The sequence below is a fragment of the Triticum urartu genome, chromosome 2A (assembly GCF_056163025.1).
Source record: "Triticum urartu cultivar PI428250 chromosome 2A, HENAU_Tu73, whole genome shotgun sequence".
In the NCBI taxonomy this organism is placed as follows: Eukaryota; Viridiplantae; Streptophyta; class Magnoliopsida; order Poales; family Poaceae; genus Triticum; species Triticum urartu.
The window spans coordinates 520729840-520801928 of record NC_141874.1 but is presented as its reverse complement, the minus strand read 5'-3'; the positions used below and the strand labels follow the sequence as shown (position 1 = coordinate 520801928).

The window sequence follows — 72089 nt, the reverse complement described above, 5'->3', positions numbered from 1 at the left end:
ATACATGTCACTCATGATTCATTGCACATCTCGGTACACCGCCGGAGGCATTCATATAGAGTCATATTTTGTTCTAAGTATCGAGTTGTAATTCTTGAGTTGTAAGTAAATAAAAGTGTGATGATCTTCATTATTAGAGCATTGTCCCAGTGAGGAAAGGATGATGGAGACTATGATTCCACCACAAGTCGGGATGAGACTCCGGACGAAAAAATAAAAAAATAAAGAGAAAAAAAGAGGAGGCCAAAAAAGGCCCAAATAAAAAAAGGAAAAAATGAAAAAAAAATGAGAGAAAAAGAGAGAAGGGGCAATGCTACTATCCTTTTACCACACTTGTGCTTCAAAGTAGCACCATGATCTTCATGATAGAGAGTCTCCTATGTTGTCACTTTCATATACTAGTGGGAATCTTTCATTATAGAACTTGGCTTGTATATTCCAATGATGGGCTTCCTCAAAATGCCCTAGGTCTTCGTGAGCAAGCGAGTTGGATGCACACCCACTAGTTTCTTTTGTTGAGCTTTCATACACTTATATCTCTAGTGCATCCGTTGCATGGCAATCCCTACTCACTCACATTGATATCCATTGATGGGCATCTCCATAGACCGTTGATACGCCTAGTTGACGTGAGACTATCTTCTCCTTTTTGTCTTCTCCACAACCACCATTCTATTCCACCTATAGTGCTATGCCCATGGCTCATGCTCATGTATTGCGTGAAGATTGAAAAAAATTTAGAACACCAAAAGTATGAAACAATTGCTTGGCTTGTCATCGGGGTTGTGCATGATTTAAATATTTTGTGTGATGAAGATAGAGCATAGCCAGACTATATGATTTTGTAGGGATAGCTTTCTTCGGCCATGTTACTTTGAGAAGACATAATTGCTTTGTTAGTATGCTTGAAGTATTATTATTTTTATGTCAATATTAAACTTTTGTCTTGAATCTTATGGATCTGAATATTCTTGCCACAATAAATAGAATTACTTGATGAATATGTTAGGTAGCATTCCACATCAAAAATTCTGTTTTTATCATTTACCTACTCGAGGATGAGCGGGAATTAAGCTTGGGGATGCTTGATACGTCTCCAACGTATCTATAATTTTTGATTGTTCCATGTCATTATATTATCAACCTTGGATGTTTTATATGCTATTTTATATGATTTTTGGGACTAACCTATTAACCTAGAGCACAGTGTCAGTTTCTGTTTTCCTTGTTTTAGAGTATCACAGAAAAGGAAAATCAAACGGAGTCCAATTGACCTGAAACTTCACGGAACTTATTTTTGGACCAGAAGAAGCCCATGGAGCATCGAAGATGGACCAAAAGATTCCCGGGCTGCCCACGAGGGTGGGGGGTGCCCACCCCCCTGGGCACGCCTCCCTGCCTCGTGGACAGCCCAGAGACCCCCCCCTAACTTGTTCTCGATGCCAAAACCTATTATATATACTGAAAGTTCCAGAAAGAAACCTAGATCAGGAGTTCCGCCGCCAGAAGCCTCTGTAGCCACCGAAAACCAATCTAGACCCGTTTCGGCACCCTGCCAGAGGGGGGAATCCCTCTCCGGTGGCCATCTTCATCATCCCGGTGCTCTCCATGACGAGGAGGGAGTAGTTCTCCTTCGGGGCTGAGGCACTACTAGGGAAAACCTTATACACAGAGGTATAGCAGTAGCGTTGGTCAAAACTCGGCGCTAGCGCTACTTAGTAGTAGCGCTTGTTACAAAACCACGCTACAACCATTGTTTCAGCAGTAGCGCGTCTCCACAGAAAAGCAATACTACTAAAATTCCCTCACTAATGCCGGTAGGCTAGGAATAGTAGTAGTGGTTCACCCAGAAGCACGCTACTGCTAAAAACTTTGTAGCAGCGCGTTTATGCTGTAGAGCGCTACTGCTATGAAAAAGAAAATAAATAGACAAATAAGTAGAAAATTAAATGAAAATGAAAGAAATAGAAAAGGAAGAAATGAAAAAAAAGAAAATGTAAAGAAAAGAAAAGAAAAAGAAAAATAAAACAGAAAGGAATAGCTGTAGCGCGTTTCTCTGGAACACTCTATATCTATCTTAGCTATAGCGCGTTTCGGCAAAACACGCTACTGCTAGTTTGACTCAAATCCCGGCAGCCCGGGCTCAAAATTTCGCTAAGTCCTTTCCCCCCTCTCTACTCCCGCCCCCTGTCCCCCAACTGCTCCATCGCCGCCGTCGCCCTGCCACCTTCGACCACACCGCCACCGCCCGAGGCTGCCTTCGACCACACCGCCGCCGCCCGCCGCCTTCGACCACACCGCCGTCACCCGAGGCCGCCCTCGACCTCACAGCCGCCTCCCGAGGCCATCGTCGACCTTACCGTCGCCTCCCTCGAGCTCACCGCCGCCCGAGCCAGAGCCTGCCCTCGCCGCCGATCGTAAGGCTCTGCCTCTCCTGTCCCCTACCCTCCTCTCTCTCTCTGCTAGGGCAATTCATATATATGTTGATACTGTGTTCATATGAACCCTGGATTTTTTTAGGGCAGTAGGCATTTTATAGCATTTAGGGAAAAATGATTAGCAATTTTTTTAGGAAATTAGCTAGGGCAATTTTTATGAAAATGCCTAAACAGCAATTCCATTTAGCTTTAAACTAATAGAGGGTATATAAATAATAGTAGCATTTAGATTTAAATTAACAGAGGCTATAAACAAAAAAACACTTAGCTATAAAAAATATTTGGACTATGAACCTGAATTTGTTCAAAATTTCATTCAAATGAATTTTGAATTATTTGGACTATGGACCTGGATATTTTTGAAGAAATTGGGTGTAGGTACTAAGGTCTTGTTGTGGAAATTTTGGTGAGGTCAGAAGGGTTAGAGAAAATGGAGTTCCTAGACTTTTAGCTTTAGACAAAAAACAAAAGTATTTAGTTATAAATAAAAAAATAGTAGCTATGGCATTTAGCTATAAACAAAAAACAGAATTGTTTTTCTTTTCAAAAACTTGGTCAAACTAATTGTTGCTATGTAAACAAAAAACAAGAGTGTTTTTATATGATATATGTCATTGATGTTCATTTGCATATTCCATTATTGTTCATTATATCTTTTCATTGAAGTGGCCATGTTATATGCAAATTCCTCAATAGTGTTTGCTCATGTTATATCTTTTCGTTGAAGTTGTTCGATTGTGCCCAAGTGGCTTTGTTGTTTCCAGGGAATGATGCTGAGTGGCCTATGTTTCGCCGGAATGTTGATTCATTTCTGTTCCGGCAAATTTCAGCTTCTCGATTTGTCCACTTTTTAGCAAAGGTCATGCCGAAATTTTCCGTGAATTTCGGCATGACTTGTGCTACAAACTAGGACATATCGAGTGCCCGAGATTAGCCGCACCAGGAAGGAGTCAACATTCCTGCAAAACAATAGGCCTTTTTTTATGTCATTATTCATTTTATTAGGTCTAGAATTAATTAACTAGATTTAATCATAGGAAACATGGCTAGCAACGATGAAGGACAGGGTTCTGGTGATTGCAACGACGTCTACCGGGCGGCAGACGAATTTTTTAGCCTTGCCAACGATCAACCGATGTTGTTGCGGGGCCCACCGGTGGCATTGGGGGCTGAGACCGACACGCAGACCGGTGCTGAGACTGAGACCGGCGCTAAGACTCAGACCGGCATCGAGACCGGCGCTGAGACTGAGACCGGCACTACCTCGGGGAGCAGAGCCGGTGTAGAACCGAAAGCAAAGAGGCAACGGACATAGGAGATATCGAGGATCATCGACTTCGAGCTAAGTTCTATAACATCCAGCGCGAACTTGCCCAAATCATCATGAAGGAGGTCGTCAGAAAAACAAGGATATTCTACGGAGAAGGACAAATGTCGTGGGAAGACGTCCGAACATGGATAGCCTCTCAGCGTCTCGACATGAACCCTTTCACTAAGCTCGAGGACTATCTCCCTGACTTGGATGGATGGAACGACATGTTGGAGTGATTGTCGATATATGACAATGTGTCCATTTAGTCCATACTTTCTGTATGACAAAACTTTGAGTTATGCACGGTGAAACTTTATTTGTGATGTAATTAAACCATCCTCTTCCTCGACTAGAGAAAATCACTCTAGTTAGGGCATTTTGGGGTATGATGAACTTTGTTATTTATGCTTATGATATGTTGTTTCTATTTTTGCCAAGTCTGTCTCTTTCTGTTGCTCAACTATATATGTTGCATATCATCGACTCATGTGACGATGCAGGTGCATAGATCATAGATGGTGCAGAAGTGCTACGCCAGGAGTATATATACGACAAGTGGCCGAAGTGTCAAGCCTAGGTGTACCGGTTTCTGGTTTCCGAGTGACAGGCAATAGTTAGTTTAGGTTCACGCTAATGCGAGAGAGGGATACGAACTCATGTACTCAAAGTGATAGCTCTTCTCGTGTATATCATTGTTTAGATGGATGACGATGTATTTGCAAGTAATCGGGACTTGTATCGCTATTTTCGAGATGATGACGAGAGACCACTTTGTGTTGGATGATGATTATGATGATGACATGATTTGATGAGACTAATTGTATGTATATGCTATGATTACATTTGTATGTGTATGATATGCTAAAGATTATTGTATAAAGCCTATTCAAATACAAAACAAATACAAAACAAATATGCAGGGAAAAAACTAATAAAGCTAGTAGTAGTGAGGGGGAAATTTAGCAGTAGCGCTTCCCAGTAAACAGCGCTGCAGATAATATCAGCAGCGCCCTTTTCTAAAGAGCGCGATAGCTATTCATGTATAGCAGTAGCGTGGGACAACAGGCGCTACTGCTATACGTTAGCTGTAGCGCCTTATTAGTAGCGCCGGTCCCGCGCTACTGAGAGGCCCAAAACCCATGCTGTTGCTAGGCTTTTCCCTAGTAGTGAGGGTATGTACCAGTAGGTATGTGTTTGATGTCTCTCTCTCTCGTGTTCTTGAGGTGGCACGATCTTGATGTATCGCGAGCTTTGCTATTATAGTTGGATCTTATGATGTTTCTCCCCCTCTACTCTCTTGTGATGAATTGAGTTTTCCCTTTGAAGTTATCTTATCAAAGTGAGTCTTTAAGGATTTGAGAACACTTGATGTATGTCTTGCATGTGCTTATCTGTGGTGACAATGGGATATCACGTGATCCACATGATGTATGTTCTGGTGATCAACTTGCGAGTTCCGTGACCTCATGAACTTGTTGAAAGGATCGAGAAGAGGTGTCTAGAGGGGGGTGATTAGACACTAAGTGCCAAACGTTGCAGTTTTTAATATCCTTAAGTTTAAGTGGAGTTTAAGCACAAGTTTAACAAACACAATACATATCAAGCAAGCATGCAATGAGTATATGAGCAGCGGAAAGTAAAGCATGCAACTTGCAAGAATGTAAAGAGAAGGGTTTGGAGTATTCAAACGCAATTGGAGACACGGATGTTTTTGTCGTGGTTCCGATAGGTGGTGCTATCGTACATCCACGTTGATGGAGACTTCAACCCATGGAGGGTAACGGTTGTGCGAGTCCACGAAGGGCTCCACCCACGAAGAAGCAACCTTGTCTATTCCATCACGGCTGTTGCCCACGAAGGACTTGCCTCACTAGCGGTAGATCTTCACGAAGTAGGAGATCTCCTTGCCCTTACAAACTCCTTGGTTCAACTCCACAATCTTGTTGGAGGCTCCCAAGTGACACCTAGCCAATCTAGGAGACACCACTCTCCAAGAGGTAACAAATGGTGTGTTGATTATGAACCCCTTGCTCTTGTGCTTAAAATGATAGTCTCCCCAACACTCAACTCTCTCTCACAGGATTTGGATTTGGTGGAAAGAGGATTTGAGTGGAAAGCAACTTGGGAAAAGCTAGAGATCAAGATTCATATGGTTGGAATGGAATATCTTGACCTCAACACAACTGTAGGTGGTTCTCTCTTAGAAAATGTGTATTGGAAGTGTAGGTATGTTCTGATGGCTCTCTCCACGAATGAAGAGTGGGTGGAGGGGTATATATAGCCTCCACACAAAATCTAACCGTTACACACAATTTGCCAAACTCGGTGGGACCGAATGGTTAAACTCGGTCGGACCGATTCAGCAAACTTAGTGACCGTTAGGATTTTCGGTGGGACTGAGATGCAACTCGGTAGGACCGATATGGTTAGGGTTAGGGCATAACGTAATCTCGGTGTGACCGATTACACAAACTCGGTGGGACCGATTTTGGTAATAAGCTAACCAGAGAGTTGGTCAGGCAAACTCGGTGAGACCGATTACACAAACTCGGTGGAACCGATTTTGGTAATAAGCTAACCAGAGGGTTTGCATTGTAATCTTGGTAGTACCGATTGCTCAAACTCGGTGAGACCGATTTTGGTAATGGACATACACAGAGAGATTACAATCCCATCTCGGTGCGACCGAGATCCCTATCGGTGAAACCGATTTGCTAGGGTTTGTGGCAGTGGCTATGACATGTGAAACTAGGTGGCGCCGGATAGATAGAATCGGTGGGGCCAAGTTTGACTTTTGGTTTAGGTCATATGTGGATGTGGGAAGGTAGTTGAGGGTTTTGGAGCATATCACTAAGCACTTTGAGCAAGCAAGCCATTAAGCAACACCTCATCCCCTCTTGATAGTATTGGCTTTTCCTATAGACTCAATGTGATCTTGGATCACTAAAATAGAAAATGTAGAGTCTTGATCTTGAAGCTTGAGCCAATCCTTTGTCCTTAGCATCTTGAAGGGGTTCCACATCCTCTAGTCCATGCCACTCCATTGTTGAACTTATCTGAAACATACTAGGTAAAAGTGTTAGTCCAACAAGAGATATGTTGACATTAATTACCAAAACCACCCAGGGAGCACTTGTGCTTTCAATCTCCCCCTTTTTGGTAATTGATGACAACATACATCAAAGCTTTAGATAAAGATATAGAGAATAGCAAGTAAAGCTTTGGAAAGACATGTAACATGCATAGGCTCCCCCTACATGTATGCAATCATGTGAATATTGAATATAGGAGCATGTGAATGCGTAAACATGACGGAGTAAGCAATGTGTTACATGTATCTTGGCTATATGCATCAGAGCAAATGATGTGAATGTGAGAAATGTACCTTCATGCTCATGAGTCCTTCTTGCAAATAGTATGTACATCAGCAAGAAATTCTCATTCACATGACTGATGCATATACTTACCTTGTGGTCTTGAGTTGGCTTAGGATGGGATGAACCTGCGCAAACAAGGTTAAATAACCCAGATACACCTACTGACCAGAGCAAGCAAGAGAAACCACAAGAGAACCAAGACTGGGATGACATGTAGAGTGAGTACTAAGTACCACATTGGATATAGACATGTCCCCAAAGGTAAAGATATGCAATAAAATCAGAGATTTCATTCCCTTAGATGTCTTGCTCCCCCTGAATCTGCATGGGATATTGGGAGAAGATAGGGAACAGAAAATCAGAGCAACAAAAAAGGAAACAACAGAGCTTGAGCTAAAGCAAGCAACCAAACATGTCTTTCCCCTCTTAAAGACATGTGACATCTCTCCTCTTGAACACCAAGCATCTGGGGTCTTTGATGATATTACTTTCTCCTAGTTGAGAAACTCTCTCCCCCTGAGTATTCTCTCTTTCTCCCCCTATAGGAAGGATTAAGCTTTGATGTGATCTCTCTCTCCCCCTTTGACATCAATTTCCAAGAAGGGCTCTTCTGGACATGTGATACAAATGGGTTGGTCCTCGAGTCACAGAGCAAAGCAGCATGTCTAATATGATGCTGGTAGAGGACAAGAATCATTGTGTGGAGCTGGAGCAAACAGAAATCAGGAATAAGTGACAAGTTGGTTTTCCTGTGGTGCAATCGGTGACTCCGAGTTGTGTGCTTCGGTTGCACCGAAAGATTTCGGTTGGGCCGAAGAGAACAAACCGGTGTGACCGAGTTCATTAGAGTGAAACCACTTGTCACCTCAGCTCACTAGACAAGTAAGATCTCACAAGGATATGCAAGGAATTTACTGAAAGATTTGCAATGAATTGGATGCAGAAAATGCAAAATAAAAAGGAAAGAAAAGAAACTAAAAGTTCTAGATGAAGTTTTTTTTAAAGGGGAAACAAATATGCAAGAGACAAAAGCACGGAGAGACACACGAGAACTTCATCTACAGATGGTCAGCGACAAAGTCACCTATGTTAGAGTATATTGACTTAGGAGTCAAGTGAGAGCACTTGATCATAGGTCATACTCATCGTTTAAGCTCAAAATGGGGTTACCATTTTTCGTTTAAGCCTTTTGATGTATTCACATCTTGTCGAGTTGCTTTGACTCATGACTTGGAGTAAAGCTTCTCTAAGATGAAATAACATACCTTGGGTGGTGGTGTTGATCTTGCTCATGTAGTTGAACTTGTGTGGGTTGCTCAAGGTTGATGTAGTTCATCAAGGGTTGGGAGCACCACTTGGAGTTTGATTTCATCTACCTACATGGGTTAGCTTTGCAAGGAAGAGCACTTGTGTATCCAAAATGACAATCATGAGACTCAACATAGAATTTGCCAAAGGATATGTTTGAATGGTTTCATGCTTCCTTGTCTTCAACCACCATTGTGTAGAGACTTGGTGATGTAGAGATTGCTCAAGATGTGAGTGAGTTGCAATCTCATAGATTTAGATTCAACCAAGTACCTACACGGGTTAGATAACATCCAAGGTACAGATATATCCAAGACATATGAATAGAAATATCGAGGATTAGTCATAGGCTCATGCCCCGCATGTATCAAATGGAGTTCCTACTCCAAGTTTGAAGCATCAATGATGTTCAATTCACCTCTCAACCTGCAAAACACTTTCTCATCAAGTGGTTTAGTGAATATATCCGCCAATTGCTTATCGGTGCGAACATGCTTAAGGTTAATGTCCCCTTTTGCAACATGATCTCGAATGAAATGATGACGAACTTCAATATGCTTAGTTCGAGAATGTTGCACGGGATTGTGAGCAATCTTAATAGCACTTTCATTGTCACATAGCAATGGAGCATGTTTCACATATATCCCATAATCTTTAAGAGTTTGGGTCATCCAAAGTAAGTGAGCACAACATGAACCAGCGGCAATGTATTCCGCTTCGGCGGTGGATAAGGATACCGAGTTTTGTTTCTTGGAAGACCAAGACACAAGAGATCTACCAAGGAATTGACAAGTACCCGAAGTGGATTTTCTATCAACCTTGTCTCCGGCATAGTCCGAATCAGAGTAGCCAACAAGATCAAAAGAGGACCTCTTAGGATACCAAATGCCAAAATTTGGTGTATGGATTAGGTATCTCACTATCCTTTTCACAGCCTTAAGATGACACTCTTTAGGAGCAGCTTGATATCGTGCACACATGCACACACTTAGCATAATATCGGGACGAGAGGCACATAGATATAACAACGAACCAATCATAGAGCGATAAACCTTTTGATCAACCGGTTCACCATCTTTGGTCAAATCAAGATGTCCACTAGTAGGCATGGGTGTAGTCATACCTTTGCATTCTTGCATATTGAACTTCTTGAATAAGTCATTGGTGTACTTCGTTTGAGATACAAAGGTACCTTCCTTAGTTTTCTTCATTTGCAAACCGAGAAAGAATTTGAGTTCACTCATCATAGACATCTCAAACTTCTCCGACATTAGCTTTCCAAACTTCTCACTAAAATGAGGGTTAGTTGAACCAAATATGATATCATCAACATAAATTTGGCACACAAATAGTTCTCCATTAACCCTTTTAGTAAAAAGAGTAGAATCAATTTTACCAATTTCAAAGTCTTTTTCAATAAGGAACTTGGTCAAGCATTTATACCATGCTCTAGGAGCTTGTTTAAGACCATAAAGGGCTTTGTGAAGTTTGTAAACATGATTAGGTTTCTTAGGATTGACGAAGCCAGGAGGTTGCTTAACATAAACTTCCTCCTCAATTTTGCCATTTAGAAAAGCACTTTTAATGTCCATTTCGTACAAGGTGATATCGTGGTGATTAGCATAAGCAAGTAAGATGCGAATGGACTCAAGTCTAGCAACGGGAGCATATGTCTCACCATAGTCCATACCTTCAACTTGTGTGTAGCCTTGGGCGACGAGACGTGCTTTTTTGCGAACCACTTGTCCATCTTCATCTTGCTTGTTGCGAAACACCCATTTGGTACCAATGATGTTGTGGTTGTTGTCGGGCTTCTCGACCAATGTCCACACTTGATTTCTCTCAAAGTTGTGTAGCTCTTCATGCATAGTGTTTATCCAGTACGGATCCTCCAATGCTTCTTCAACCTTCATAGGTTCAATGCTAGAGATGAATGAGTAATGTTCACAAAAGTTAGCTAAACGAGTTTTAGAGCGAGTGATTCTCCCGGTTTGGATATCATTGTAGATTTGCTCGACGGGATGATCCTTAGCAATTCTTGCTCGAAGTCGTGAAAGCTTTTGCTTGGGTCGGGGTGGAACATCCTCTTCATCTTGTGCTTCTTCTTGGCCTTCCTTATTGTTGACGTTGTCGTTCTCTTGTCATGGTGGAGAAGGAGGTTGTTGATGTTCATCTTGGTGCGCTTCCTCGTTTTCTTCATCTTGGCGTGTCCCACTTGTGGATGCTTCCGTATCAACTCTTGGTTCACCTTGTCGTGAGGTAGAAGCTTCCACTTGGACGGACGAGGTACTCTCCTTCACTTCCGTTGGACGAATCTTGCCAATGGACAAGTCTTGAATTGCTTCCGAAGGGTCTTTGTCTCCTACATCAATTGGCAATTGCTCTACTTGCGAGCCGTTAGATTCATCAAACTTCACATCTACCGTCTCTTCAACCTTTCGGGTGAAATTGTTGTAGACATGGTAAGTGTGAGAGTTTGAGCCATAACCAAGTAGGAAACCTTCATGAGATTTAGGAGCAAATTTAGAACGACGATGCTTATCAAGAATGTAGCACTTTGAGCCGAATACTGGAAAGTATCCAACTTGGGGTTTGTTACCGGTGAGGAGCCCGTATGCCGTCTTGCCGAGTAGCTTGTGAAGATGCAAGCGATTTGTTGCATGACAAGCTGTCTCAACCGCTTCCGCCCAAAAGTTCTTTGGCATTTTGTACTCATCAACCATCGTTCTTGCCATCTCGATAAGAGTCCGGTTCTTCCTTTCAACAACTCCATTTTGTTGAGGTGTGTACGTAGCCGAGAACTCGTGTGAAATCCCTTCTTCGTCAAGAAAGGTGTCCACATTTGCGAGCTTGAACTCCGTTCCGTTGTCGCTCCGAACCTTCTTGATCTTCACGTTAAACTGATTTTGGGCCTTCCTAGCGAAGTTTTTGAAGATCTTTTGGACCTGCGATTTGTCATCAAGAAAGAACACTCACGTAAATCTTGAAAAATCATCAACTATGACTAGACCAAATGAGTTACCACCGAGACTCTTATAGGCATTTGGACCAAAGAGATCCATGTGAAGTAGCTCGAGTGGTCTTCTTGTGGTCATGATGTTCTTCGCGTGGTGACTTCCTCCAACTTGTTTCCCTTCTTGACAAGCACTACAAAGTCTATCCTTGTCAAATATGACATCTTTTATTCCAAGGATATGATCACCTTTAATAAGCTTATCAAGATTTCGCATACCAACATGACCTAGTCTTCTATGCCACAACCAGCCTTTAGAAGATTTGGTAATTAAGCAAGTTCTAGGTTGAGCCTTTTTAGTGAAATCAACAATGTAAAGATCTCCTCTACGTATACCGGTAAAGACCATTTTATGATTGTCTCTACGAAACACTTGGCAATCTACTTCAGTGAATAAGACATTGAAACCGAAATCCGCAAGTCTAGAAACTGAAAGTAAATTGTATCCAAGGGATTCAACGAGCATGACATTTTGTATGGAGCTATCATGTGAGATGGCCACCTTACCAAGGCCAACCACCTTACCCTTTGAATTATCACCAAAAGTGACATATTTTTGAGGGCCGTCGTTTTTAGCAAGCTCACGGAACATATCTTTATCTCCGGTCATATGATCAGTACATCCACTATCAAGGACCCATTCCTTTCCTCCAGCCATGTAGCCGCGAAGATTTGCCATAAGACCAAAATGCCTCATTGCATCATCAAGATCATAGTCACTATCATCATCTTCATCATAGTATCCATGTTCAACATCATCTTGTGATTGATCAATTCCTAGAGAGGGTAATTCATTAGATAAATGATCATCACAATGGTTACCTTTATGAATTTTAATAGCTTCAGATATGATATCGCTAATGATTCCAACATTTCCTTTAGCACGCATGAGATTGGTAAGCTCAAATAGACAATCACCAAAGCTAGGATCACTAGAGTTCATCTTACTCAAGGCAATAGACTTATGGCGAATTTCGTCTAAATTTTTCAAGGAATAATCTGGAAATCGTTCCTCAAGAAATCTCCATATGGTGTAGGAACACTTGAGAGTAGGCAAACATCTAATCAAGTTTCTAGGAAAGCCTCTAATGATGAGCTCAACAGTTCTAAGATTGTGAATCATGTCAATATCTTCATCTAGGGTAGGGTGCAAAGGATGAACATGAGGTGCACAAGGGCTAGTAATGTACTTGTTCAAATGATATTCATTGAAAATCTCAAGCATTTCATTTTTCCACTCATGAAAATACTCTCCATCAAGAATAGGAACTCTATGTCTAAGACTCCCCAAAGTAGACACATCCATCTTCCTCCAATGGTGTTTAAACCAAGGCAATGGAGACCAAAGCTCTGATACCAATTGAAACGATCGAGAAAAGGTGTCTAGAGGGGGGGTGATTAGACACTAAGTGTCAAAAGTTGCAGTTTTTAATATTCTTAAGTTTAAGTGGAGTTTAAGAACAAGTTTAACAAACACAATACATATCAAGCAAGCATGCAATGAGTATATGAGCAGCGGAAAGTAAAGCATGCAACTTGCAAGAATGTAAAGAGAAGGGTTTGGAGTATTCAAACGCAATTGGAGATACGGATGTTTTTGTCGTGGTTCCGATAGGTGGTGCTATCGTACATCCACGTTGATGGAGACTTCAACCCACGGAGGGTAACGGTTGCGCGAGTCCACAGAGGGCTCCACCCACGAAGGGTCCATGAAGAAGCAACCTTGTCTATTCCATCACGGCCGTCACCCACGAAGGACTTGCCTCACTAGCGGTAGTCTTCACGAAGTAGGCGATCTCCTTGCCCTTACAAACTCCTTGGTTCAATTCCACAATCTTGTTGGAGGCTCCCAAGTAACACCTAGCCAATCTAGGAGACACCACTCTCCAAGAGGTAACAAATAGTGTGTTGATGATGAACCCTTGCTCTTGTGCTTCAAATGATAGTCTCCCCAACACTCAACTCTCTCTCACAGGATTTGGATTTGGTGGAAAGAGGATTTGAGTGGAAAGCAACTTGGGAAAGGCTAGAGATCAAGATTCATATGGTTGGAATGGAATATCTTGACCTCAACACAAGTGTAGGTGGTTCTCTCTCAGAAAATGTGTATTGGAAGTGTAGGTATGTTCTGATGGCTATCTCCATGAATGAAGAGTGGGTGGAGGGGTATATATAGCCTCCACACAAAATCTAACCGTTACACACAATTTGCCAAACTCGGTGGGACCGAATGGTTAAACTCGGTCGGATCGATTCAGCAAACTTAGTGACAGTTAGGATTTTCGGTGGGACTGAGATGCAACTCGGTAGGACCGATATGGTTAGGGTTAGGGCATAACGTAATCTCGGTGTGACCGATTACACAAACTCGGTAGAACCGATTTTGGTAATAAGCTAACCAGAGAGTTGGTCAGGCAAACTCGGTGAGACCGATTACACAAACTCGGTGGGACCGATTTTGGTAATAAGCTAACTAGAGGGTTTGCATTGTAATCTCGGTAGTACCGATTGCTCAAACTCGGTGAGAGCGATTTTGGTAATGGACATACACAGAGAGATTACAATCCCATCTCGGTGAGACCGAGATCCCTATCGGTGGACCCGATTTGCTAGGGTTTGTGGCAGTGGCTATGACATCTGAAACTCGGTGGCGCTGGATAGATAGAATCGGTGGGGCCGAGTTTGACTTTTGGTTTAGGTCATATGTGGATGTGGGAAGGTAGTTGAGGGTTTTGGAGCATATCACTAAGCACTTTAAGCAAGCAAGCCATTAAGCAACACCTCATCCCCTCTTGATAGTATTGGCTTTTCCTATAGACTCAATGTGATCTTGGATCACTAAAATAGAAAATGTAGAGTCTTGATCTTGAAGCTTGAGCCAATCCTTTGTCCTTAGCATCTTGAAGGGGTTTCACATCCTCTAGTCCATGCCACTCCATTGTTGAACTTATCTGAAACATACTAGGTAAAAGTGTTAGTCCAACAAGAGATATGTTGACATTAATTACCAAAACCACCCAGGGAGCACTTGTGCTTTCACTTATGCATAGGGGTTGGCACACGTTTTCGTCTTGACTCTCCGGTAGAAACTTTGGGGTACTCTTTGAAGTTTTTTGTGTCGGTTGAATAGATGAATCTGAGATTGTGTGATGCATATCGTATAATCATACCCACAGATACTTGAGGTGACATTGGAGTATCTAGGTGACATTAGGGTTTTGGTTGATTTGTGTCTTAAGGTGTTATTCTAGTATGAACTCTATGATAGATTGAACGGAAAGAATAGCTTCGTGTTATTTTACTACGGACTCTTGAATATATCGGTCAGAAAGGATAATTTGAGTTGGTTTCGTACCCTACAATAATCTCTTTGTTTGTTCTCCGCTATTAGTGACTTTGGAGTGACTCTTTGTTGCATGTTGAGGGATAGTTATATGATCCAATTATGTTATTATTGTTGAGAGAACTTGCACTAGTGAAAGTATGAACCCTAGGCCTTATTTCCTAGCATTGCAATACCATTTGTGCTCACTTTTACCACTTGCTACCTTGCTGTTTTTATATTTTCAGATTACAAAAACCATTATCTACTATCCATATTGAACTTGTATCACCATCTCTTCGCCGAACTAGTGCACCTATACAATTTACCATTGTATTGGGTGTGTTGGGGACACAAGAGACTCTTTGTTATTTAGTTGCAGGGTTGCTTGAGAGAGACCATATTCATCCTATGCCTCCCACGGATTGATAAACCTTAGGTCATCCACTTGAGGGAAATTTGCTACTGTCTTACAAACCTCTGCACTTGTAGGCTCAACAACGTCTACAAGAAGAAGGTTGTGTAGTAGACATCAATCACCAACAACCCTCTCATCTTGGTGAGGGCAATCTCCATCAACATCTTCAATAACACCATCTCCTCTCAATCCCTAGTTCATCTCTTGTGTTCAATATTTATACTGGAACCTTAGATTAGTACATGTCAGTGACTGGTAGTGTTGATTACATCTTGTAGTTGATTACTATATGGTTTATTTGGTGGAATATTATATGTTCAGATCCATTATGCTATTTAATGTCCCTCTGATCTTGAGCATGATTATCATTTGTGAGTAGTTACCTTTGTTCTTGAGGTCACGGAGAAATCTTGTTGCAAGTAATCATGTGAACTTGATATGTGTTCGATATTTTGATGATGTATATGTTGTGATTCCCTTAGTGGTGTCATGTGAACGTTGACTACATGACACTTCACCATATTTGGGCCTAAGGGGATGCATTGTGGAGTAGTTATTAGATGATGGGTTGCTAGAGTGACAAAAGTTTAAACCCTAGTTTATGCGCTACTTCGTAAGGGGTCGATTTGGATCCAAAAGTTTAATGCTATGGTTAGATTTTTATCTTAATACTTTTCTCACAGTTGCATATGCTTGCGAGGGGGTTAATCATAAGTAGGAGGTTTGTTCAAGTAAGAACAGCACCTAAGCACTGGTCCACCCACATATCAAATTATCAAAGTAGCGAACATGAATCGAACCAACATGATGAAAGTGACTAGATGAAATTCCCGTGTACCCTCAAGAACGCTTTGCCTATTATAAGAAACTGTTTTGGTCTGTTCTTTGTTACAAAAGGATTGAGCTACCTTGCTGCACTTTACTTACTGTTACCGTTATTTGCTCGTTACAAATTATCTTGCTAACAAACTATCTGTTACTGACAATTTTAGTGCTTGCAAAAATTACCTTGCTGAAAAACCACTTGTCATTTCCTTCTGCTCCTCGTTGGGTTCGACATTCTTACTTATCGAAAGGACTATGATTGATCCCCTATACTTGTGGGTCATCACTCCTCCGCGCGCACCCATGCTCCAACGATGAGCAGGCACCATGCGCGCCTCAGCTATCCTGGTCATGCACCACGGGTTGTTGCGTGTGCAAGCTCTGCTTGTCGTCGCTGCATTGCACCGCCACCGCGCACCCTGCCACATGGTGCAAGTCGCCATGTCCTGCATGCGCCTAGCTATGAGCGTTGCGTGGCCAGTAGCAGTCAGCACCAGCACGACTGGCGGCTTGAGGAGCTACGACCAGCTGGCGCTCATACCAAGTCACCGATGGTGGCGTCTGGCGATGCATGCAAGATGCTGGATGAAATGCATGAGAGAGAGGAAGGGGGCTATAGATGCTAACAGGTGGACCCCGCATCAACCTGACGGCTGATTCAAATGGTCCAACGTCCCTCTCGGATGGCTGTTACCCCATGCCACATGGCACTAACGAATGGGCCCCGCTGTCAGTTTTTGTGTCAAAACATGGTCAACCATCGTTTTTAGTGCTTTTGGAAAACAATTACTCAAAATCAGTGTTTTCGGCAAACTTTAATGAAAACGGTGGTTTCTTGCACTATCCGAGGCAATAATTGTGGTGGTTTTCGGCAATTTACTCTCCGAAACAGGATCAAAGGTAATCAACCCCTTTTCTTGGCACCATTGCCGAGGGAATATTTTGCTATCCTGGTAAGGTTACTAGAGTCCTTGTTATTTATTTTTGTTTTAATTTTTAGTTTACTTTTGTTGTTAATTTACTTTTTGCAAGTTAAGAAAACCCAAAATATAGTATTTTGGCTACCACTAAACTTGGGAAGTTCGCCACACTCAATGATGATTATATGCATGCACCTATTGCACAATCTGATATTGCAGCTGACCAATATGAGATAAAACCGAACCTACTATCATCAGTTCATACATTTTGCGTCCACATAAAACACACGAATCCCCCCCCCCCCCGCGCAGCCCCCGCGTCGTCCGCTTCGGGTGACTCGGGCGGCGACTAGGGTTCCCCCGTCGCGCCGCTGCTCCCTCACCCTGCCTCCCTCGCCACCACCTGAGAAAGCCTCCGGATCCGCTCGCGCAGCCTCCCGTGATGGTGGCGGCGAGGCCTCGGTCGCTCGTTTCCTCGAGGAGGACCTCGGATCTGGGACGGCGGCCCTTCTTGGCGAGGTGGCGGCGCCTTCTCGGCCGGCGTCATTCGCGGGGTGCTCTGGCCGACGGCCTCGACCACGCGGGTGGTGAGACGACGGTGGGTGGCGGCGGCGGCGCGGAGGTCTTCCCCTCCTCGTCAGATCTGAGGTTGGCTCCTTTCCCATGTCTCCCTCGTCCCCGCCGCTGCTCGCCAGCCTCCATCCGAGCACCAGTATGATGTGGGTGGGTGACCGGTGGTCTGGTTTTGGGCCGCGGGAAACCGTTGGCCGGCTTGGCCGGCCTGGCAGCAGCGACGTCCCCGACGCCGTCTCCTCCTTGGAGGTGCTGCAGAGGTCCTACCCCTTTCCACCCCTGTTCCTCCTCCCGGGTGAAAGCCCAAAATCCGGCTTGGATTGGGCGGCGACGGCGCGCTATGCATCGTGTCTTCCTTGGGGGCGCCGCCTGGGGAGGGTTGCGTTCAGGTGAGGGATTCATATGTCGGAGCTTGGGTGGTCCGGTGACGGCGGTGTCACGAGGTTCGGCATGGCTGTAGGTGTCCCCGTCGGCTGCCTGGCAATGCTCCTCGGTGGCCTATCGGTTTACTTGATGCCTCTGTCGCCTTTCTTCAGTAGCTGCACCTGGTGGTTTTCCTGCAGCTCTCAGGCATTCTAGGTTGTGGCGATGCGGCAGTCGCGGAGTGCTCGAATGTTCAAGTGGTGATGTGCTGTGGCTACTCCACGTCTCGAAGCTGGCACGTCCCCTTCTCTAGGGTGAGCGTCTCTCAAGTCCGCCGGGTGTCGTGGATCTAAGACTGACAGTAGAATGGGGGGTAAGTATGAGGAGGCAAGATCCTAGCTATGAAGAAGTTGTACACGCGAGTTTTACGAGTTCAGGCCCTTCTCGGAGGAAGTAACAGCCCTACGTCTCGGTGCCCTGAGGCGGTCAACTGGATTATACGTGTATGTGTGAGTTTACAAAAGATGCCAACCCCTATCTCAGAGGAGGGGGTGGCTTATATAGAGTGCGCCAGGACCCCAGCTCCCCTCCGTTACACAGGATTCAATGTTCATAAAGGAAAGGTGTTACTGGTAACGTCTACAGTAAAGCGTCATAAATGCTCATAATGCAATGGTTTAAGTCCTGACCATTGCAGAGTGGAGGGTTCCTCATCTTCTGGTGGTCGAGTGTCTTCAAGGTGGTCGAGTGAGTGCATCTCCACGGTCGAGTGGTTGATGGTTTCTCTTCGACTGTTTCTGATTCTTTGTAGAGATGTACTTGGGGAGGGTAAGTTGGACAGGTCCATGACCCTACCCTAGGTACATAGCTTCATCATTAGCCCCCGAATGGATCAGGGGTTGAGAACACTTCCGACCCACTCTTTGTGCTATGAATATGCCTTGTCTGGAACAATGAGTTGAGGTGACGGCGTCGACTCCTTTCTCAATCGCCTTGGTCCATTCTTGGTTGTTGTCGAGTGAACTTTCATGGTAAAATTCCGAATGATGATGTAGAGGGTGTTTGTCTTCAGTCTGACAGGTTGTTCTGCTCTCCGCGGATCTCGCGGGATTCGAATTTTGGGAAGTGCGCTAGACGGGCGGAACCGAAGTTATCGGGGCAGATTGGGCAAGTCTCCTCGATCCCCGCGCCACCTTTTTTGCGACGTACTGCGCGCGCGACTGTTGCGGGATTTTTTTAGATCTCTTGGGTCCACCAGTCAGCCACTCGGTGAAAGGCCTTATAAAAGGTCTCGGGCCAGGCCCCTGCTCCGCGTGCTCCCATTCTCTCTTCTCTTTCCCCTGATCTCTCCGCCACTCTCGCTTCCGCTTCGTCGTCGGACCTCTGTTCGAGCTTGACCCGTCACCATGGGGAAGGAGAAGACGGCGGCGCTGGAACGCGCAAACAAGGTGACCGCAAAGGTGAGGGGCAAGCGGACCAGCCAGGGCGAATCCTCGTCGAGGTCCGGCCTGCCGGTGGGCTGGATCCAGGGCGACTGGATCCGCTCGGCAATCACGCAGGATGATCTCGACGACCTGGTGGAGGGGGGATTGATCCCTCACAAGTCGGCTCGGCTCCCGGGGGATGAAACCGAGCCGCAGCCTAGAGAGGGTGAGTGTGTCCTCCTCGCAACCCACATAGATCGGGGATTCTCACTGCCTCCCCACCCTTTCTTCCGGGGTTTTTTGAACTTCTTTGGGGCTCAGCTCCACCATTTCACTCCGAACACCATAGTCTATCTGGCCGCTTTCGTGTCCATGTGTGAAAACTTCTTGGGCTGTCGACCGCACTGGGGGCTTTTCAAACACATCTTCACTTGCCGTTCCCAGTTGGTCAAAAAGGCCAAGTCGAGTGATGAGAGGACGCGGGTGATCCAGATGTGCGGTGGCCTGGGGATCCAGATGAGGAGCAAGAGTACTTTCCCAGCCATGATCCTTCCTGACTCGGTCCAGGGCTGGCAGTCGACTTGGTTTTACTGCAAGGATCAGCCAACCCCTGGCAAGTCGACTGGACTTCCTCCTTTTTCCTTGGCTCGAGTGGAGAAGCCTGCTCCCCTGAAGGTAGTTCCAGAAGAGAAGGCGCAGGTCAAGGAGCTGGTTGAACAGGTCGTCCAGCTTGTCCGCGACGGAGTGACCGGGATGGATCTGCTAGAGGTCTTTCTCGGTCGACGCATCCAACCTCTTCAGGCGCGCGATCATCCAATGTGGATGTACTCTGGGCTCGAGGATACCACTCGGATCCACCCGGAGGAGGTTAGCAAGGATATCTTGGAGAACTGGTTGAGGGGAATCACTGGCAACAAAGACAACCCTCGGGGATCCAGGAGGGTGATTCCATTCGACAACTCGCACCAGCCGGAGCAGGTATATTTCTGTTTTATCAAGTATCTTTCCGATTCACCATGTGATGTCCCGTTTGTGATCGACTGAATGTCCTTTGATTGTTATCCTTTCAGGCCCTCATTGAAATGTACTCGATGCCCAACGGAGTGCAGGACCCGGGCGCTGAAGAAGAAGGGAGCGGGGGCGAGAGCGGCGAGGAGCATTCGGAAGCCGAGGAGGACAAGGAGAGCGATGAATCGACTGATGAGGAAGAAGTCGACTCGCCTCGTCGCAGGGAGAGGAGGTCCAAGCACACTCATGACCCAGCAAGCGCTCCGGACTTGGTGGCTGCGCCAATCGGGCAGTCCTCGAAGCGCCCCAGGATGTCTTCCCCGACGCCGACTGAGAAGGCTCCAAAGCAATCTAAGGTCGCGCCGCCCCCAGCGCCGAAAGTGTCGAAAGCCATCTCCTCCAAACTGCCAAAAGCTTTGCCCAGGATCAAAGTAACCGTTCCTACTATCTCCGGGTAACCATATGACTTGTCCTTTATGTGGATTCGATTAACTGGGTGTAACCGATTGAATGCTGGCCTTTGCAGTGCTGCTACGTCAGGGACCTCTTCATACCAGTACCGGGACGAGGAAATGGAGGATGCAGTAACCTCCAACCCAGGTATAAACTCTTGCGATTTTGATTCTTGATCCTTTTAGGGTCGAGTGGTTCACTTGGGGTCGAATGTTCTGTCTCGCAGCTCCACCTAACATCATTGATCTTCCGGATGACGACGAAGATGTGGCTCCTAAGCCTAGGAAGAGCAAGAAGGTAACAGCTGGCAGGGTGACTCGGCAAGAACCAACTGCAACGCCTCCCGTCCGTCAAGCTGAAGACGCGGGCAGGGCCACTGTGACATTCGCTGCACCCTTGCCGAGTGGGCATCCCACGCGGTCGACCGCGCCTGTGGTTCCTTCAACTATCCAACTCCACAACACAGAGCTTCAAGCAGCCGCACCTGGGTCGTCTGCACACTTTTTCACCAGCTACCCCGTCCCAGACAACCAGTCGGAAGCGGCTGCAGAAGCCATCCGACAGGCTGATATGATGATGGAGCGGGTGAAGATAGTGCACGAGAGCAGTCAGGCTGCCTACGACGCTAGTGCTGCCCTTCGGGCCAATGTCCATGTGAGTAGACTTTCCGACTGTTTTTGTTCTCGAAAAATCTTCTTCTGCACAATCTCCTGGTGTTCACGTCGAATTAGAGCATCCACTGGGTGTCGCTGTCGTTTTTGGTAGTTTCGCTCTTCCACTAGGTATGGGCGAGTGGGACCAGAACTGGTGGGGGCATGCTAAGTGCACCCACTGGGTGTAGTCCCCGAGACCGTGGTCGACTGCTAGCAGTCGACTGTGGTCTGAGTTCTTCTTTCTTGATGGCGCAATTGTTCTTTCTCTCTCTTTTTTTTTACTCCTTGCACTCGACTCCGGCGGGCCGGTCGAGTCGGATCAGAACCGGTGGGGGCACGCCAAGTGCACCCACTGGGTGTAGTCCCCGAGACCGCGGTCGACTGCTAGCAGTCGACTGGGGTCTGAACATCTTGTTGCCCCTTCTTTAGGTTTTATTCACTCAGAAATAAACTGCCTTCGAACCTATCGATTGATCTGTCTCTTGCCCCCCTGCAGAAGTCTTGTACTCTTATCTCCAAGTTTGCCGAACTCGAAGAGAAGCAGAGGCAACTCAACTTAGACTTGGAATTGGCTCAGCAAAATCTGAAAAAAGCTCAAGACAAGGCCGCTGGTATGGAAGGTAACTGATTGCCGACTGAATTTCAATATATCTCTTTGATCTCTTCTTTGATTCGATTATTTCTTTTGCAGAGAAAATGAAGTTGGCTCTGGACAAGAAGGACTCGGACCTCGCCGCCGCGCAAAAAGCAGCCCAAGACAAAACTGCTCTTGCAGACAAGAAGCTTGCTTCAGTCGGAACGCTTGAAGGAGAGGTGAATAGACTGAAATCTTGTCTTAATGAAGCTAACCGCGAAGTGACCAGCCTGAAGAAGGACAAGGTCGTCCTGAATGAAAAGTTGGAGTCTGCGATCCGCAAGAGGAATGACACAGAAGCTTATCTGAGGACCCTCGCCAAGAAGCTTTATCTCGTGCTGGAAGGTATTTCTTTTAATCCGACTGTGTTGATGCTTGCAATTGGGTCTTGCTCAGTTGATGGACTGGCTTTTGGCTGCAGAACTCTGCCAAGACTTCGACGAAGAAACTGGAAGGGTCGAGACGGGTCTGGACCCTATCGCTTCTCCAGTCTGCGACGAAACTGCGATGAACATGCTCCGACTGGAGTCCCGTATCGCCAGCGCCACAAGCTACCTCGCACACCTGAAGGAGGTTGTCTCTCGAATCGACTCGACGCTTTGGCCAGGGGCGACGCTTCAAAATGATCTGGAATCTCTGATGACTCGTCTGAACGAGATCCCTGACCGAGTGCAAGAATGGAAGAAATCCTCCGCCCGGTGTGGTGCTGATGTGGCGCTGTCCTTGGTGCGAGTCCATTGCAAGGAGGCTCGTGAAGACAAGCTGGTTGCAATCAAAGTTGATAACACCAAAAAGCATGACTTCCAGTCCTTCATGGAGACTTTCATTGCTGCCGCCACTCGGATCGCTGATGGGATCGATCTGGACTCATTCGTGGAGCCTGCCAACCCTCCTCCGACCGAGTGAACAATCTTATGAAACTTGGATACACTTTAAATTTGCCTCGGAATGCCGAGTGGTTTCTGTAACCGTTAAACTCCTTCGGGCTTGGAGCCTGAGTACTTTTGATTTGTTGCTTGGAACCTTTTAGGATTTATTTGAATTTGGTTTATCTCCAAATGTGCTTGTGTTTGCCCCCGGATGGACTTTGCTCACTGCACCTCGTCGCCCTTGTGGATAGGGATGGAGCGGACGTTGTATTTGTGTCGCGGCTCTGAAGGAGAAGGTTGCAGTCGACCTGCACCTCGTCGTCCTTGCAGATAGGGATGGAGCGGACGTTGTATTTGTGCCGCGGCTCCGAAGGAGAAGGTTGCAGTCGACCTGCACCTCATCGTCCTTGCGGATAGGGATGGAGCGTATGTTGTATTTGCACCGCGGCTCCGAAGGAGAAGGTTGCAGTCGACTTGCACCTCGTCGTCCTTGCGGATGGGGATGGGTCTCAAACTTAGGCGAGTGCTGGACTGCCGTTAAGCCTCTTAGTGAGAGAACTTAGGCGAGTGCTCGACTGCAGCTAAGCCCCCCGAGTGGGAGGATTGCTCTCCACTCGGTAGGATTTTTTCAAACTTAGGCGAGTGCTGGACTGTCGTTAAGTCTCTTAGTGAAAGAACTTAGGCGAGTGCTCGACTGCAACTAAGCCCACGAGTGGGAGGATTGCTCTCCACTCAGTAGGATTTTTCCAAACTTAGGCGAGTGCTGGACTGCCGTTAAGCCTCTTAGTGAGAGAACTTAGGAGAGTGCTCGACTGCAGCTAAGCCCCCCCGAGTGGAACGATTGCTCTCCACTCGGTAGGATTTTTTCAAACTTAGGTGAGTGTTGGACTGCCGTTAAGTCTCTTAGTGAGAGAACTTAGGTGAGTGCTGGACTGCAGCTAAGCCCCCGAGTGGGAGGATTGCTCTCCACTCGGTAGGATTTTTCCAAACTTAGGCGAGTGCTGGACTACCGTTAAGCCTCTTAGTGAGAGAACTTAGGCGAGTGCTCGACTGCAGCTAAGCCCCTGAGTGGGAGGATTGCTCTCCACTCAGTGGGATTTTTTCAAACTTAGGCGAGTGCTCGACTGTCGTTAAGTCTCTTAGTGAGAGAATTTAGGCGAGTGCTCGACTGCAGCTAAGCCCCCGAGTGGGAGGATTGCTCTCCACTCGGTGGGATTTTTTCAAACTTAGGCGAGTGTTGGACTGCCGTTAAGTCTCTTAGTGAGAGAACTTAGGCGAGTGCTCGACTGCAGCTAAGCCCCCGAGTGGGAGGATTGCTCTCCACTCGGTGGGATTTTTTCAAACTTAGACGAGTGCTGGACTGCCGTTAAGTCTCTTAGTGAGAGAACTTAGGCGAGTGCTCGACTGCAGCTAAGCCCCCCGAGTGGGAGGATTGCTCTCCACTCGGTGGGATTTTTTCAAACTTAGGCGAGTGCTGGACTGCCGTTAAGCCTCTTAGTGAGAGAACTTAGGCGAGTGCTCGACTGCAGCTAAGCCCCCGAGTGGGAGGATTGCTCTCCACTCGGTGGGATTTTGTCAAACTTAGGCGAGTGCTCAACTGTCGTTAAGTCTCTTAGTAAGAGAACTTAGGCGAGTGCTCGACTGCAGCTAAGCCCTCGAGTGGGAGGGTTGCTCTCCACTAGGTAGAATTTTTTCAAACTTAAGCGAGTGCTGGACTGCCGTTAAGTCTCTTAGTAAGAGAACTTAGGCGAGTGCTCGACTGCAGCTAAGCCCCCGAGTGGGAGGGTTGCTCTCCACTCGGTAGGATTTTTTCGGACTTAGGCGGAATGGATTCGCGACTAAGCCCACCCACTGGGGGATTTCAAAAGTAAATAAGAACAACACAATCGAATGAGAGAACCGTAAGCTCTTGTCTTTGATAAACGAATTACAAAAGGTGTTGCTTATTACATTTTATTCGAGCGAGTGTTTAAGTATAAAAGGGGCGGAGCAGCTCCGGGTTCCAAGCCCGTGGCTCGTCTTTCTGATGCTTGATATTGTAAAGATGATATGCTCCGTTGTGGAGAACTTTGGTGACGATGAAGGGGCCTTCCCAAGTTGGAGCGAGCTTGTGTGGTTTCTGCTGATCCACTCGAAGAACCAAGTCTCCTTCTTGAAAGGCCCGACCCCTCACATTCCTGGCGTGGAATCGACGCAAGTCTTGCTGATAAATGGTCGAGCGGATCAAGGCCATCTCTCTTTCCTCCTCTAGGAGATCGACTGAATCTTGTCGGGCCTGCTCTGCTTCCGCTTCGGAGAAGAGTTCAACTTGGGGTGCATTGTGGAGCAAGTCACTTGGCAGAACAGCTTCGGCTCCATAAACTAAGAAGAAAGGAGTTCTTCCAGTCGACCGATTAGGAGTTGTCCTTAGGCCCCACAGAACTGACGAAAGTTCATCAACCCAAGCACCTGCTGCGTGTTTGAGATCACGCATCAGTCGGGGTTTCGGTCCTTTGAGAATTAGGCCATTGGCTCTTTCTGCTTGTCTGTTCGACTGCGGGTGAGCGACAGAAGCATAGTCGACTCGAGTGCCCTGAGAGGCGCAGAAAGCTCTAAACTCATCGGAATCGAAGTTCGACTCGTTGTCCGTGATGATGCTATGTGGGACTCCATATCTGAATGTCAATTCCCTGATAAAACTGACAGCGGTGCTAGCATCAAGGTTCTTGATAGGTTTGGCTTCGATCCATTTGGTAAACTTGTCGACTGCAATGAGCACGTGAGTGAAGCCGCTTTTGCCGGTTCTCAGCAGTCCAACCATATCCAGTCCCCAAACAGCGAAGGGCCAGACGAGGGGGATGGTCTTCAGGGCTGACGCTGGCTTGTGAGACATATCCGAGTAAAATTGACATCCTTCACATATGTCGACTATATCTTTCACCATCTCATTTGCTTGTGGCCAATAGAATCCAGCTCGGTATGCTTTAGCCACGATGGCCCAAGAGGACGCATGGTGACCACAGGTCCCCGAGTGGATGTCATTGAGGATCATTCGACCTTCTTCTGGTGTTATGCACTTCTGACCGACTCCAGTCACACTTTCCCTGAACAGCTGCCCTCTTATCACAGTAAAAGCTTTGGATCGACAAACGATCTGTCGAGCTTCTTCTTCATCCTCTGGGAGCTCTTTCCTGAGGATGTACGCAATGTAGGGCACCGTCCAGTCGGGGGTAACGGCCAGAACCTCCATGATCAGGTCGACCACAGCTAGGACCTCGACTTCAATCGGATCCGTGGCGCTCTTGGGTTGCGGGGGCTCTTCAGTGAAAGGGTCTTCCTGAACTGTCGGCGTGTGAATATGCTCCAAGAACACATTGCTGGGAATGGCTTCTCTCTTGGAACCTATCTTTGCCAATTCATCGGCTGCTTGATTTTTCAATTGGGGGGACGTGGTGGAGTTCTAACCCTTCGAACTTCTTCTCAAGCTTTCTCACCACATTGCAGTAACCAGTCATGGCTGGACTTCTGACGTCCCACTCCTTCATCACTTGATTAACTACCAAATCTGAGTCGCCATAGACCATGAGGCGACGGACGCCGAGTGAGATGGCCATGCGCAACCCATACAAGAGTGCTTCATATTCTGCTTCATTGTTGGAGGAATCAAAATGAATCTGGAGGACATATCTGAGCTTGTCTCCTTAGGGGGATACCAGAACTACTCTAGCACCAGAACCGTTCAACATCTTGGATCCGTCAAAGAACATGGTCCAGTGCTCAGAGTGAACTTGAGTCGGCAGTTGCTGTTCGATCCACTCGGCGAGGACTGCTATTGCTTGGGACTTGATAGCTTTCTTTGCCTCAAACTTGATATCCAAGGGAAGGAGTTCAATCGCCCATTTTGCCACTCGACCAGTTGCATCTCTGTTGTGCAGAATCTCTGACAATGGAGCGTTGTAGACGACTGTAACAGAGTGATCTGAGAAGTAGTGTGCAACCTTCTTCGTGGTCATGTAAATTCCATAGACAAGCTTCTGATAGTGAGGATATCTCTACTTTGACAGGGTCAAGACTTCAGAAATATAATAAACTGGGCGTTGGACTTTGTACGCTTTTCCTTCTTCTTCCCACTCGACCGTAAGCATTGTACTGACGACTTGTCCAGTGGCTGCTATATAAAGCAATAGAGGCTCTTTGCTGACTGGAGCAGCAAGCACCGGCTGGGTGGAAAGCAGGGCTTTTAGCTCTGCGAATGCTGTATCAGCTTTTGGAGTCCAACGAAATTATCTGATTTCTTCATCAGTCGGTAAAGAGGCAGCGCCTTTTCATCGAGGCGAGAAATGAATCGACTTAGGGCGGCCAAGCAACCCGTGAGCTTCTGGACATCATGCACACGCATAGGGCGCGCCTACTTTCTCTGGGTTAGCAATGATTCCTCGTTCAGAAACAAGAAAACCGAGTAACTTGCCGCCTGGAACTCCAAACGTGCACTTTGATGGATTGAGCTTGATATCATACCTTCGGAGGTTGGCAAAGGTTTCAGCGAGGTCGGGCAGCAGGTCGGGACCTTTACGTGACTTGACCACAATGTCATCCATGTATGCTTCCACATTCCGACTGATCTGAGTGAGCAGGCACTTCTGAATCATCCGCATAAATGTGGCTCTGGCATTCTTCAAGCCGAATGGCATTGTGACATAATAGAAGCACCCAAACGGGGTGATAAAAGATGTCTTTATTTTGTCGGGTCCGTACAAACGGATCTGGTGGTACCCGGAGTAGGCATCCAAAAAGGACAAACACTCACACCCAGCAGTCGAATCGACTATCTGATCGATGCGAGGGAGAGGGAAGTGATCTTTCGGGCAGGCCCGATTGATATGCTTGAAATTGATGCACATGCGGAGTGAGTCATCTTTCTTTGGGACCATGACAACATTGGCTAACCACTCGGAGTGGTAAATCTCTCGGATAAACTCAGCTGCCAAAAGCCGAGCCACCTCTTTGCCGATTGCTTTTCTTTTCTGGACGGCAGACCGTCGAAGATGCTCTTTGACTGGTTTCACTTTCGGGTCGACTCACAAACGATGCTCAGCTAGTCCCCTGGGAACACCTGGCATGTCAGAAGGCTTCCATGCAAAGATGTCCCAGTTCTCACGGAGGAACTGGATGAGCGCTTCTTCCTATTTTGAGTCGAGTGTGGTCGAAATGTGGGTCGGAGCTGCATTGGGGTCCGGCGGGTGAATGTGAACAGACTTCGTCTCGCCAGACGACTGGAATGTTGAATCTGTGGCTGGCTTCTTGGCTCGCAGCAAGTCACTCGGGTCTGCATTTTTCTGGTATTCTTGCAATTCTACCACGGCCATCTGGGCATCGGCGATCTTTGAGCCCTTCTGGAAACACTCTTCCGCCTTTTTCCGATTACCAGAGACAGTGATCACTCCTCTGGGACCAGGCATCTTCAGTTTGAGCTACACGTAACAAGGTCGAGCCATGAATCGTGCATAAGCTGGCCTGCCCAGAATTGCATGATACGCACTCTGAAAATCCACGACTTCAAACGTCAACTTTTCTTTGCGGTAATTTTTGGCATCACAGAAAACCACGTCAAGTGCAATCTGACCGAGGGACGCAGCCTTCTTGCCTGAGATGACCCCATGGAAACTCATATGGCTTTCACTAAGTCTGGACATCGGAATGCCCATTCATTTCAACGTTTCTGCATACAGAATGTTCAAGCCACTGCCACCGTCCATCAGGACCTTTGTCAGTCGAGTGCTTTTGACCATCGGGTCGACCACCAGCGCTTGCCTCCCAGGGGTGGCGATGTGCGCTGGATGATCAGACTGGTCGAACATAATGGCAGTCTGCGACCATTTCAAGTAACTGAGTGTCGCCGGAGCGACCATGTTCACTTCTCTGTTGATGACTTTCAATCGACTCTTGTTTTCAACATCAGCAAAAATCATCAGAGTGGAATTCACATGAGGATAACCATCATCATCTTCTCCTTCACTCTCAGCCTTGTCTGCCTCCTTCTCCTTTTCCTTGGGTTGTTTCTCTCGGAACTGCTGGATCAGGAGCCGACACTGTCGAGTGGTATGCTTTGGGTAAATGAAATTACCTTCTTCATCTTTTTTGGTGTGGATGTGGCACGGTAGATCCAACACGTCATTTCCATCTTGATCTTTTACTTTCTTGGGGTTCCACGGCCCTTTGGGATTCCCCTTGAACTTTCCTTGAACCACAGCCAAGGCCTCACCCGGAGCAGCTGGTTCGGCCTTGCGTTTTTGCTTCCGACTGGAGTTTCCTCCTCCGGCTTCGTGGGCGACTGCTTTGTGCTTGCCGCTCCACAGTCGCTCTTCCTCTTCACCATTGGCATACTTGGTGGCAATTTCCATCATCCGAGTCAGAGTCATGTTTCTTGTCCGACCGAATTTCAGATTCAACTCCCGGTACTTGACGCCTTCCTTGAAAGCACAAATTGCCTGATGATCAGACACATCTTCCACCATGTGGTGCAGGGTGATCCACCTCTGGATATAATCTCTCAAAGTTTCATTCGGTTTCTGGACGCAACACTGTAATTCTGTCAAACCTGCTGGCCGTTTGCAAGTTCCCTCAAACGTTCTAACAAACACTCGGGCGAGATCTTCCCAAGTATAGATGCTGCCAGGTGCCAACTGATTCAGCCACGCTCTAGCCGAGCCCTCCAACATCAGAGGAAGGTGTTTCATGGCCACCTCATCATTGCCGCCACCAATCTGGACAGCCACTCGGTAGTCTTCGAGCCAGGTGTCAGGCTTGGACTCTCCGGTGAACTTACTGACTCCAGTCGCCAACCTGAAGTTGGGGGGAATCACTGCAGCTCTGATAGCTCTGCTGAAGCACTCTGGGCCAGAGACATGCACCCTATTGCTGGTTTGCGGGCCTCTGTCATGGCCATCTCCGTGAGCTCTGTTTCTGTCAACCAAGCCCTGCACGAGAATAGATCTCGCATCAAAGCCTGGCTCCCTGGGGTCGACTGGAATACCTCTTCTGACGCTGTTAGGGCGTCTGTCTTCATGTGGCCGCGGCACGTATGACCCACTCCTTGGAGGAGGCGTGGGCACTCGACGGCGACCATCGCGATCGGCTCGATGATCATACTGCTCCTGGTTTCTGTACTGATCACGCCGCTCTCCACGTCCCTCACGCCTCGGGGGCGCTCTCGGGCTATGGGCCGACTGGACCGTATCTGCGACCACATATCTGCTATGGATCCTATCCCGCGACTGAGACACGGCCGTATTCTGCTCTCCTGCTGCCCGGAGCAAGGCCCTGATCTGCGCCAGACCTCGGCCAGCTTCTGACTGGGAAGGTTGAATCGACTCTGCTATTCGGGCAGCAGCTGCTAGGTTTTGGATCGGTGTTCGGTATACCTGAGCCGGAGGTGGAAAAAGCTGGCGTCGGCTGGACTCAGGAGCACGTTCACGAGCGTGATCGTCGAGTGCGCGCTGGAGGTTCTCCAGTCGAGTGCGCTCAGCCAGATTGGCCAGGCGAGCCTGCTCCAAGGCCTGGGTCTCGGGTGTATCTCCAACTATAGGAGTAAGCAGGGCATCCATGTTTCGGCGACGAAGTTCTTCTCTCTGCTGCGAGGAGAGAGGCTCGGGGCGGTACTCCTCGTGAACGCGCGACGGACCTCCGTTCCCGTCACCTCCGTCTTCACGATCGAAGCCAGGAGGGCCGCGTGGTCCATTGACCACCAGGACTTCCGCTGCCGAGTCGTTGCTGCCGCACTCGGATGCAGTCTCTACGGAGCCAGTCGACAGATCGAACAGGCCGTAGAGAGACTCGTCGGGCTCGATCGCCGCGACTTGAGGGGTGGCGGACTGGCGGGCCACCGCATGCTTCACCCACCGTTGAAGTCTCGACCGGCCGGTGCGCTTGCTCCGGCAGGTCGCGGGGAGGGAGAAAGCCGTTGGAGTCGACTGGTACTGGGTCGACGGTTGCCGCAGGAGGACGCCGCGGACGCACGCGTGAAAGTGCGTCGCCCCGCGGGCGGGGAGCGCGTCGACGTCGAGTGGTGCCTCCTGAAGCCAAGCGGAGTCGTCGGCGACAAACACGAGCGCGCCGAGACGGATCTCGCGGCCCTCAGTCAAACCTCTGCCTGGAATCATGGTGATGGGGATCGGAAAAAATTGCAACTTCTCCAATAAGTCGCTAAGACACCTGCCACAAGGTGGGCGCCAACTGTCGTGGATCTAAGACTGACAGTAGAATGGGGGGTAAGTATGAGGAGGCAAGATCCTAGCTATGAAGAAGTTGTACACGCGAGTTTTACGAGTTCAGGCCCTTCTCGGAGGAAGTAACAACCCTACGTCTCGGTGCTCTGAGGCGGTTGACTGGATTATACGTGTGTGTGTGTGAGTTTACAAAAGATGCCAACCCCTGTCTCAGAGGAGGGGGTGACTTATATAAAGTGCGGCAGGACCCCAGCTCCCCTCCATTACACAGGATTCAATGTTCATAAAGGAAAGGCGTTACTGGTAACGTCTATAGTAAAGCGTCATAAATGCTCATAATGCTATGGTTTAAGTCCTGACCATTGCAGAGTGGAGGGTTCCTCATCTTCTGGTGGTCGAGTGTCTTCAAGGTGGTCGAAGTGAGTGCATCTCCACGGTCGAGTGGTTGATGGTTTCTCTTCGACTGTTTCTGATTCTTTGTAGAGATGTCCTTGGGGAGGGTAAGTTGGACAGGTCCATGACCCTACCCTAGGTACATAGCTTCATCACCGGGTACGGCACCTTGCGAGCCATGGCGAGAGGGAAGGGTCCCTCTGCGGCGAGAGAGACGGCGGATGTGTGTTGTCTTTCTACTTGGGCGTTGGTCGGGCTCACTTGCCACACTCTGTTGCAAGCAGGTCCTCGTCATGCTCGTGTGTGCCTCATCCCTAGATGGCTGTTTGGCTGTAGTCTTCGGCTAGGACAAGCTTCGAGCTTTGTTTTCCTGTAATTTTTTTGAGCTTGTGCGACCCGTTGAGTTGTAAGCCTCCTAGAGTGTCCCCTTGTATCGTTTGGTCGTGGGGTGTGCGTGTGTGTTTGTATTTCCTGGCCGGTTGATGGCTTTGTTAATTCAAAGCCGGGCTCTTCGCAAGCCTTCGTTCTAAAAAAAATAAAACCGAACCTACTTACTAGGGTTCAGCTAAACCAGTTTGGAGGATCTGCTTCAGAAGACGCGGGTGTGCATCTACATACTTTTACTGAGCTTTCTGACACAGCTTACATAAAAGATATTGATCTCAATGCAGTAAAATTTATGCTTAATCATTTTTAATTAAGAGGAAAGGCTAACATTACCTATTTTCTGCTTACAAAACCATGCATCTACATGCTAATATTACATGTTTCAAGCAGGAAGACCGGAAGCCACTAGCGCTTATGTGGGAACGTATTAAAGAAGTTGTTAAGAATTGTACTAACCATGACATGAAAGAATGGTTAATTATTCATGTTTTTATAAAACTTTAAATCTTTTATCAAAGAACATGCTTGACACTGTCGCAGGAGGAACGATCATGGGAAAACAAGTTGCTGAAGCAAAGAAATTCCTAGATGGTATGCAAGAAAATCATGATCAGTGGCATGTTGAAATCTTCAAATGATGCATGTTATCAAGTGGGTGCATGTTTTATGTAGCAGCTGTAAACATACATGAAAGCTATTGCCTGGTATCACAAGAAACAAGTGAGAATAACGAAGGCTTATTGATATTAAAAAATAATAAAAATTTCACAATCAGGTGCTGGAAGCCTCGAACCATAGTGAGCCCTCTGTATTCAAGAAATTAAATGGCTTTTGAAAATGACAACATCAATTATCATGGTAAAATACGTAAATTCATCTCCTTGTACTACAATGTTTCGTGTTAATATGGCAAAGCATAGTTAATAAAGAAGGCGCAAATTAGTCACGGCGTTGTTCTGACCAAAGGCCTCATTTAGCTGGACAAATCCCATGATAAATACTCATTTAGTATACGGGGAAAAGCAGCAGGTACCTTCTAGGCTTCAACTGATGGGCATAAACTTGATTCCATGACTACCCTATCACCAAATCCAAAAGAAAAAACAAGAAAAGGACGTACTAGTTATCTACAGGTAGGCAGTCGGGCCCGTCGCACTGCGGCCGCCTGACGTCGGCATGAACGCCAGCACCAGGAGCATCACCAGCATTGCCACTGGCACCAGCATCAGCATCGACGGAGGCGGAGGCAGCGGTGGCAGGACGAGCGGGAGGATCACCAGCGACGCGGTGACGAACATGAGCAGGAGGAATGAAAAGTACTTGCCGAAGAAGCTATCGCTGCAGCTGCAACGACTGGGATCCTCCTCCGTGCTGTACCGTGCTTTCTGCTCGGACGGCAGAACCATGGGCAGGGGCGATGACGACGACGTGCTTCCGGCAGCTCGTGCCCCGCCTCTGCCGCTCTCCATGTCGTCGGCTGGCGTGGATGCGTTGCACTTGAGGCCACTGTTGATCAATTCTTGGATGTCCTCCGACTCGGAAGACTCATTTCTTGCGCTCAAGAACATGAGGAGCTAGCATGGAATTTGATACCTCTCTCTGCTCTTTCCGTGACGATCGAGTCTTCTTAAAGTGCAAGATAGGGCAGTGGTAGAGCTTTGAGTCGAAGCAGCTTTGGTAGCTCAGAATTCTCGCTGAATCAGATCAGATCTGGCAATCTACAAATCCTGTGGATTGTTGCGAAAAAGGATATCTTATCAGCATGTGAAGCAATCAAGCTACTCAGTAACCAGTCTTTTCCTTGCGTAAGCTTTACGTGTATGTATACCGCTAGAGGTTCCGTTTTACTACATTTCAAGAAGAAAACTCTGTAAAGCCATAGAAAAAGGGAGGACAACATCATAAAGTAGACAAAATGGCATTCCTTGTTCTTTCAGAAAAGGGACCCGGCCAGCCCCTAAATTTTCCTACGAGTAAACAGGGCGAAATGATTACCCCAAAGACCAGTTCCCAACTAACACAACCATTACTAATTACATCTAGTATCTGGGAAAGAATCCCTAACTATATAGGTAGGACAAAAATAGCAATCAAATATATACTCATTACTAATTCATCCGTGAGTCCCCGAGTAGTACAATCCAAGCATGCAATTACTGATCCGTGTGTATGTATGTAAGCAAGGTACGTACACACCGACAAAAATAGATATACCATCACATGCATAGGCAGATGTCAACGTAAAAATCGAAGCATGTGTATGTCTACCTGGTGAAACCGATGGCACATCAGCTAGCATCTTTTCCTGGGCATCAAGCTTGGTATGCACATCGGCAGTGCTCCAGCACCGACCGGGACTTCTACGATCGCTGGTTCATGGACTGGGAGATGCAGACAGGCAGATGAGAGCAGGAAGAAAAAGAACGAAGGCGGGGAAAGGGAGGGCTGGATGCAGTGCATCCAGCCGGAGGCCAGGGGTAGTATTAGTCGTCATGGCGTCGCATGCAAGTTGTGGCGATGGTGGGGGAGTATTATAAGCAGGGGGGGATGGAAAGGAAGGGGGGTTCGTCTCCCCTGGCCTCGTACGTGTTTCTCGCTGCCCTCTTTTTCAATTTCTATGCAGCTGCCCCCACCCCGCTCGCGGCCTTGGTCGGGGAGCTCGTACGATCCACTCAGGTGCCAGCAGCGCGGCATTGTTAATCGCAGCGGAAATCTAGGGCCGTCGATCGATCGGTAGTGAAGCTACTTTGTTTATGGTTTTAGCGGAATCTTGACTGTCTGGCCGCGTCCCTCATTGCGGAAAATACTTCTCTCTTTTTTCTTTGGTTGGTCCTACGTGTCACTCTGATTTGCAGCTGTAGATTTTTCTTGGTGCAAATTCATATATGAAAGGAGCTTCCAATGATATAATTTTTAAAGTATTGTACATCTCATGTCTTATTAACCTTGTCAATATTTAAAGGCGGTCTTGAAAAACACATTAAGCCCTATATAGATGAAAGGGGAGTATGCTATTTCTCATCTAATAGTAAATACGCACGTGCAACACACGTTAATATTTACGTAATATATTAATTGCACGTGGATATTAGTTATGCTATTATTTGTGTGTTGATTATGTGATTACTACAATATTTGGTATGATATTAAATGCACGTTAAATACGTTTAACGTTCGTCATTCGAGCAGTCTAGGTCGTTGGATTGACTTAGTTCAATGGCCAAGATCAGTTGGATCTGCCTTTTGGGTCTTCTACTGGTCAATGTGTACGTGCAATGCACATTAATTCAGAAAGTATATTAAGTGCATGCGGATATTAAATATGATATTATTTATGTGTTACTATGTAATTAGCACTATATTTGGCATGAAATTAACTGCATGCTAAACGTGTTGAGCGCTCGACATTAAAGCAGTCTAGGTCGTTGGATTGACATGATTTGATGTCCGAGGTTAATTAGATCTGCCTCTCTGAGTCTTTTTATATTGGTATAGATATAGACATAAAAATTAACAAAGTAGTACCGTCTAACTCCTGTGCCATTTGATTTTATGTGAAACTTTGCAGATTTTTCTTTCTTTTTTCTTTTTTTGTGCTAATGTCACTTAGATACTAGTATTTAATTAATTCTTATCTTTAGATGAGAGCCGGTCGCATCCAAATATTTTTCACGGTTGCATGATCGGATGGTGAAAGGGTGCAACAAGGCCGGTAATTGCAGGCTATGTGTCTCGTATTAATTTTAGAACAATAACGTTGTTGCCAAAGACGGTGGAAGCTATTCGCATTGAGCAATTTAGACTGATCTGTGTTTTCAATGTAAGCTTTAAGAATTTTACAAAGGTTGGCACGAATAGGTTGACACAGATAGCACATTCGGTTGTGCAACCAACTCAAACTGCCTTCATGACAGGACGACAAATCCTATAAGGGGTTGTGGTCCTACATGAAACGTTGCACGTGTTATCTTCAAAGAGGATTTTGAAAAAGTGCATGATAAGGTCAAATGGCCCTTCCTCCAGCAAGCCTTACGTATGAAGGGGTTCAATGAAGCTTGGAGATCACAGGTGGATTCATTCATACAGAAAGGCAGTGTCGTGATAAAGGTCAATGATGACACAGGCAATTATTTCCAGGCACGTAAGGGGTTACGAGAGGGGGACTTCATGTCTCCTGTGCTGTTAACATTGTAGCGGATATGTTGGCAGTACTTATTAGTCGGGCTAAAGAGAGTGACCAAGTAGGAGGACTCGTCCCCCATCTTGGAGAGGGGGGCGTCTCCGTTCTATAATAAGCGGATGATACTATTATATTCATGGAACACGATCTTGCAAAAGCTAGGAATATGAAGCTTATTTTATGCCTTTTTGAGCAACTGTCTAGGCTAAAAATCAACTTCAATAAAAGCGAAATGTTCTGTTTTGGAAGAGCCAAAGAAGAACAAGACGACTAGAGAAACTTGTTCGGTTGTGAAATGGGATTCTTACCATTTAGTTATCTAGGGATCCCAATTCATCATAGACGTTTAACAAACAAAGAATGGAAATGTATAGAAGATATATTTGAAAGAAAAAAATTAAGTTGTTGAAAGGGCAAGCTAATGTCTTATGGAGGTCGGCTGGTTTTGATTAACTCAATTTTGACGAGTTTGCCGATGTTCCTCTTATCTTTCTTTAAAGTATCGGTAGGGTACGGAAATGACTAGATTTCCACAAATCCCGATTCCTCTGGCAAAGCTATGAGGCCAAGAACAAATACAGACTGGCTAGATGGGATATCATGTGTAGACCAAAAGACCAGGTGTGTTAAGGATCGAAAATTTAGAGGCAAAGAATAGATGTCTGCTTAGAAAATGGCTATACAAACTATCTATTAAGACCGAGGGCATGTGGGTACAAATCTTGCGAAATAAATACCTACACTCTAAGACTTTAGCCCAGGTGAATGCAAGGCCAACGGACTCACCCTTTTGGAAGGGGTTAATGAGGACAAAAGTAACTTTCTTCCAACGGGTGAAGTTCCTATTGGTAATGGTACCACTACTAGATTTTGGGAGGATACCTGACTAGGGGAGACGATCTGCAATACCTTTCCTTTTATAATATTGTGAAACATAAGAAGGATTATGTCGTAACAGTATTAAACTCGGTACCACTTAATATCCAATTTAGGAGATCCCTTGTAGGGGGACGTTGGAATGCTTGACTGCACCTGGTCCATAGGTTGATGGATGTTCAACTTTCAAACCAGGCAGATACAATTAGCTGGAAGTTAACCACGAATGGAATTTTCTCTGTGAAATCCATGTATTTGAACTTAATTGATTTCGGGCCATTGTCGAGGTCTTTGCACATATGGAAGATTAATATTCCGTGTCGCATCAAAATCTTTATGTGGCTCGTCCACAAAGGAGTCATTTTGACCAAAAATAATTTGATGAAAAGGAATTGGGTTGGTAACTCCATGTGTTGTTTTTGTGATCAAAATGAGTCGATTAAACACCTTTTTCTCGAGTGTCCACTTGTAAAATTGTTATGGCGATCAATTCATATAGCTTTTAACGTTCATCCCCCAATGAGCATAAACACGTTATTTGGGACGTGGATTAATGAAGTGGACACACACATAGCTAAACATATTCAGATAGGGATATGTGCACTATTTTGAGATATATGGAACACTAGAAATGATATGATTTTTAATGGGACAAAATTCACTAATTTTTTGCAGATTAACTACAGAGCTACAGCTTGGATCTGTATGTGGTCATTACTCACTCATGCGGACTACAGGGAGATTTTGGCTATTGCGTGCAACCGCTGGGAGACGGTAGCACGGGATATCTTCAGTTGATTTGGATGGTGAATTAATAATAGGCTAGGTGTATAGGCATCGTAGCCTGTTCTTTATCGCCGGATGTGGGGCGTTATCACCGGACGTGGCGCATTATCGCCGGATGTGGCGTTTTACAGATTTATTTTTTTAATTTTTGCTCGGTTTATGAGCTTCCTTGGAACTTAAGACCTTGTTACACTTTTTAATAATATGGCTGCATGCATCAACTGATGCAGAGGCGCCGGAGGTCAACCTCCTTTTCCAAAAAAAAGATACCAATAGTAAAGAGAGAACCATTATGAAGAGCGGGAAAACCGTGGAATATTGTTGTTCATATACACAACACATTATGGCATGTATAATGGATGGTAAGAAAGTTTTATCTTAAGCCCGCCACATAATTCAGAATAGACAATAGAGAATTATGTACAATGGATTATCTCTTAGTCTTATCTTTGATAATTGTATATTGCTAAATAGGTGGTCTACATGTCTGGATTATTTTTTATTATTCCTAATGTTCCTTGTACTACCATGACAGGTGATGAATACATCGGCTCGCTCTGGTGCTTGTAGTCGTCGGTAGGTGGTCTACATGTCTGGATTATTTTTATTATTCCTGATGTTCCTTGTACTACCATGACAGGTGATGAACAGATCAGAAGTGCCCCTCCCCCCCCCCCCCCCCCACACACACACACAAAAATTTGAAGTTCTGGGAGTGTCTCAAATAAAACTTATTTAAGTTTGACCAAGTATGTTGAAAATATATACTAACGTCTAGAATACCAAATTAGTCTAATGAGCTTTTTTATGAAATACATTTCAGTGACATATATATTTGGTGTTGCAGATATCATCACATTTTTCTGTAGATTTGATCAAAATTAGGCAAGCTTGACTTGGGACAAAGCTAGAACTTCAATTATTTTGGACGGATGGAGTATAAGCAAATGTTAAGAGCATCTCCAACGGCAACCTACAAAAAACCTTCCGCATCCATCCGCGGACAGGGTGAGGGGGCAATCCATGGACATAGATGTAGAAGGCATCCATCCAACACTAGCCGCATACATTTTCACAATAACTCGAACCAACCGGACGAAATTCGTGCAAACATGACGGATTTCATATAAAATGACCAGATTTTCATATAAACATGACGGGTTTCATTACAAATACATGAAAGCGGTGCTAGGCGGGCTAATCTAAATGATCGCCGGCGTCCGTGACCACTGCCCTTTTCCAGTTCCGCCTCCGTGACCACTGCCTCCGGAGCCCCTGGAAGTGAAGTTGTCCGCCTCGACATCGCCACCAAGCGACTAATTGGTCGTCGATGCTGAGCCCACCAAGCTTGGCGTCGACAGAAGGGGAAAAGTGGTGGCCTTCTTGGGACCCGAGTGGTGGCGACATACCGTGCACTACTCTTCCTCGCTGTCGGAAACGCATGCAGACGTGCCGGCTTCTTCGTGGTCGTGGCGCTGGGGCGCGGCCTCCTCGTCGTCTGTGTCGCCAAACAATGCCTCGCCCGCGTCGTCCTCCTGCTCCTTGCCGACGGCCGCCACCTCCGCCACCCGTTGTCGGTACTGCCAGCGGGCGAGGCGGATCTCGCGGGCGGAACGGTAGGACTCGAGCAGTGCCTCCTGCTCCGCCAGGTCCGCGTTCGGCGCGACTGCCCTGCCGACGGTGACCTGCTCCTCCGCCTGTAGATGCTTCTGGAGGAGGTTGTGGTTGTAGTTGGCGTCGGTCTGCGCCTCCCTAAACTGCTCCTCCCGCTCCTCACACACAATGTCCATATAATGGGAACGGGCCTCGCCGATGGTCAGGGTGCAATGCACTGGTGAGGGTGCGGCGGAGGAAGAAGAGGGTGGTGTTGGATCGTCGTTGGAGGCGTCCTCCATTTGCACGTCCTCTGGCTGCCTACCGGACTGCCAGTCGGCGTCATGGCGGCCATGGCCTTCTTTCTACTCCAACGCCAGCCCGTCCCAAACAGCTTTGGCCGCGGAGGGATCCATGGTGGGGAGTGGTATAGAGAGGGATGACTGTGGCTTGGGCCGAAGCGACGGTTTATATAGCACCGGTGGGCGGCAGACGGGCGGACGGGTGCGCCGGAGGAGACACCTCGGCAACGGCGTGTCATCAATGCGGGCGGCAGATGGACGAATGGGCGGCCGTCGTGTCGACGTCGTTTGAACGCACGACAGTCGCCTGCCGGAAAGTGGCGTGGGCGGCGCTCTCTCGGCCGGCGCGCCGCTTCAATATCAGCGCCAATGAGTGGTCGTGTCCGCTCTAGACGGGCATGAATGCGGGCGCTGGCGCTCTGGAGCGGCGCTGACCAAAAACACACGAGAGGGGTGAAGGGTTTTAAATGGGTCAGGATGGTCAGAAACGGACTTGAAATCGGTCTAGACTCCCGCAACCTTCCCCACTTTTGTTTTCGGTTTTCAGAAAGAAAAAAAATCATGTCCGGATCACTCCGCAGACCGATTCAGGTCCGCGTTGGACGGCTTTCACGGTCCGGACAGCCTAGCCTGAACAATTGCGAGAGGTTTATGGGTTGGCCTTGGAGATGCACTAACATATCCTTATTGCATAACAACGAAACACGTAGTCTTGATGCAAGAGACAAATACGGATACCTACTCGTATCCACATGACAAGCCTCAAACTTGTTAATTTTCCACATGAATCACATGGCAAACACTGGTGATTAGTTAACCAGTGCGTATTTTACAAGTCTACAATTATTATAATCGGTATAGATAACAATTCTTGCTTTGTGCATTTTTTGATATAAAGTGATGGTGATGCACGAAAATGCATGGAGACAGTAGGGGCTGAAACTTCTCTGAGCAGATATATGTTTTGACTCCTTTTTGCTGCAGAACACACGGGTGCCCAAAAGCCTGCTTTTACTGAATGTTGACGATATTGAGATGCATAGTAGCCTTAAAATTAACCAGCCCGTTGGGCGAATTGTAGTTTCTGCCCTCTCTGCAAACAGAAGCCAGAAATGGATATACATCTTTTTTCAAATACCACTATACTATTAGGCTTTGGCGCTTGGTCATCGACATACTTGGCCTAGATCACTTGGACCCCTCCGCCTAGCACCTTGTGGGAGCTGTTTTTGAGTGGTAGGATAAATGAACCGAAATGCACAACCCAAATAGGCGTGTAATGGCCTCCTTCACCATGTTGTCTCTTGGATGATATGGAACGAGAAAACTCTCGAGTGTTTGCCACAAGAGTGCGCCATCATCGAATTTTCTGCAGATGATTGTCAATGAAGCGAAGCTTTGAGTTACTGTGGATGCTAAAAAACTAGGACTTATTATGTCATGTGAGTAATTGTCATGCAATTGTCATGTCGCTATTGTGGCCCCTTGTAAAACTCTCTCTCCTTATTTAATATATAGAGCAAATATTTTGCCTCTGTTTAAAAAATAAATTAGGCAGGCCATGATTTGCTTGGGGAAGTCAGTGTTGAGTATCGTGATTATTAGAAAAAACGAGATAGACTAGAATTTGTTCTAACTTGTCTTATACTTTAAATAGATCAGTGTACTCCTATATATATGCCCATGAGGCTCAATGATAAGGATCAACGTGATGATCCTATAGTTTTTGCCCGATCTTTCACCGCAAGACAATCAAATAGAAAAACTTCTAATCACAGGAGTAATCCGCGTAACCTGAAGACGAGGAAACAAATCCAGCAAGCAACGTGATGAAGATCACCACGCCTCAAACCAAAGCACGATAATCCTTGATGAACACAAGAACCTCCGCAACAATCTTTATTAGATAAACGGCATCGCCGTCCCCGGAGGGATGCTTCACCAAAGAAACACAACTCGATTTTTAGACTAAAATTCTCAACCCCCAAACCTAATGCGCCCCAGCTCCTTATATGGAGGGTTGAGGCGCCCGGCCTAATGGGCCTCGACCTGACTTGGTTGGACAGGCCTAAAACCAAGCCAAAACTCACAATTATTAAAAATCTAATTATTAAAAATAACAACAACACGCCTAGCTTGGTGGAGTCCTGAAATTGGGATTCACCTTCTCCGTCGTGCCCGTATCATCCTCCCCCCCCCCCTTCAAAAAACGTTGTCCTCAACGCGTGAGGGTCTGCTGGAAAGGGTGGCATGATATCAACAAAAGAATCACGCTTTTGTGCCATCTTCAAGTCTCGCCTGCCTACCACTCCACATCCTCCCTCTTGGTCTGCTCGACTGGGTTCAGCTGTGGGTGCCTTTCTTCTCCACACACGTCTGGGCATATGCGCCACCACCTTCTTCTCGTCCACCTTTGCTGGAGTCCTTTGTTTCTGAACATGAACCTGCTTTGCACTACCCTGCAAAAGATGAGTAATGCCTGGGCCACACAACTGACGAACATGTCCATCCTTGCCTTTGTGCATCCGCACTGCTGCTCCAACAAAACGCCTCAAAGGTGTGCTAACAAAATTGCGCTTGTCACCCCGAAGCACCTCATGCACTGGGACATGATCAACACAAATATCATCAGTCTGAACACCTGTGTCAACACAAACTGGAATTGTAACACATGCTGCAACATCTTTCCTCTCATCAGAAAGAGGTTGTACTTCAACTGGCTTGTCACTAACAAGAACAACAGGCTTGTCATCTACAGGTATAGCTGAAGCAATATCAACAATGTCGCTCTGTGCATCATGCTCCTCATGCTGCATCTTAGCTAACCTTGGCGGCTTAGCCTTGCGCAACCTCTCCTTGTGTACCACCAGCTCCACATCAGACTTTATTTAATCATCCTTCATAGGCTTCAAAGTCTGCTGTTTGCCATCATGCACAGAAGAATATGTATTTGCTCTCCCAGCATGTGTAACATTGCGATCATACTGCCATGGACGTCCAAGTAACAACCCACACACCTCCAATGGCAACACATCACATTCTACCACATCAACATAGTCACCAACTATAAATGGCACACGCACTTTATGTGTAACCTTCAGCATACTACAACTATTCAACCACTCAAGATGCTTAGGTTCAGGAATACGCCACGTGGACAACCCCAATGATGCCACCATTGCCTTGCTTATGCCATTAGTACAGCTACCACCATCAATCATCAACTTACATGCTTTGCCTTTAATCATACATTGAGTCTGAAATAAACTCCAACGCTGACATCTATCAACTGTCATGCATGCATCACCATGTACTCGTTTGAGTTGCACATTTAGCCCAATCAATGGTACACCATTGTCCACCAAAATCTTGTCAACATCAGCCTTGTCCTTTTTAGAACCAGTGTGTGTTGTCGCGGCCTCGTTAACATCATCTATCTGAACCACGGATGTGTCCTTGAAAATTACCCTCGTGGAAGGCTGCACAGTATGCGCGGGAAAAACTGTAATGGGCTTTTTTAATTCCGCCTGCATCTCTTTAAAGATCTTTTGTATATCAGCTATCTGAGTCCGAGCACGATCCTTAGAGTTCTCGTCCAGCCGAGAAAACCATGTGGAAGGCATCGTCCAATTTGATATATTTTTTCTATGTTTTTTTTGAAACTGTGAAGGAAACTGTCAGTCTGATCTGATGTTGTTTGAAACGAGTCCGATTCGGGAATATCTCCAAATACGTGCAGCTACAGCTCAACCGGTCTGATATGTTTTCTTTACTTTTTTTCTTTGCTGGCGTAAGCAGAACTCACGTAACAAACAAACCAAAATTGTATTCCAATCTGATTGGATCTGCTTTAAACCAAGTCAGCACAACTCCATTTTTTTAATGGGCCAGACTCCACACAAACGTACGCGAACCACAAATTTTGATCCAACACGGAAACGAATAAACCGATGTGATCCGTGCGCAATCCCAGCTGCTCCGTTCCTTTCCTATTCTTTTAATCTTTCCGTCGCTTGATCCTGAACTTCACGCACCACAGAAACGGATCCAGTCCAATCGATCAGAAATTATAAGTCGTCGGCGCCTGTATGTATTCCGAGAACAGAGGAAATCGATCTTGTCGCAAGTGAAACGGAAATCAATCAGATCCGATCTTCAATCTACGTGCAAACTCCGGACGAGACTTGCCTGCTCCCCCAACGTGCTCCCATCCGTGCTCCCGCATAGGTGGCATGATTTAATTGGAACAAGATAAGGCCCGACCCCACCCCCTTAAAATTAGGGGGGAGATGATTAGATTAGAAAGAAAAAAGGAGAAAAAGACAGCCGTAGGATGGAGTAGGAGCACGGATGGAAGCATGGCGAGGGAGCAGGCAAGCCGGATCCGCAAACTCCTCTTTGGCGGCACCAACAACAATCCACAGCAGATCTTCAAAGCCTCAGCAATCTAGGAGTGCTAGAGCAAACGCCAGCAGATCAATCTCAACAGGACAAATTTGCGGTGATAAACCTAGTAATCTGATACCACATGATAAGGATCAACGTGATGATCCTATAGTTTTTGCCCGATCTTTCACCGCAAGACAATCAAATAGAAAAACTTCTAATCACGGAAGTAATCCGCGTAACCTGAAGACGAGGAAACAAATCCAGCAAGCAACATGATGAAGATCACCACGCCTCAAACCAAAGCACGATAATCCTTGATAAACACAAGAACCTCCGCAACAATCTTTATTAGATAAACGGCATCGCCGTCCCCGGAGGGATGCTTCACCAAAGAAACACGACTCGATTTTTAGACTAAAATTCTCAACCCCCAAACCTAATGCGCCCCAGCTCCTTATATGGAGGGGTGAGGCGCCCGGCCTAATGGGCCTCGGCCTGACTTGGTTGGACAGGCCCAAAACCAAGCCAAAACTCACAATTATTAAAAATCTAATTATTAAAAATAACAACAACACGCCTAGCTTGGTGGAGTCCTGAAATTGGGATTCACCTTCTCCGTCGTGCCCGTATCACTCAAGCAATACGATGAACAATTCCACCAATCTCTCTATCCCTTCTAACATGGTATTTATCGTAAGTCGATCCTAAACCCTAGCCGTCGCCGCTTCCGCACTTGTGCGCCGTTCCTGAGGCGGTCGACCTCCATGACCGCCGCCGAAGGCTGCGCCGCCCGTACCTAGGGTTCATCCGCCGGCCGTATTGGTCGGCTGCCCTAGAGAGTCTTTTTCCCAAACCCTCGCTCCGAGTTTTTTCGCTCTCTCGCCGATCGTTTTGATCGGTGTTTTCTTTTTGGTTTTTCGATCTCTGCTTGATTGGTTTGCGTCACCCGCCGCCATCGTCGACTCCACACGCCTCTACTCTGAAACCGGCATGACCAGCCGGCTACTTCACCGACCCGGCGGCCTCGCGAGACAGGTGGTCCCTCAAGGCCATGGTTCGCGCGCCGTCCGTCACCGCCCTACTCCGACCGGGACACCTGCATCGCCTACATCTGGCGGCTTCGCGCCATGCGGCTGCCAATCATAGCCCCCGCTCGCGCGTCGGCACTACAAGAAATATGTCAACTTATGACCTTCTGTCAGTGACCCTCAAAGAATTGGTCATAAATTTATGACCATTTTAGACCAATTGGTCAAAAGCTGTCTGGGGGGCTCTAAACCCTAAACCATAACGACCATTTTGGTCAGAAAGGTCATAATTTCATTAGAGGAAATGGTCATAAAGTAAACAGCGCTAGTCCGCTACCTTATTTCTAGTTGTTAACGACCAATATAGATGGTCATAGCCTTGTAAATTGTGGTGGGTTGCTATGACTAGGCGCCATCTCATCAGTTTTGCCTATGTGTCATGTCCATGTGGCAGTTTTTGCCCTAGGTTGTGAAGCAACCTATATTTCTGTCATTCCCAAAATTCCCAAAAAAATCTCATAAATTCTTTGGGCCATATCTTCGTCAAATATGTAAAAACCTTCCTTGCCTAGTTTAAAAATAATTCAAAAATATTCATTTTTCTATTCTGTTCAGAACAACAGTTTGTGAAGGAAGTACCACTTTGGCATGTCCAAATAGTATCCAGTTTCTACAGTGCTTTTCTATGCCCAAATAACCATCCTCCACCAAATGCCAGCTCGATCCATTTATTATTTTGAGCCGAGCTTCAATATTCGTAGTCATGTCCAGTGTGGTAGTTTGCAAAGCAAGTACCACCTAGGCTCCTCCTTTTGAGCTGAAAATTTGTTAAGACGGTCTTCTTAGTAACTGATCATCCTCAGCGAAAACTCACGCCCATTAGCCATGTACATTTCCCGTACCGCTAATCAAACACTTGGCTGCTAATTCATGTTTGAGCATCGATCGGTCTCCTCGTGAGAATCTTATGTTGTAATTTTCTTCCTAGCATCTACCTGGGGAGTGCCCAACCCACTAGACATGCCTAGGCCGCCCAGAACACATGGCAACACCACGGTCACGCGGTGACCACGCGGCGGGCATGCGAATTTACGCGCTCTAGAGTTGGGGCCCTCGGCCACCACCCAAACCTCGACGTATCGCCACCAAACCATGTATTTATGATTAAATAGGTACTTATGTAACTAGAAATGATTTTTGGAAAAAATAAATAGTAAACTATGAGGCAGCTGCAGTTCAAATTTGACCCGCTTCCAACTGAATCGGTGGAAATTTGTCTTTTACACGAGAGGTGGATAAAAACATTTTACACCCAATCATCTTGTCAATTGTACATTAAATATGTTCTAGTATTTTAGAAAATTGATTTGGTCAAATTTTGCAACAACTATTTGGTAGGTCCTTCACAAAAAAAAACCTCCTTTTGGGCACTCAAAAATGGAAAATGGTTTTTTCGTCCAAAGAAAATGAAAACTTCCTTAGGCAACATTGTTTGCCATTCCAATATGCACCCTTGTGCACAATATGAGATCATTTGAACAAACTATGCCATGGATGTGGCCATAAGATTGATCATTTGGCTTGAAAGCCATTGATCTCCACACGTGATAGCTCGTTTCTGAGAACACTTTTTTAAAATAATTGCCGTATTACAAGTTTGTTATTTTTCCTAGGAACTTGGCCACATATAATGACACAATGCGAAGGTTTCCCAATTTTTTGATTTTTTTTGAATTTTTTATGTCCGTTTCAAAATGCGGTCAAAACGGCGGGAATGACCGTTCCTAGCTGGTGGTTGAATCTTGGAACTTTTTTGGTGTTTCTATGATTAAATAGATACTTATGTACCTAGAAATGATTTTTGAAAAAAATAAAGAGCAAACTACAAGGTAGCTACAGTTCAAATTTGACCCGCTTCCAGCTGAACCGGTGGAAATTTGTCTTTTTCATGAGAGGTGGATCAAAACTTTTTACACCCAACCATTTGGTCAATTGTGCATTAAATATGGCCTAGTATTTTAGAAATATGATTTGGTCCAATTTTGCAACAATTATTTGGTAGGACCTTCACAAAAAAACCTCCTTTTGGGCACTCAAAAAATGGGAAATGGTTTTTTCGTCCAAAGAAAGTGACAACTTCCTTAGGCAACATTGTTTGCCATTCCAATATGCACCCTTGTGCACAATATGGGATCATTTGAACAAACTATGCCATGGATGTGGCCATAAGATTGATCATTTGGCTTGAAAGCCATTGATCTCCACACGTGATAGCTCGTTTCTGAGAACACTTTTTTAAAATAATTTCCGTATTACAAGTTTGTTATTTTTCCTAGGAACTTGGCCACATATATGACACAACGCGAAGGTTTCCCAATTTTTTGATTTTTTTTTGAATTTTTTATGCCCGTTTCAAAATGTGGTCAAAACGGCGGCAATGGACGTTCCTAGCTAGTGGTTGAATCTTGAAACTTTTTTGGTGTTTCTATGATTAAATAGATGCTTATGTACCTAGAAATGATTTTTTTAAAATAAATAGCAAACTACAAGGTAGCTACAGTTCAAATTTGACCCGCTTCCAACTGAATCGGCGGAAATTTGTCTTTTTCATGAGAGGTGGATCAAAACTTTATACACCCAACCATTTGGTCTTTGCATTAAATATGGCCTAGTATTTTAGAAATATGATTTGGTCCAATTTTGCAACAATTATTTGGTAGGACCTTCACAAAAAACCTCCTTTTGGGCACTCAAAAAATGGAAAATGTTTTTTCGTCCAAAGAAAGTGACAACTTCCTTAGGCAACATTGTTTGCCATTCCAATATGCACCCTTGTGCACAATATGGGATCATTTGAACAAACTATGCCATGGATGTGGCCATAAGATTGATCATTTGGCTTGAAAGCCATTGATGTCCACACGTGATAGCTCGTTTCTGAGAACACTTTTTTAAAATAATTGCCGTATTACAAGTTTATTATTTTTCCTAGGAACTTGGCCACATATAATGACACAATGCGAAGGTTTCCCAATTTTTTGATTTTTTTTGAATTTTTTATGCCCGTTTCAAAATGCAGTCAAAACGGCGGGAATGACCGTTCCTAGCTAGTGGTTGAATCTTGGAATTTTTTTGGTGTTTCTATGATTAAATAGATACTTATGTACCTAGAAATGATTTTTGTAAAAAATAAAGAGCAAACTATGAGGCAGCTGCAGTTCAAATTTAACCCGCTTCCAACTAAATTGGCGGAATTTGTCTTTTTCATCAGAGGTGGATCAAAACTTTTGACACCCAACCATGTGGTCAATTGTGCATTAAACATGGCCTAGTATTTTAGAAAATTGATTTGGTCCAATTTTGCAACAATTATTTGGTAGGTCCTTTACAAAAAAACCTCCTTTTGGGCACTCAAAAAATGGAAAATGGTTTTTTCGTCCAAAGAAAATGAAATCTTCCTTAGGCAACATTGTTTGCCATTCCAATATGCACCCTTGTGCATAATATGAGATCATTTGAACAAACTATGCCATGGATGTGGCCATAAGATTGATCATTTGGCTTGAAAGCCATTGATCTCCACACGTGATAGCTCGTTTCTGAGAACACTTTTTTAAAATAATTGCCGTATTACAAGTTTGTTATTTTTCCTAGGAACTTGGCCACATATAATGACATAATGCGAAGGTTTCCCAATTTTTTGATTTTTTTTTAATTTTTTATGCCCGTTTCAAAATGCGGTCAAAACGGCGGGAATGACCGTTCCTAGCTAGTGGTTGAGTCTTGGATTTTTTTTTGGTGTTTCTATGATTAAATAGATACTTATGTACCTAGAAATGATTTTTGTAAAAAAATAAAGAGCAAACTATGAGGCAGCTGCAGTTCAAATTTGACCCGCTTCCAGCTGAATCGGCGGAATTTGTCTTTTTCACCAGAGGTGTATCAAAACTTTTGACACCCAACCATTTGGTCAATTGTGCATTAAACATGGCCTAGTATTTTAGAAAATTGATTTGGTCCAATTTTGCAACAAATATATTGTAGGTCCTTCACAAAAATAACTAATTTTGGGCTCTCGAAAAATGATTGTCTTAAAAAAACACTCATTTTGGATAATACCTTTTAGAGATATTTGTATTATTCAAAGTTTGTTATTTTTACTGAAACGTAGATCACACTTGGTGACACAATGCTAAGGGTTTTCTTTTCTATTTATTTTTATAAATTTTCTAGGCCGTAAAAAAGCTGACATGATTTAGCATCTTATTTTTAATCGATCACGATCAATTTAAATGGTCATAACACCATCGAAGAGATACTGCATTGTGATTGGTCCAAAAACATATCACGCGGATCATGGATTAAGCACCGTCGGATGCTCCGGATCGAACGGTAGCCCTCGGTAGCCCTCGTCGCTCTCATCCCCCTCCCGAATCACCCCGTGCCCCTCTCATCCCTCTCACCCTCGTCCACCCACGAAACCCTAGCACATCTCTCGTATGCCGCCGCTGTTGGGGAACGTAGTAATTTCAAAAAATTTCCTACGCACACGCAAGATCATGGTGATGCATAGCAACGAGAGGGGAGAGTATGATCTACGTACCCTTGTAGATCGCAACGGAAGCGTTGACACAACGTAGAGGAAGTAGTCGTACGTCTTCCCGATCCGACCGATCCAAGCACCGTTACTCCGGCACCTCCGAGTTCTTGGCACACGTACAGCTCGATGACGATCCCCGGGCTCCGATCCAGCAAAGCTTCGGGGAGGAGTTCCGTCAGCACGACGGCGTGGTGACGATCTTGATGTTCTACCGTCGCAGGGCTTCGCCTAAGCACCGCTACGATATGACCGAGGTGGAATATGGTGGAGGGCGGCACCGCACACGGCTAAGGAACGATCACGAAGATCAACTTGTGTCTATGGGGTGCCCCCTGCCTCAGTATATAAAGGATGGAGGAGGAGGAGGCCGGCCAAGGCTATTGGTGCGGCCAGGATGGGAGTCCTACTAGGATTCCAAGTCCTAGTAGGAGTCCATCAAGAGGGGAGGAAGGGAGAAGGAAGTGGAGGAGAAGGAGAGGTGGCCGGCCCCCTTTTCCCTAGTCCAATTCGGACCAAAGGGGAGGGGGGCGCAGCAGCCCCTTGGCCCTTTCTCCTCTTCCCACTAAAGCCCATCAAGGCCCATTGCTTCTCCCGTAACTACTCGGTACTCCAAAAAATACCCGAATCACTCGGAACCTTTCCGATGTCCGAATATAGTCGTCCAATATATCGATTTTTACGTCTCGACCATTTTGAGACTCCTCGTCATGTCCCTGATCTCATCCGGGACTCCGAACTCCTTCGGTAGATCAAAAACTCATAAACTCATAATATAACTGTCATCGAAACCTTAAGCGTGCGGACCCTACGGTTCGAGAACAATGTAGACATGGCCGAGACACGTCTCCGGTCAATAACCAATAGCGGGACCTGGATGCCCATATTGGCTCCTACATATTCTACGAAGATCTTTATCGGTCAGACCGCATAACAACATACGTTGTTCCCTTTGTCATCGGTATGTTACTTACCCGAGATTCGATCGTCGGTATCCAATACCTAGTTCAATCTCGTTACCGGCAAGTCTCTTTACTCGTTCCGTAATACATCATCTCACAACTAACATATTAGTTGTAATGCTTGCAAGGCTTATGTGATGTGCATTACCGAGAGGGCCCAGAGATACCTCTCCGACAATCGGAGTGACAAATCCTAATCTCGAAATACGCCAACACAACATCTACCTTTGGAGACACCTGTAATGCTCCTTTATAATCACCTAGTTACGTTGTGACGTTTGGTAGCACCCAAAGTGTTCCTCCGGCAAACGGGAGTTGCATAATCTCATAGTCATAGGAACATGTATAAGTCATGAAGAAAGCAATAGCAACATACTAAACGATCGGGTGCTAAGCTAATGGAATGGGTCATGTCAATCAGATCATTCAACTAATGATGTGATCTCATTAATCAAATAACAACTATTTTGTCCATGGTTAGGAAACATAACCATCTTTGATTAACGAGCTAGTCAAGTAGAGGCATACTAGTGACACTCTGTTTGTCTATGTATTCACACATGTATTATGTTTCCGGTTAATACAATTCTAGCATGAATAATAAACATTTATCATGATATAAGGAAATAAATAATAACTTTATTATTGCCTCTAGGGCATATTTCCTTCAGTCTCCCACTTGCACTAGAGTCAATAATCTAGATCACATCATCATGTGATTAACATCGATAGTTCACATCATCATGTGATTAACACCCATAGTTCACATCGCCATGTGACCAACACCCAAAGGGTTTACTAGATTCGGTAATCTAGTTCGCATCGCTATGTGATTAACACCCAAAGAGTACTAAGGTGTGATCATGTTTTGCTTGTGAGAGAATCTTAGTCAACGGTCTTTCACATTCAGATCTGTTATGTATTTTGCAATTTTCTATGTCTACAATGCTCTGCACGGAGCTACTTTAGCTAATTGCTCCCACTTTCAATATGTATCTAGATCGAGACTTAGAGTCATCCAGATCCGTGTCAAAACTTGCATCGACGTAACTTTTTACGACGAACCTTTTTGTCACGTCCATAATCGAGAAACATATCCTTATTTCACTAAGGATAATTCTGACTGCTGTCCAGTGATCTACTCCTAGATCACTATTGTACTCCCTTGCCAAATCAGTGCAGGGTATACAATAGATCTGGTATACAGCATGACATACTTTATAGAACCTATGGCCAAGGCATAGGGAATGACTTTCATTCTCTTTCTATCTTCTGCCGTGGTCGGGCTTTGAGTCTTACTCAACTTCACACCTTGTAATACAGGCAAGAACTCTTTCTTTGACTGCTCCATTTTGAACTATTTCAAAATTTTGTCAAGGTATGTACTTATTGAAAAAACTTATCAAGCGTCTTGATCTATCTCTATAGATCTTGAAGCTCAATATGTAAGCAGCTTTACCGAAGTCTTTCTTTGAAAAACTCCTTTCAAACACTCCTTTAGGCTTTACAGAATAATTCTACATTATTTCCGATCAACAATATGTCATTCACATATACTTATCAGAAATGATGTAGTGCTCCCACTCACTTTCTCGTAAATACAGGCTTCACCGCAAGTCTGTATAAAACTATATGCTTTGATCAACTCATCAAAGTGTATATTCCAACTCTGAGATGCTTACACCAGTCCACAGATGGATCGCTGGAGTTTGCACATTTTGTTAGCACCTTTCGGATTGACAAAACCTTTTGGTTGCATCATATACAACTCTTCTTTAATAAATCCATTAAGGAATGCAGTTTTGTTTATCCATTTGCCAGATTTCATAAAATGCGGCAATTACTAACATGATTCGGACAGACTCAAGCATAGATACGAGTGAGAAACTCTCATCGTAGTCAACACCTTGAACTTGTCGAAAACCTTTTGCGACAATTCTAGCTTTGTAGATAGTAACACTACTATCAGCGTCCGTCTTCCTCTTGAAGATCCATTTATTTTCTATGGCTTGCCGATCATCGGGCAAATCCATCAAAGTCCATACTTTGTTCTCATACATGGATCATATCTCAGATTTCATGGCCTCAAACCATTTCGCGGAATCTGGGCTCATCATCGCTTCCTCATAGTTCGCAAGTTCGTCATGGTCTAGTAACATGACTTCCAGAATAGGATTATCGTACCACTCTGGTGCGGATCTCACTCTGGTTTACCTACAAGATTCAGTAGTAACTTGATCTGAAGTTACATGATCATCATCATTAGCTTCCTCACTAATTGGTGTAGTAGTCACAAGAACAGATTTCTGTGATGAACTACTTTCTAATAAGGGAGAAGGTACAATTACCTTATCAAGTTTTCTACTTTCCTCCCACTCACTTCTTTCGAGAGAAACTCCTTCTCTAGAAAGTTTCCGAATTTAGCAACAAAAGTCTTGCCTTCGGATCTGTGATAGAAGGTGTATCCAATAGTTTCCTTTGGATATCCTATGAAGACACATTTCTCTGATTTGGGTTTGAGCTTATCAGGTTGAAACTTTTTCACATAAGCATTGCAACCTCAAACTTTAAGAAACGACAGCTTAGGTTTCTTGCCAAACCATAGTTTATACGGTGTCGTCTCAACGGATTTAGATGGTGCCCTATTTAACGTGAATGCAGCTGTCTCTAATGCATAACCCCAAAACGATAGTGGTAGATCGGTAAGAGACATCATAGATCGCACCATATCTAATAAAGTACGGTTATGACGTTCGGACACACCATTACATTGTGGTGTTCCAGGTGGCATGAGTAGTGAAACTATTTCACATTGTTTTTAACTGAAGGCCAAACTCGTAACTCAAATACTCTTCTCTACGATCAGATCGTAGAAACTTTATTTTCTTGTTACGATGATTTTTCACTTCACTCTGAAATTTTTTTGAACTTTTCAAATGTTTCAGACTTATGTTTCATCAAGTAGACATACTCATATCTGCTCAAATCATCTGTGAAGATCAAAAAATAATGATACCTGTCGCGAGCCTCAATATTCATCGGACCACATACATCAGTATGTATGATTTCCAACAAATTTGTTGCTCGCTCCATTGTTCCACAGGACAGAGTCTTAGTCATCTTGCCCATGAGGCATGGTTCGCAAGCATCAACTGATTCATAATCAAGTGATTCAAAAAGCCCATCGGCATGGAGTTTCTTCATGCGCTTTACACCAATATGACCTAAACGGCAGTGCTACAAATAAGTTGCACTATCATTATTAACTTTGCATCTTTTGGTTTCAATATTATGATTATGTGTATCACTACGATCGAGATCCAATGAATTATTTTCATTGGGTGTGTAACCATATAAGGTTTTATTCATATAAACAGAATAACAATTTATTCTCTTACTTAAATGAATAACTGTATTACAATAAACATGATCAAATCATATTCACGCTTAACGCAAACACCAAATAACACTTATTTAGGTTCAACACTAATCTCGAAATAATAGGGAGTGTGTGATGATGATCATATCAATCTTAGAACCACTTCCAACACACATCGTCACTTCACCCTTAACTAGTCTCTGTTTATTCTGCAACTCCCGTTTCGAGTTACTAATCTTAGCAACTGAACTAGTATCAAATACTGAGGGGTTGCTATAAACACTAGTAAAGTACACATCAATAAGATGTATATCAAATATACTTATGTTCACTTTGCCATCCTTCTTATCCGCCAATCACTTGGGGTAGTTCCGCTTCTAGTGACCAGTCCCTTTGCAGTAGAAGCACTTAGTCTCAGGCTTAGGCTTCTTCACTTGAGCAGCAACTTGCTTGCCGTTCTTCTTGAAGTTCCCCTTCTTCCCTTTGCCTTTTCTTGAAACTAGTGGTCTTGCCTACCATTAACACTTGATATTTTTCTTGATTTCTACCTTCGTTGATTTCAGCATCACGAAGAGCTTGAGAGTTGTTTCCGTTATCCCTTGCATATTATAGTTCATCACGAAGTTCTACTAACTTGGTGATGGTGACTAGAGAATTCTGTCAATCACTATCTTATCTGGAAGATTAACTCCCACTTGATTCAAGCGATTGTAGTACCCAGACAATCTGAGCACATGCTCACTAGTTGAGCAATTCTCCTCCATCTTTTAGCTATAGAACTTGTTGGAGACTTCATATCTCTCAACTCGGGTATTTGCTTGAAATATTAACTTCAATTCCTGGAACATCTCATATGGTCCATGACGTTCAAAACGTCTTTGAAGTCCCGATTCTAAGCCATTAAGCATGGTGCACTAAACTATCAAGTAGTCATCATATTGAGCTAGCCAAACGTTCATAACGTCTGCATCTGCTCCTGCAATAGGTCTGTCACCTAGCGGTGCATCAAGGACATAATTTTTCTGTGCAGCAATGAGGATAAACCTCAGATCACGGATCCAATCCGCATCATTGCTACTAACATCTTTCAACACAATTTTCTCTAGGAACATATCAAAATAAACACAGGGAAGCAACAACGCGAGCTATTGATCTACAACATAATTTGCAAAATACTACCAGGACTAAGTTCATGATAAATTTAAGTTCAATTAATCATATTACTTAAGAACTCCCACTTAGATAGACATCCCTCTAATCCTCTAAGTGATCACGTGATCCAAATCAACTAAACCATGTCCGATCATCACGTGAGATGGAGTAGTTTCATTGGTGAACATCACTATGTTGATCATATATACTATATGATTCACGCTCGACCTTTCGGTCTCCGTGTTCCGAGGCCATATCTGTATATGCTTGGCTCGTCAAGTATAACCTGAGTATTCCGCGTGTGCAACTGTTTTGCACCCGTTGTATTTGAACGTAGAGCCTATCACACCCGATCATCACGTGGTGTCTCAGCACGAAGAACTTTCGCAACGGTGCATACTCAGGGAGAACACTTCTTGATAATTTAGTGAGAGATCATCTTATAATGCTACCATCAATCAAAGCAAGATAAGATGCATAAAAGATAAACATCACATGCAATCAATATAAGTGATATGATATGGCCATCATCATCTTGTGCCTATGATCTCCATCTCCGAAGCACCATCATGATCACCATCGTCACCGGCGCGACACCTTGATCTCCATCGTAGCATCGTTGTCGTCTCGCCAATCTTATGCTTCCACGATTATCGCTACCGCTTAGTGATAAAGTAAAGCATTACATCGCGATTGCATTGCATACAATAAAGTGACAACCATATGGCTCCTGCCAGTTGCCGATAACTCGGTTACCAAACATGATCATCTCATACAATAAAATTCAGCATCATGTCTTGACCATATCACATCACAACATGCCCTGCAAAAACAAGTTAGACGTCCTCTACTTTGTTGTTGCAAGTTTTACGTGGCTGCTACAGGCTTAAGCAAGAACCAATCTCACCTACGCATCAAAACCACAACGATAGTTTGTCAATTTGACTCCGTTTTAACCTTCGCAAGGACCGAGCGTAGCCACACTCGGTTCAACTAAAGTTGGAGAGACTGTCGCCCGCAAGCCACCTATGTGCAAAGCACGTCGGGAGAACCGGTCTCGCGTAAGCGTACGCGTAATGTCGGTCCGGGTCGTCTCGTCAAACAATGCCGCCGAACCAAAGTATGACATGCTGGTAGGCAGTATGACTTATATCGCCCACAACTCACTTGTGTTCTACTCGTGCAAATAATATCAAACCATAAAACCTAGGCTCGGATGCCACTGTTGGGGAACGTAGTAATTTCAAAAAATTTCCTACGCACACGCAAGATCATGGTGATGCATAGCAACGAGAGGGAAGAGTATGATCTACGTACCCTTGTAGATCGCAACGGAAGCATTGACACAACATAGAGGAAGTAGTCGTACGTCTTCCCGATCCGACCGATCCAAGCACCGTTACTCCGGCACCTCCGAGTTCTTGGCACACGTACAGCTCGATGACGATCCCCGGGCTCCGATCCAGCAAAGCTTCGGGGAGGAGTTCTGTCAGCACGACGGCGTGGTGACGATCTTGATGTTCTACCGTCGCAGGGCTTCGCCTAAGCACCGCTACGATATGACCGAGATGGAATATGGTGGAGGGGGGCACCGCACACGGCTAAGGAACGATCACGAAGATCAACTTGTGTCTATGGGGTGCCCCCTGCCTCAGTATATAAAGGATGGAGGAGGAGGAGGCCGGCCAAGGCTATTGGTGCGGCCAGGATGGGAGTCCTACTAGGATTCCAAGTCCTAGTAGGAGTCCATCAAGAGGGGAGGAAGGGAGAAGGAAGTGGAGGAGAAGGAGAGGTGGCTGGCCCCCTTTTCCCTAGTCCAATTCGGACCAAAGGGGAGGGGGGCGCAGCAGCCCCTTGGCCCTTTCTCCTCTTCCCACTAAAGCCCATCAAGACCCATTGCTTCTCCCGTAACTACCCGGTACTCCGAAAAATACCCGAATCACTCGGAACCTTTCCGATGTCCGAATATAGTCGTCCAATATATCGATTTTTACGTCTCGACCATTTCGAGACTCCTCGTCATGTCCCTGATCTCATCCGGGACTCTGAACTCCTTCGGTACATCAAAAACTCATAAACTCATAATATAACTGTCATCGAAACCTTAAGCGTGCGGACCCTACGGTTCGAGAACAATGTAGACATGGCCGAGACACGTCTCCGGTCAATAACCAATAGCGGGACCTGGATGCCCATATTGGCTCCTACATATTCTACGAAGATCTTTATCGGTCAGACCGCATAACAACATACGTTGTTCCCTTTGTCATCGGTATGTTACTTGCCCGAGATTCGATCGTCGGTATCCAATACCTAGTTCAATCTCGTTATCGGCAAGTCTCTTTACTCGTTCCGTAATACATCATCTCACAACTAACATATTAGTTGTAATGCTTGCAAGGCTTATGTGATGTGCATTACCGAGAGGGCCCAGAGATACCTCTCCGACAATCGGAGTGACAAATCCTAATCTCGAAATACGCCAACCCAACATCTACCTTTGGAGACACCTGTAATGCTCCTTTATAATCACCCAGTTACGTTGTGACGTTTGGTAGCACCCAAAGTGTTCCTCCGGCAAACGGGAGTTGCATAATCTCATAGTCATAGGAACATGTATAAGTCATGAAGAAAGCAATAGCAACATACTAAACGATCGGGTGCTAAGCTAATGGAATGGGTCATGTCAATCAGATCATTCAACTAATGATGTGATCTCGTTAATCAAATAACAACTCTTTTGTCCATGGTTAGGAAACATAACCATCTTTGATTAACGAGCTAGTCAAGTAGAGGCATACTAGTGACACTCTGTTTGTCTATGTATTCACACATGTATTATGTTTTCGGTTAATACAATTCTAGCATGAATAATAAACATTTATCATGATATAAGGAAATAAATAATAACTTTATTATTGCCTCTAGGGCATATTTCCTTCAGCCGCCGCTCCCTTCTCCCACCCGCCGCCACTATCTTCTCCCCGCCGCCGCCGCTCCCTTTTCCCCACCGCCGGTCCTTCACGCACGCGCTCCCCAGAACAGACTCCACCCACCTCGTGCTCCCCAGATCCATCTGGAGCCGCCTTCTCGCGCTCCCCAAATCCGTCTCGATCCGCCTCCCCCTCGACTCGACCCGCCTCCACCCACCTCCTGCCTCCTCCCTCTCACTCCTCCGCCCGCCCGCACGCGCCCGACCATCCTCTCCCCCGCGACGAGCGCCGCGCCAAGGAGCATGGAGGGAAGCCAGGCGGCCGGAATGCCCGCACAGAAGCGCCCGCACTCGTCGCTCGACGCGGACGACGGCCACGTCCAGGAGGAGGAGGTTGCCGCTGTCGCCGGGGCCGCCGGCTCCGGCACGGAGGGCGGTGGCGCAGGCGTCCAGAGGACGGCCAACGCGGGCTCTGTTGAGATGGCCAAGGACGGTGCCGGTGAGAGCACTGCTTCCAGCGACGCGTGCCGCTAACTCATCTCCCACCACGCGATGTCCGCCAGTTCAGGTTGCTTCGATTTGATGCTTTTGCTTGTTTCGTAGGCGTTAGGCATATGATTTAGGATCTGTTTCATCTCCTCTTCCTTCGTCATGAGCTGATCCGGTTTCTGGCCTTGTTTCTCGTGGTTTTGCAGCGTGGATCCATTCACCAAGAAGAAGTGGTATGACAAATTAATCCAGTACTGTTGAATCAAGAAGAAGTGGCCTTACTGTTATGTTTATCTGTCCTATGAATTTGGATGCTTGGTACTCCATTTTACTACTGCTCTGTTCCGTGATCTCCCACTAATCTTCTTCGTGATTGTGGAGCCCGGTCGTTTGGTGCGATCCTATGTGTGTATGGAAACCTGATGTTGATCTTTATAAGATCTTCAGCAGATGTTGATCTCTTCTCTGTAGTTGCCTACCTAGCTAGCTCGATCTGCATTCAGGTGTTTTCATGCATTGCAGGAGCTTTTTTCTTAATGGTTATGCATGTTTAGCTAGTTCTTGCAGCGAGGCATATTTGTGATGCTAGTTTAGATCGACGTCCATGGCAGGAGCTCGGTGCTTGCTCAACGACCATGGTGTCCACGCGTACGCATGCACGGTTTACCAACTGCTGCTCTCAGGCGCAGCTGGATTTCTGTTGTGCTTCCCCTCCATTTCAAACTAGCCTCGCCTCGTTGCTAGCTGACGGTGCGTGCTAGCTGCATGCATGTACATGCATCTTCTGGAATAGAGTGATTGGTTTGAATTCAAGTGCAGAATATAGGCAAATTGGTGCTAGTTGTACATATTAATTGCCTCCGTTCAGTGTCGATTTCTTCAGTGTACTACTGCTAGTGTCGATTGATGCATTGGTTTGAGTTTGATTTAGTCAGGCAGGTTTAGTAATTCATTTTTTAGATTAATTTGACATGGGTTTGATGAACTATGTAATACTCCCTCTGTCTCAAAATATAAAACGTCTTTTGCTCTAAATATTATCCAGTACTATTGCCTACATGCTTCTAGCGGCTGATGCTTTTAATTTTGCTTAGTTTTTATGCTTTAGATCGCTTCCTTCATGACACCCCGATCCGGGCGGCGCCAGCAGCGATGGCGATCGACAACCGAGTGTGCCTAACTCTGCATCTATAACTGGCCTGTCTTCTTTGGACGGTCAACTGCTTCCTCCCCACATTGAAATCTCGACCCCTTTCTTGTTGATGGACTCGTTGACTGATTCCTATGTGCGTGGATGCAGGGTGCAGGTGCTCTACTACGCGCTACTCCGGACGGGTCACCTGGACAGATGTTCTGGTTGTTTTTGAGCTACTTCCACTTTTTTAGCCGATTGACTACTGGCTTATTTTATAATGCAACGATGACTACTGCACTGCACCTATATTTGGCTAGCTCACTTAGACTGGCTATTCTTCTGCTCTTTTGATGGCATATATATCAACTATCAAGCAATGAAGCAATGCTCCCCTTTGCCTTGGCATGTGTGCAAACTGTGTGTTATGTATTTTGTTCTAGCAGTACTATATAAGCCTGCATGTACGGATGTGTATGCCAATGCCTGCATGAACAAAAACTTTTACAAGGTTCTGGTTGCTTTGATAGTACACTGTATGTTCTACATTATATTTCTATATCTATATAATTTAGTTTGAGAAAGTAACTTAAGGATGTGTATCCCTTTTTATAATTCCTCTACACTACTCAATCGCTATCTGCCTCTAATTATTATATTGACATCACTTATGGGTACAATGCTGAATTCTTGAGAACCTGCAGTAATCATCATATTTTTAGCTATCTTAATTCTTCTGTGAGATGCACATTGTTGGTGTTAATCCACCACCCGTTTGGCCACTGTAATATTTATATAGTATTTTTTTTTATGTCCTAGTAGTAATGCCACTGTAGTATTTACATAGTAGTTTGTCTATTACTTGTATCTAGATTTTATATCCTGCGCTATGCCCTTGTCGACTTGCTTAGGTACATAATTGTTATGTCTTGCAATCTGGTATTGATGATTGTCAATGTATTCATGTATACCCTTCTAGTGTACCTTGTATGTGACCCTGCTGATTTGTATATCAATGCTTTGTTTCCAATAGATATATGCTGATGCCTGATTCCTTAAAACTTCACTGTTGCAGTAGCATTTTTCCTTAGTGCATAGATGTATGAGCCATCACTTATGCTTGAAACCTTGCTCTCTTTCCCAGGAACCATCGTGGTCTGCGTCACTACTGGGGTGTGTGTATCCGTGGTCAGCACACCAAGACTACTGGCAGGAGAGGGAAGACTGTTGGTGTCTCCAAGAAGCGATAAACTGCTTCACAAAGATCCCCGCATAGCTTCACTACTACTGTGTTGGTCCATTTCCAGAATCTTAAGGAGTGTTCTTGTTTAGACGATTACCTTGGATGATGCTTTTGCTTGGGGAGAGGCTCAAGAAGATCAGGTATAAACTCCTCCCTCTCTCGTTTGTTTTTGTTTCATACAGTTTGGTGGTTGATACATTACTGTGCAAGTTCTATGGTAGGTGAGTTCTTTTTGTTACTGCAAGCATTGACACAATATGTCATGTGCAGGGAGCTTTGCATTCGAGTTTCAGCCATCCTCTACAGCAAGGAGCTCTCAGCCAAAGGAGCAAGCAGCGCTGCTAGTTCCTTGAGGCCAGATCGAGTAAGATGGCGCACCATGACGTGTGGTGGCGTATTTTGCTTCCGAGAACAATACTGTTTATTTTAAGTGAGATGTACTTGTCTAGTGCTTGATAAAAAAATTGAAGGATGAAGTATCATGTACTGTCTATGTTGTAGTGAGTTGTAGTAGGAGTGTAATGAAATTTTATCTGCTGTTGTATGTGCTATTTTGCTCTAATGTGTTGTGTACATTTTACTTGAACAGTAAATTCTCTAGAAAAATGTTCTTACTGGACCTGATAGTGGTCACGTCCCAAATATACTTGTACTATTAAGATGTCATGGCCCAAAATAACCTGAGCTGAAAAGCTATTCAGAATAACTATAAGCAGGCCTCGACTCAAATAGAAAATAGAAATGAAAAGGAAACGGACTATGTGGAAAGGTAAAGGCCCATGATAGAACAGGCCTAAAAAAATTCAGGAAAAAATCATAAATGGGCCAAATTGTTGGGCTAGGCCCATGTAGAAAACCGAATTGGACTGGGCTGAATCTTGTGCCACATCAGCTTGCCACGCTGGATGCCTACGTGGCCTGGGGAGGTTGCTAGTGACCAAAACAGAACAATAGGCTTATTTTGGTCGTAAACGTCTTCGACCATTTCAGAAAAAAGGTCGCTATAGTCAGTTTATGACCGCCAGCTTTTGACTTTCTGTTTTTGTCACAAAAAAGGTCGAAAATAAAAAACCATGACCTTTCAGTGACCAATTGTGGTGGTCACAAGTTGACATATTTCTTGTAGTGCGGCCCGCCAATTAATCCACGCCACCCGCCTTCGTCGCGTCTGCACGGCGGCCTTGCGGGTTGCCTCGGCGGCATCGTCTCCGGCTACGTTGGGCCGACTGCGTCAGGCCCGCCGGCTGCCTTGAGCTCAGGCGCCGCTGCTTCATTGGTCGCTCAGGTCTCGCTGCCCTGGCGCCGGCGCTGCTTTGGTGGCCCGGGTGCCGGTGCTGACGTGCTCGCACGTCGTCCTACGCCGTCCATCGTCGCCAGCTTCATCTCGGACACCGTCGTCACCTCGTCTCCACCGAGCGGCATCCTCGACCTCGCGCGCGATCGGATTGATCACCCGCCCGCTGCCGCGATCCGCCTCATCCACGTCGTGCGACCGGCCTGGCCCGTCGGTTGCGCGTGCCTCCGCAGGCCCCGTGAAGACTATCCCGAGTTCAGCGCGCCCCTCTACCGATCGAGCACCGGACTGCCGCTGCACCGCCCCATCAGGCCGCAGCGCCGCCGCCCCGTGGTTTTTCTCCCGGTTGCACCGACCCGCGTCACCGCTGCGTTGCCCCTTCGGGCCGTAGTGCCGCGGCCCGCGGTCCGACGCCCCCCCCCCCCCGGGTCGTCCGCTCCTGGCCGTCCCCATGGCTGCACCGGCCCTCGCACCGCTGCTGCGTCACCCCGTCGAGTCATAGCAAGCGTGACACGCGATCCACGCCGTCGTCCCGAGGCCGTTCCCGCGGTTGCACCGACCCGCGCTCTGCCGCTACACCACCCCTTCGGGCTGGAGCGCCACAGCTCGCGGTCCCTACGACCGCCCCGAGGTCTTCCGCCGTCGCCCTGACCTGCCCGCCGCCGCTGCGCCGCCCCTTCGGGCTGTAGCGCCGCAGCCCATGGTCCACCGCCATCGCTGCGCGTCGACTTCTCGTGGTATGTGCCGCATCGCCTCCCTTAGCGCGGAACACCATCGTCTGCGCTGGTCTTCGTCACGCTGTTGGGTTCTCCTGGCCTACTTCGAGCACCGTCGTCGCGCTCCTAACTTAGTCACTGCCGCCGCCGTCAGGCCGCCGCCGCCGCTATTCTTCGGCCGCTGCCGCTGATACCCCCGTAGCCGACGCCGCCGCCCGTCCACCTGCCTTCGTCTTCGTCCAGCACCAGCCCATCGCTAGTGTCGCCGTCATCTACCCCGACCACTTCGTCTACTCCGACCATCGTTGGTGACATCGGCCCCGCGCCGATGGACGCCGCAATCGTCGTCGAGTTATTCTCTGCTGGCCTCTCCGACTTCTTCGACATGGCGTACAGCTCGTGCATGTCCCAGTCTCCGCGTGCCCGGTGCTGGCAACACCGCCGCGTGCCTTCGTCCACGACGTGTCCCTGGGCCTGGCAAGATTGGTGCGGCGCTCCATCAACTTCGTTTTCGTCCGTCTACGCATGCCCGATGCTGGCAACACCGATGCGTGCCTTCGTCTACGATGTGTCCCCAGGCTTGGCAAACCCGCCGTGACGCGTCGTCAGCAACATCTCCTTTCTGGCGCACCACTACTTCGACACCACTGCGCCGATGCTAACTCTGCACCCGCGGCTCCATGGCGACTTCCTCGACACCGGCCACCCCGACTTGACATCGACCACGACATTCTTCGCACGGCTACCTCGACCACGGCTCCACCACCCACGCTCTCGGCTACCTCGACAACGACACAAAGGGCTACCGCCTTGCTTGAGCAACCTCGTCGGTTTTCACTCCAGCCACGACTACGCGATGCATCGACGTTTACGACTATGAGTGTGTGTGTGTGGGGGGGGGGGGGGGGGGGGGTTGTCGGCTTGCCTTCAGATTCTTCTTCAGTCTCACCGTCTGCGTCGCTACCGTTGTGACTGCGGGGGGATGTTGAGTATCGTGATTATTAGGAAAGACGAGATAGACTAGGATTTGTTCTGACTTGTCTTGTACTCCAAATAGATCATTGTACTCCTATATATATGCCCACTGGGCTCAAGCAATACAACGAACAATTCCACCAATCCCTCTATCCCTTCTAACCAATCAGGACAGACCGTGAAGAGAAAAAATAACGAGACAAAATTGATCTACATGTCCTCTCTGCCTGCACCAAAATTCAGATTCAAGATGGCAGCAAGGCCTCTTCTGAACTGATAGATGGATAAATGGTGAAGGCCCCATCTGTAGTAGCTCCAAATTTATTCAAGATGGCAACAAAGCACTAGAGGATGCCATGGACTAATGTCAACTAAGGACATCTCCAAAGCCGTCCATAAAAATCGCCCACGAACGTCCTGACCGTGTTTGTTCGGATATAGTTTGTCATTTGCCCATTTGATGCAAAAACTGAGCACCTGCTAGTTCCCACAAACAAAGTCTGTTTCAATTGTCCAATCTTCAACAAATAAGTTTGCACAGTTGTAACAGTTTTCTTTTTTCTGAACACTAATAAAACTTAGATAATGACCATCAAACAGCTACCTATACAACCAACGCGAGTCCATTCATACTTTTGGGAGTTTGAGATCCTGCTCGCTGTTACACATAAGCGTCAACGAAGCTTTCTTCCTGACGAAGATGCCCTAGTCATCCAGCTCAACAAGCTGAGCTCTTCTCTCGGCAGCTTTCTTCCTGACGAAGATGCCCCACCGCATGGCAGCCTTAATCTTAAGCCACCCAACAACAGCCTTGCCAGATGAGGGAGCACGATCATCCTCAAAGTTGAAGGTCGGTACAGGAGAAGGGATGTAGGGAAAGCCATCTACATTATTCATGTTTGCTGCTGCCCCGCCGCTAAGAATGCGCAGCATATGTTGCATCTCTTCTTCATTCTCCAGTATGTCATGGCTTCTCACTCTGATCTCCTCCATCAGGAAGTCATCAACACCACCGCGGTTCTCCTGCGACCGTCCAGGCCAGTCATCAAAAGGATTAAGAGCTGGGGATTGCATGGACAGACCAAGTGTTGAGAATTCGAAGTTCTGCTGCTGCTGTGGTGGAGGGCCAAATGCTAGCATGTTGGAGCTTCTTGGTGCTTGAGTTTGGATGGAAGAGCCATTGAACTGGCCTTCAGGAATCAATGAACTCATGCCATATTGCATGGTAATACTTGGTGAGATGTCCTGAGGATTGGTTGCATATATCGCTACCTGGTTCCCGTTGGATGCAACTCTTGTCTCTTCTGCTGAACAGAACAAAAGAATTATAAAGTCAAGATAATAGTAATTAACAAAGGAAAAATAAAATGCTATCAGGGCTTAGAAGTGCGGCATGCAAATAAACTGATACAACAATCAGCAATGCTGTAAAGAAAGCTTTTCTAAGCACATAAATCCACTAAATTGGTAAAATATACATTCTAAAACATTTTTCATTTGTGAGCAGGAATAAAAAATACGGTTACTTTTTAGACCCTGATGGTGCATCACTCCCATTTTGCATACTTCAGACACATTAATACAAAAAGATACAAAAGAATGTTAGCAAGAGAAATAGACCCTGGAAACAATATGTATCGTCATGAAAGGATGGTAGGTGGATAGAAACTGGAACCATGAAGTTTAGGTCCTAATAGAATTTGAGTTCATTGAAATAATCTAAATAACTGCTCAAGAAGCTTGGCTTATACGACCGGTGCACCAAAAACATTCAGAAAACCTGTCTTCAGCTACAAGAGGCCAAAACCTACCCTTACTGGTACTGCTCATGAGAGATCGCTCAATATTGGGATGTCCTCGTGCCAATTGTTTCTGAGAGTGCGCTGAATCATAAGAAGTGTAGCTTGTAGAGACATTTGCAGCATCACTTCTTGTTGTGACAGATTTCTTTTTCTGCTTAAATTTCAACAATCCCTTGCCATCATATTCTACAACGTTGATCCAATCATCGTATGCTTGCTTCACCAATGTATCTGCAAACACCTGTGGCAAAGTAAAGTGATGGTGACTTTCGCGATAATAGGTTCTCTAATTCAGATATAGCCATATGAGGATCAAATCACAATTGGAGTAAGGGGCAATATAGAGTGTGTCATCGGATTCCTTCAAGAATATTGTAAGAGAACCATACTGTGTTCTGTTTTATCTATTCTGCTGTATGCCACATAACATCTCATACTGAGAATGAAAGATATATCTTCAGAAAAAAAATACTTTCATAAAACTAGAAATATCATAATGCTGATAATTAGCCAGGTTGAGCAAGTCACTCAATTGAGTAACTGAATTGAAGAACAGGTGCAAATCTCCCTGAGAGATGCCCAAGATTACTGTAACTACAATATGACCATTTAAATGTTTCTCAGTGGGATTTTTTCTCAATCTGATCTTCAAGAAAGGAAGTTTCTGAGTGTCATAGGCTCATGGTATATGGTACGACCTCAAATCAGTTAATATGGGAAACAGTTCCAGCCGAAAATAATATAGGCAACAGTCTTACTGAAACCAAACTTTTAGGTAGTGTGAATGCCCTGACTAGGCCTGATAAGTGTAACAGACTACTCCAGGCAAGAGTAACAATGGCCAATAGACATTTGATGGTCACGAAAGCAGGGCAACTTTAAGAATGAGAAATATGCATGCATTTAATACTACATATTACTCCCTCCTTTCCGGTTTATAGGGCTTATCTCAAAATTTTAGTTTTTCCATTTTATAAGGCTCAATTTGGTTGTTCCCCATCACATGTTCAGACTTCAAGGTGCATTAAATCATTGCATGCAAGTATTAAGAGAAAACTGACCAATGCATGCACTTTATGCATGCATTGCAATTAATGCATTCGTAAACATAATTTTTTGAGGAAAACAAGAGCATTAATTGGGTGCTTTTGCAAACTACAAAAAATATTCCACCAGTCATCATCTACCTTGGTTGGTGAGATTTTTGAATTGAGCCTTATAAACCGGAAAGGAGGGAGTAATAGGCACCAACATTCAAGATACCAGAGAAAAATATATAACATCAAGTATCCAAATTCATAGATTATCAATTGCAGACAAGATATTAAAACATCCAGTTATCTGAATCAACAGGGCATGTAGAACATACTAACCCTCTGGTTTTCAGTAAGATTTTCCGTTGAAATAAACTGATCATCAGCAATCAAACCAGTGAACTCATATATGTTATTGAATATTGCACCAACACTTGCTGTATCCTTTGAGTAATATATATAATGCTTGCCACTCAGCACGCAAGTTTTCGCATGTTCAACAAGACTTTCCCACATCTTATTTGACATGCCAGTGCCAAGGATCTGCAAAAGGTCCAATAGAAGAAGCTGATATTTGGCTACGCACCAGCAAGGTTCACAACTCAAAAGTCAGGGAAACAATACAACTTACACTTCTTAACTTCTGCTGATCTTTAACAAGAAGTTGAAGAAAATGTTCAACTGTATATATTCCGTTTGAGTTTAGTTTCCCGTGGAATGCACCGTCCTTTCCAATCTTTTCCAATCGCCAAACATCATCCTTAAGCGCAGGAGGGTAATGTTTCTTGTACACTACAAAAAAGAGGGAATACATAAGTACATTTTAGATAATTTAACAATGGCACTAGATCAGTACAAAACACCAAAACATACATTCTCCTCTGTGATCTTTCACAGTAAAAGCCTCTGTTTTCGCCTCTTTGATACGAATTCCTTCACAAAATCCTGAAGAGACCCTCATCCCAAGTCTGAATTTTCTGCTCCTTATCCAACTGGAATTGTCAGTGAAGATAAGCTCCCCTATGGTCCCTACGCCTTCTTTAAGTGTCACATGGATATCACCGTTTAAAAGAGGCCTCTTCCCTTCACGTTCTTTCACAATGTGGCTCTCAAATTCCTCTTCAGTCCAATCCTCGTCCTTCTCTTTATTAAAATCACCCTCGAGCACAAGAACATCCAGTTTTGCAAATGACTCGGGTCCTGAAGTAACAACATGTCCAGTGTTTGCATCCAACAGCACAACATGTATTGATGCTCCCTGCTCGCCTTCCACTTTTCCTCCGGTAAAGAGTGGGAGTGCTAACCTACTCCGAAATTGAAGCTGGAGATTACTACCATTAGGGCCTTCAATTCTTTTGGGAGAGGTCCTGTTTAACATGAAGTTTGACTTAAGTGACAGATCCAAATACCACTAGATATATAGATCTACATCTATTCATATGGCATGTCACCAAGAACAAGCTGCATAAGCTTACCTTCCTTCAATTCTAGCAGGTGCTGCTGCAGGTCCCAGTTTGGCTAGAGCACGCTCTACTTCTTCGCTGACCTACAAATCAAATAACATGTGTCGACTGATCATAAAGCCAAATGAATATATCAACAGGTTAATACAAGATGCCGCGTGTTCTTTAACTCACAACTCTTCGGAGAATCGGCTCCAGGGATGAACAAAGCTTCTGCAAACTGTCCAACTTGAGAGCTTCTACAATGACACTGAAAGAAAAGGACAAGTTGCCGAGGTAAATTATCAGGGATTTATCAAAGGATGGTATAATAAATCAAAGTGAACGATACAAAGAAACAAAGGATGCACACCTTAGAACCTTAGATTTACGTATACCATTTGTTGTGCAATGGTCAACCAAGATAAAATTCTTCGATGAAATTAAGCATGTGTCACATAGTTGTCACGCGGTTTCAGAAAATGGATATTTAAGTTCAAGTAGTCAATGAATGATAAAGTGAAGTAGATGAGATAGGTGCCTATTAAGAATTCCACTCAATATCTTACTAAAATAGAAAAAATCTGTCAATTTGAGTCCTAGTCCAGTATATATATATCAAAGGGCTTTTTATTTAATTCAAAAATTAGATATATCACAGATTCACAGATATATTATATATAAATTCCCGTGAATAACCCTAATCTTGTATAGCAATCTTAAACACTACCAACCAAGGAACTGATTGACTGATTATATGTGCCTATGTCTTGTTACGCATGACAATAGACTTTTAGAGTTCATAAAAATGTTTTGAAGTAATCTTTCAACAAAAATTGCCGATGCAGGACTTGTTCTTACTTCTCACACAAAAACCTAAGTTTTCAATCCCACTCTAGATTTTGTAGAAGGAAACTCTTATTCTCCATTAACTGGTCCGTTCAAGTGTAAGTGAACTTTTAAGTCTTTAACTGCCCGATTTTAGAGCAGATACAGAGATTTGGCACCTTTTGCTGAGAGCAAATGCACACTTTTCCGCATTAAAGAAGGTCAGTATCAAACAGAAGCGGTATGAACACCAACTGGGCCAATCATTAATTACGATAGCATCTCTTAATGGCATCTGAGTTTAAGCTAGTAAGTACAGCAAATCGCTAACCCAAACCCTAGGAAGCGCCACCCTCACAAACCTATTAAGTTGGGTCTCCCACACTCACCTGGCGAGGGCCGGGACGCGCGGCCGTTTAGGATCACGTTCGTCGTCGTCGCCGCCGCCGCCGCCGCCACTGCCGCCAGGGTCTAGCGCCCGCTTGGAGCCGGACCGCTCCATGTGCCGCCCCTGCCTCTGCATCCCCGTGGCGCCACAACCTTGCCGGCGCCGTGAGTCAGATCTGCGACCACCACCACAAACGCGGGGATTAAAAACAATCGGCCCAAAACCCCGTAAAAATCAACACCTTGAATCGCAGAGACAAGGACGCGTGGTGCCGCACCTTATCAGCTAGCAACCGGCACACAGAAAATCTGCTGCGGGGGATCGCGGCACGAGGGTTGGCGAAGGAGCCGGGGCTCGAGCTTGAGCTTGAGCCTGAGCAGTGCGGCAGCGACTGGGCGACGACTAGAGGCAAAGCAAGAGACGGAGAGAGAGAGAGAGAGATCTATGTGTGGCGTGGGTGGTGGTGGCGCCCGGCCGCCCGCCCTTTGCCTTTGCTTTGTTTACTCGTTTTGGTTCGCGTACGAGGCGTCAACAACCGCGCGCGCCCGTCTGTCGAGTGACCTAGATGACAAGTGGGACATCGGCAACCGGGACCGCATGTCAGTCGGTGTGGCGGGTAGGTTGGAGGCCGGAGAGTGCTCAAAGCCGTGGCGGCTATCCTGGCCATTATTTTTCTGCATGAGGATTGTGCACTGCCGTGTTCAGCCGCGCTCGTCACTGACAGTGCCTCGATGGCCCGCTAGTCGGTCGGTGTGTTGGGCTGACGACTGGTTTAATTTCGCTGACAGTGGGTCGCCAAGTGGGCACTACGCTACAACGTACGATGGGGTAGTCGATGATGGGGCGCAGCTGAGGTGACAGATCGCCCACCGTGGTCCATGGATATTGTCAAGTCTGATGAGATCGTCTGTGGGCACGCGACCGAACTGTAGAATGGAGTAGGAAGAAGAGGCTACGCACCTTACACCATCTACAGCCGCATGTACCTAAAAGCATCTCCACTCAGTGGCTCCGCTTGAAAAATCGTCTGAACCGAAAGTAAAATCGGTGTGGGGGCGATCAGGTTCTCAGCCGACGTCCCCAGGGTTGGCTCGAGGCGTCTGTTTTAAAATTTTTGAACATTTATTTGACTAAAATTTGATGAACGGAATAAATATTCGGCGGAACAGTACATTACTTCGGCGAACTGAAATAGGTTTTTACATAGATAAAATATTTAAAAAAATAAACGCGACTACAAGTCGAACAACGTGCTGAGAGAGGCGAAGTCGTCGCCGCCGCCGTTGTCCTTCTCCTCCTTCACGCGGCCGCACCTGCTGGACCCCTGCCTGGGGCCGCTGTCGTCGTCGAGGACGACGACGCCTCCCTCGTCGCGGCCATGGCGCCGAGCGGCGAACTGCTCTAGGGCGAGGCGCTGGCGCTCCAGCTCCATCCGCACCCAGTCTTCGCGCGCCCACTTCAAGGCTGCCACGTCGTCCAGCCCTGGCTCCGCCTTCATGCCGACGAGCCCGGACTCTGTCTTCACGCCGGCGAGCCCTGGCTCCGTCTTCACGGCGACGAGCCTCGGCTCCGTCTTCGGCTTGACGAAGCAGGGAGGAGCCGAGGAGGACGCGCGCCTGCCCTCGTTAATGACGACGCCAACGCTGCGGGTGCACCGGCCGAGCGGCGTCTCCGCGATCTCCGCCGGCTCGGCCTTGACGCCGAACAACGCCGACACCCCGGAGGAGTAGGAGGAGCGGGAGGAGGAAGAAGAGGAGCCGGCCCTCCTCGGCATCCATTGGTCGCCGCTCCGGCGGGGGACCGGGCGGCAGGGTACGTCATCGGCGGGTCGTTGTCGCCCTCGAGGTGCTGGAGGACGGCGTGGAGAGTGCGGTCGGGGGCGGCCCTCGCTGTTCTTCGTCCCCCGCATCACCGGCGCCCCGTTGGTGGAGGCTAGTCGCGCCACCTGTCGGCGCTGGAAATACGCCGCCCACGCCTCGTGGTTGCCGGCGGCGTACTGCGGGAGGGCCCGCTGCTCCTTCGTTAGCGAAGCCCGCACGCGGTCGACCTCGTCAACGAAGTAGTCGGCGTGCGTGGTGACGTCTGGCAGCGGGGGAATGGGGACGCCATCGGCGCTGAGCTTCCACCGCCTCGGCGCGCGCGTGTCGGGAGGCGTCGGGACGTTGGCCTCGAACAGCAGGTAGGCTTCCCACTCATGCAACGAGCGGCAGGCGAAGCCATTGGCTGCCGCCCCATCGTTAGGGAACCTCTCGCCCATCATCGTGGCTGGACACGGGAAGGGAGGGGAGGAACGTTGGCGGCGTCGGCGCACGGGGAGAGGGCCCTGTAAGAGAGGCGTTGTTTATATAGCATCGGGGGGTGTGGGCGCCGTGTGTACGCATGCCGGGAGGTGGGGCGTCGCCGCGTCGCCCATGAAGAATCAATGGAAGGCTGACCGACAGCAATCTTGGCATTGATTCCCTAAGGGAAACCGAGGCGATGAGGACGACGAGGCACGGGGGCCGCTGACTCGGCGGGCCCGTCGTTCTTTCACGCCAAAACCGATTGCCCGGCGCCCTCGGGCGCCCCAGCACGCCGGGTTCGACCTGAGTCTGTCGACGCCAGTTTCGGTCCAAACCAGCGAAAAACAGACTCCTAGAAACGTGACTGGGCTGATTTTTAGGCGCCGACGCTAAA

The 72089-nt window shown here is 46.2% G+C and overlaps 2 protein-coding genes across 3 annotated transcripts; both read right to left on the bottom strand.

The window, feature by feature from the left end:
* Nucleotides 1-32744: 32744 nt before the first annotated feature.
* Nucleotides 32745-34406, bottom strand: LOC125541764 (ARGOS-like protein). The gene is made up of 2 exons (XM_048705099.2): nucleotides 34163-34406; nucleotides 32745-33621 (listed from the first exon to the last, which is right to left on the bottom strand). Exon 2 carries the CDS (start codon nucleotides 33460-33462, stop codon nucleotides 33022-33024), a length of 441 nt encoding a protein of 146 aa, XP_048561056.1. The 5' UTR covers nucleotides 33463-33621; nucleotides 34163-34406; the 3' UTR covers nucleotides 32745-33021.
* A 29997-nt stretch (nucleotides 34407-64403) lies between these two features.
* On the bottom strand, nucleotides 64404-69919 carry LOC125538480 (calmodulin-binding protein 60 D). Of its 2 annotated transcripts, none has more exons than XM_048701766.2 (9): nucleotides 69691-69919; nucleotides 69415-69588; nucleotides 68393-68468; nucleotides 68231-68301; nucleotides 67629-68122; nucleotides 67387-67547; nucleotides 67095-67298; nucleotides 65731-65962; nucleotides 64404-65226 (listed from the first exon to the last, which is right to left on the bottom strand). In XM_048701766.2, the coding sequence occupies exons 2-9, from the start codon at nucleotides 69546-69548 to the stop codon at nucleotides 64625-64627; spliced, it is 1974 nt and encodes a 657-aa protein (XP_048557723.1). In that variant the 5' UTR covers nucleotides 69549-69588; nucleotides 69691-69919; the 3' UTR covers nucleotides 64404-64624. The 2 variants fall into 2 exon arrangements, with proteins under 2 accessions (XP_048557723.1, XP_048557724.1); XM_048701767.2 differs by having other exon boundaries at nucleotides 64404-65223.
* Between the last annotated feature and the right edge of the window lie 2170 nt (nucleotides 69920-72089).

Coding starts and splice junctions, on each gene's coding strand:
- LOC125541764 (XM_048705099.2), bottom strand. CDS start 33,462: ATGTTCTTGAGCGCAAGAAATGAGTCTTCCGAGTCGGAGGACATCCAA.
- LOC125538480 (XM_048701766.2), bottom strand. CDS start 69,548: ATGCAGAGGCAGGGGCGGCACATGGAGCGGTCCGGCTCCAAGCGGGCG. Junction 65,963..67,094: donor ATCTTACTGAAAACCAGAGG/GTTAGTATGTTC, acceptor ACTTTGCCACAG/GTGTTTGCAGATACATTGGT. Junction 65,227..65,730: donor CATGAGCAGTACCAGTAAGG/GTAGGTTTTGGC, acceptor TGTTCTGTTCAG/CAGAAGAGACAAGAGTTGCA.